The 72,089-nt window shown below is 39.6% G+C and overlaps 1 long non-coding RNA gene across 3 annotated transcripts; it reads left to right on the forward strand.

Annotated features, from left to right (window-relative positions):
- Nucleotides 1-967: 967 nt before the first annotated feature.
- Nucleotides 968-36,501, forward strand: LOC141371049 (uncharacterized). Of its 3 annotated transcripts, none has more exons than XR_012375663.1 (4): nucleotides 974-1,086; nucleotides 12,438-12,665; nucleotides 32,234-32,322; nucleotides 36,317-36,501. It is a non-coding gene; the product is annotated as an uncharacterized lncRNA (long non-coding RNA). The 3 variants fall into 3 exon arrangements; XR_012375662.1 differs by lacking the exon at nucleotides 36,317-36,501 and adding an exon at nucleotides 36,051-36,141; XR_012375664.1 differs by lacking the exons at nucleotides 12,438-12,665; nucleotides 36,317-36,501 and adding an exon at nucleotides 36,051-36,141 and having other exon boundaries at nucleotides 968-1,086.
- Nucleotides 36,502-72,089: the final 35,588 nt, after the last annotated feature.

A 72,089-nucleotide genomic window follows, 5' to 3' on the forward strand; every position in this document is an offset into this window, starting at 1 on the left:
TTAAAATTTATTTTTATTGAGATATAATTGGCATGCAAAATTGTGTAAGTTTAAGATATACAACTTGTTGACTTGATACATTTATATAATACAATATAATTACCACCATAGCTAACACCTCTATCACCTCTATGATTGTCATTTCTTTTTTGAGTAGGAAAACTTAAGGTTTCATCTCAAAGCAACTTTGAAGTTTATAATACAGTATCCTTGTCTATATGCATTAGATCTCCAAGACTCTTAGTTGCAAGTTAGTGCTCTTAAACCACATCTCCCAGTTCCCTCACCAACCTCCCAGCCCCAGGTAACCACCAATTCTCTGTTTTTACAAGTTCATCTTTTTTTAGATTCCATATATTAGTGATAACCATACAGTATTTGTCTTTCATTTACTTTTTTTAAAAGATTTATTTATATATTTGAGCCAGCGAGGAGCATGAGTGCATGGGGGGAGGGGCAGAGGGAGAGGAAGAGAGAATCTCAATCAGACTCCAGGCTGAGAGCAAAGCCCAACAGGGGATTTGATCTCACAACCCTGAGATCATGACCTGAGCCAAAATCAAGAGTTGGACGTTTAACCAACTGAGACACCCAGGTGCCCCTCACATACTTTTTATATCAGAAAAATATGCTACTATCAACTCAGGTTTCAGGGTTTCATTACTTGCAGCCAAGCACATTTTCACATACTGAGCTCTGCTCTAACCCTGAGATCACTCTTCCTGCTTCCTGTGAACCATGATCAATTATGACCCCTGTTGACTCCCCCACATAAAGGGGGATTACGAGTTATGAAAATACTACACCTTACAGACAATGAGGAGGTAAAGATCTTGTCATTTTGTCCCCAGATCTGGCTTCATGAAGAAATTGTGTATGTATAGGAAGCTCAGGTTCTCTTTCTGCAAAACTGAAGGGTGCACCTTGCGTTCACGTTGCCATTATAATTGCCTTTGCTCCTTAATCCCAGATAAAATGTACAATCAAGTAAATTCAAGTTTTTGGAGGACAAAGAAATTGGATGACATTCAGAGACATCTGAGCTTGGAGCTCTCCAGGTCTGCTGCTTGCTGTGCACAATGAGCAGTGAGTACTTCTTTTCTGCTTTCCGTTCATCAGTCTGTGCTATGTTCCTAAACTTGAGGAAGACCAGGGAATCCAACCATCCTCCCCAGTTTCCTGCTGAGGGCTGGGCCTTCACACAAGAAAAAAACTTTTTTTAATTAGAGAAAGAGTGAGAGCCAGAGAGATCACAGAGGGAGAGGGAGAAGTAGACTCACCACTGACCAGGGAGTCCGACGCAGGGCTCAATCCCAGGACCCTGAGATCTTGACGGGAGCCAAAGACAGAGCTTAACTGACTGAGCCACCCAGGTGCCCCGAAACTCTTTTTCAACCCCTGAAATACTTTTAAAAGGACATCTTCTTTCTTAAAAATATAAAATGTGGATTTTGGAACAGTCTTGGGAGTCATTTGGTTCAATCTCTGATATCAAATAAATCAAAATGAAAATCTGACTACCTTTTTAAAAAAATTCCTCAAGGAGACAGATATCACAGTGAATCTCTGACAGAATTTGATCAAGCTTGTGTCAAGTATGTCTTCCTTTGGCTTAATTGAGCCTCCTCTCTTCAATTAAATATGTAAGAATAAAAGAAAGAGAAAAAAACCCAGAATATTACTTATTCTCAAAATAATATTCCATAGATTGTAAATAATTATTAATTTATCTCTCTTTCTTCCTTGTCCAAGATGGAACAAGTCCAAATGAGCACTCAATTAGAATCTTTCCATTTTCATCATTCAGAGTTAGGCTCAGGTAATATCGTGAGTTCAGCGATGTGTAGGCTCACACACCAACTCCATTTCCCTGTCCTCTACTGTTCTGTGGCTCTCACCCTTCCGTCCTCTTGAGCACACACAGACACACTTCTGTGATCCTTGGTATCACCACCCCCCGCCCACGGCTCCTTCTGCATCTGGAGGGACAGGGAATATGCTTCTCTGAGACTCTCAAAATATCCCCCATGGGCCGCCACACACTCCACCTTCAACTAAGTCTGGCTGTTTCCCTTTGATGTTTTTTCCTTTGTTATTCTGCTCACCATTTCCAGAATATCTAGATGATGATGATGATTTTATTTTATTTTTTTTAAGATTTTTTTTTAATTTATTTATTTGAGAGAGAGAGAATGAGAGATAGAGAGCATGAGAGGGAAGAGCGTCAGAGGGAGAAGCAGACTCCCGGCTGAGCAGGGAGCCCGATGTGGGACTCGATCCCGGGACTCCAGGATCATGACCTGAGCCGAAGGCAGTCGCTTGACCAACTGAGCCACCCAGGCACCCTGATGATTATTATTTTAACATAGCAATTCAACCTAGACATGGGCCTGAGCCCTCCAAAACTGTAAGCCTAGTGATTTCCTGCCTTTTCTTGTTTTTATTTTATTGCTCTCCATCCCCTTTTTCTGTGTGAGAGAACACATTTGCTCCTCCATCAGAGGCCACTGGTCCAAGTGGCCCCATCCATCAGGCTCCGTGTAGTCAGGATAGAAGAAAGGGAGTCTAAAAGTAGGGCTTCTTTCAGAATTAAGTGCAGGATGAGCCAGTGTTATCGACAGAAAGTCTCTCCCTCATAATTGGTCTGCAGATATACTCAGAGACTTGGAAGGCCTTAGGCTTTGAAGAGGAGCCATGAGGTAAAGCTCTGCTTGGCCTAGCCATTGCTCTCTGAGTGATGGGTTGACACTACCGTCTTATGTCAGCATTATTGTTTCTGTCATCTCTAGAGACCAAAGCAAGTGCAAAAGCTAAGAAAACCATGAACTCAAAAGCAAATGGATTCACTCTCAAGGTTCTGTAAGTGGATTCTTCCCCAAAATATTGCTAATTTTCCTCTATGTCTCAGAGCACAAGAGGAAGGTTGGCTGCCTATTTGCCCCTGAAGAATATTACCTATTTTCTAATTTTATACATTTCCAAACCTGTCTTTTCCCTAGTTGAAAAAACATTTCATTTCTCTTTGTTTACTCTTCCCCCAAATATAAAACATACACTGCACTGCAGTGAAGACCACTACATAGATCCCTGCTTATTTTTCCTCTGTCTTTTCCCCTTTTCTGGTGCTACTTTATCACAGTATCCATGAGGATTTCCACAATCTTATTAATATTTAACATTTATTGTTAGTCTCTTGAGCCACCACAGAGACATATATTATCTCTTTGCAAGATTTAATGTCACCCTTAGTGATTCATATTCTCAGTGGTGCGCTTTCTACTTAGGAAAAAAAAAAAAAAAACTTCTTCATCTCCAAATTAAAGCATTCTGTGCCCAGCTGAAGTTCCAATGCTTGGGCAGAAGGAGTGGGCAGTAGACAATGAGGTTATTTATATTTTATCCACCAGGGATCAGAAATTTTTCACAGGAACTTTTGGAATTATTCGACTCATGTCCTGTATTTATGTTTCTTTTGAAGTGCCTTAAAATATAGGCTTTAATTAAATTAAAAACTTAGAAAGGCCAGACGTTTAACTTTGCCCTGTCTTATAAGCAAAGTTTCCTCAGCAAGCAAGTATTATAAACTCAATATCATGGAATTGATTTACTTATCAATGGGAACAGATTATTTTTTAATATTTTCACAGGACCTCTCTACATAGCAACTGTTAGTGTGCTAATTAAAATAATTCTTATTTATTCAAAACTACAGTCTGCAGATCTCACTTGGAAATGTTTGGTTGGCTTACTTTGAGAAACAGCAACTCCGAAGACATACCCCTGGTTTATTTTTTAAAAATATTTTCCAGGGCTGATTCCTATATTCCAAATTAGTCATTCACCTAACTAGTGTTTTTGGCTCCAACCCTACAAGAAGAAATACGAATTTGAATTTGCTCTATAGTTTATCCAGTTCAAAGCATCTATGTTTGGATGTCAGACAGACCTCATTCCAATACTGACTTCATCCTTTCCTTATTGTGTGACCTAAAGAACAAACACTGAATCTCTTCAAAAATATTAATTAGCGTAATACAAAAATAACAATTGTATTCATTGAGCTACAACTATGTTTGAGTAACTTTCAGTGGGGCAGTCATTTCTGGTGGATGGGAAAGTTCACCCTGGCCACATCCCTGAGCTCTACACAAAACCACATTATAGCACAGTGTTACAGCAATTTCTCCCTGCCTCGGGGAAACTACATGTAAAGTTTGGTGAATTTAATAAAAGATCAGAGCGTCCCTGGTGGTCCAAGGTAAGTGTTTTGTTCTCTTTATAGGGATGTCATTATTATTGTTTTTCCAGAAGCATCTTATGTGTCTGCAGATGATCTTAAATGGAAAGGATGTTTCATCTCCAAATATTCAGCCTGTGATTCAAAAGTATCTCTATAATGTCTTTCTTTTTATTCACTTAGTATTCGGCTTTGATCTGGTTGAATTGGATATTGCATTTTTGCCTCCTCTTGAACATTTAGGATAAACTGCCCTAATCTCAAGAATTAGTCAGAGAGATCTAGTCTGGAGTTTGAACAATAAGCTAGAAAGCATAAGAGAACAATCTACTTTCCTAGATATTCTCTTTGCTTTAACAACTAATGTTTATTAAGTACTTACTAACATTATCTTTCCCATTGTATGGATTAAGAAAGGGAAGCCCCCAGAGGTTGAATGACTTGTCCACACTCAGATACTTTAATAAGGGACAGAGCCAAGATTCACAGAGGGCACATTGCCTCTTGAGCTTGAGTTTGTAAACTTTGGCCTGTCTTGTCTCCTCTTTTAATCCAAAAAATTCATGTCAACCCCTTTTATTTTATTTTCTCACTTGAGATTCTGTCTCTACTTCTTCAGTGTACTCCATAGGAACAAATTACTATGCTCCTGCCCATCTGTCCCATCTCTCTCCAATAAGCATCTCAGGTAGGTTCAGCTCACTAAATGTTACTCATGAATTCCCTGAGAACTCTACATTCTCCAAACATCTTCATAAAATTATCCCATCAAGGTTCTTTGTTTGTAGGGGGAGTAGTATAAACAGCACATGCTTTTTACTTTTCCAAGTTAATAACCAATTGTCATATAGAAACAGGAGACAGACAAGTAGATTCTCATTGGATTGTTTTTTTTTTATTGTTGGAGTTTTAAGCATGCTCTGTGATTTTGTATACTAATCATTTAGCATATATGTGTTTTACAAATCTTTTCTCCCAGTCTGTGGCTTGTCTTCTGATTTTCTTTTTATTTATTTATTTATTTATTTGACAGAGAGAGAGACAGCGAGAGAGGGAACACAAGCAGGGGGAGTGGGAGAGGGAGAAGCAGCCTCCCTGCGCAGGAAGCCCAACGTGGGGCTCAATCCCAGGACTCTGGGCTCATGACCTGAGCGAAGGCAGACACTTAATGACTGAGCCACCCAGGTGCCCCTTGTCTTCTGATTTTCTTCACGGTGTCTTTTGCAGGGTACAAGTTTCTAATTTTAATTTAAATTTTTCTAATTTCTAATTTTAATGAAGTCCAATTTATCTTTTTTTTTTCTTTCATGAATCATGCTCTTGTTGTATTTAAAATGTCATTGCCAAGCCCAAGGTCATCTTAATTTTCTCCTATGTTATCTTCTAGGAGTTTTATACTTTTGCATTTTACATTTAATCCATTTTGAGTTAATTTTTGTGAAAGATGTAAGGTCTGGATCTAGATTCATTTTTGCAGGTGAATATTCACATGTTTCAGCACCATTTGTTGAAAAGACTATCATTGTTCCATTGTATTCCCTTTGCTCCTTTGTCAAAGATCAGTTGACTATATTTATGTAGTCTATTTCTGGGCTCTCTATTCTATTCCATTGATCTATTTGTCTATTCTTTCTCCAATACCACATTGTCTTGATTACTGTAGCTTTATAGTAAGTCTTATAAGTCAGGTACTGTCAGTTCTCTGACTTTGTTCTTCTCCTTCAATATTGCATTGGCTATTCTGGGTCCTTTGCCTTTCCATATAAACTTCAAAATCAGTTTATCAATATCCACAAAATAACTTGCTATGATTTTGATTGGGATTGCAGTGAATCTATAGATCAAGTTGGGAAGAACTGACATTTTGACAATGTCGAGTCTTCTTGTCCACATACATGGAATATCTCTACCCTTATTCAGATCTCCTTTGATTTCTTTTGATCAGAATTTCACAGTTTCCTTCATATAGATTTTGTACATATTTTATTAGATTTATACCTAAGTATTTCTTTTTGTTTTTGGTACTAATACAAAAGGTAGTGTTTTATTTCAAATTCAAGTTGTTCATTGGCAGCATATAAGAAAACAGTTACTTGTGTACATAGACATAGATTTTAAAGATCATATTTATTACCGAGTGAAGCTGGATTTGAGGATATGAATATAATTCTGGCTCTGCAACACCATGGTTTGTAGACCATCTTGTCTACACAGACACCACCGGAGAGGAATAAGCGTCCAAGAGACTGCCCCAGGGAGATCACTAAAGAGAGGAGCTGAGAATGAGTCCTGTGGACAGGGCCCTTTACAAAGGGAGAGAGAAGCCCAGAGGGACAGACCTAGCCTTATGATACTTCTCAGGGGCAAGAGTGGGTCTGGGACTGAGAGAAGTCAGGGACATATGAGACTGTGGAATAGAAATGCCCTCCAAAATTTCTTATTAGCCTCTTCAGTTTTTTGTTTGTTTTTGTTTTTTTGTTTAGATTTATTTATTTATTTGAGAGAGTGAGAATGAGAGAGAGAGAGAGAGTACGTGAGAGGGGGGAGGGTTAGAGGGAGAAGCAGGCTCCTTGCTGAGCAGGGAGCCCAATGCGGGACTCAATCCCGGGACTCCAGGATCATGACCTGAGCCGAAGGCAGTCGCTTAACCAACTGAGCCACCCAGGCGCCCCTGGCCTCTTCAGTTTAATAATTAAGACAGAAAGCCAAAGCTGAAAGTGGTCTCAAAAAGTAATTTACTGTATATTTTTGTTTGCATGTGTGTATGTGTGTGTGTATTAGTACATCTCTCATATCATGTATATCAAACTTCCATGAAATCAGTCCTATTTAAAATATTGTCTCCTAAGATCTGGGCATCTTATGTATACAGTATCTCACCAGGAATTCTGCTTTTTTCTTTTTTTAAGTAATGTGCCACTTAATAATAAATTCTTTTTTTTAAGATTTTTTACTTATTTATATGACACACAGAGAGAGAGAGAGAGAGTGCACAAGCAGAGGGAGTGAGAGAGGGAGAAACAGGCTCCCCAATGAGCAGGGAGCCTGATGCGGGACTCGATCCCCAGACCCTGGAATCATGACCTGAGCCAAAGACAGATGCTCAACCAACTGAGCCACCAAGGTGCCCCTAATAATAAATTCTTAATTATAAAAGTGGACCAGAAAAAGCACAAATATATAAGCTGTGGGACACGTGGGTGGCTCAGGAGGTTAAGCATCTGTCTTCGGCTCAGGTCATGATCCCAGGGTCTGGGGATCGAGTCCCGCATCAGGCTCCTTGCTCAGCAGGGAGCCTGCTTCTCCCTCTCCCTCTGCTGCTCCCCCTGCTTGTGCTCTTTATCTCTCTCTCTCTCTCTCTCTCTCTCTGTCAAATAAATAAATAAAATCTTTAAAAAAATAGAATATATAAACTGCTATTATGTCACTGCTCAGTGTTCAATATTTTCCTTTATGTAAATATATATACATATACATACATATTTTTAAAAAGGATTGATTGCAACATGTATATGTTTTATAATCTGTTCTTTAACTTCATATATCTTGAAAATTTCTACATCATTAAATAGTCTTCTACAAGATGGATATGTGTATGTACTATAATTTAGTAAGTCAACCCCCTATTGTTAGATTATCGTTTATAGTTTTTCTCTATCTTAAACAATGCTATCATGAACATCTATGTTCATAAATCATTGCACAATTGTCTAATTATTTCCTGAAGCTACAATCCTAAAAATAAGCTTCCTGCATCACTAGGTATGTCCATTTTTTTAGGTTTTTGAAATATTTTGTCAAACTATATTCTCACAAACAACTCTTAATGAATGCATTCTCCTGGTTTTTGAGTTACTCACTGGTACTGGATTTGCCACCTTCGAAAAAAAATTTTTTTACAGCTATTGGGGTTAGGCTTAGATCATGGACACAAGATTTATTGAAATCATTCTGAAAAATAATTAAATTAATGTAAATTCTTAAGTTAGGCAATAGCTGAGATACAGATCTAACCCGGTGAATACTGCGGCACATCCACAGTTCGGCTTTTCTCAAACTTTCTAAACTTCTCAGAGGAACTGAGACTGCTCCTTTGGAGAAAATGCCATATGGAGAGAAACTCCTTAAGCTCTGAAATACCATTTTACCTAGATCCTGATAGACAGCAAAAATCTGTGGTGTGACAAATGGCACCTGACATCCAGGAAGGAACATATCCTGAAAAAAGAAATCCATATCTCTCTTCCATCTCTAATTTCAGGGGACAGGCTCTCATGCAAGATCCATATCTGCCTCTGCCTTCCACAAACACCAAGCCTTAGTTTTCTGGCCCTGTAATCAACTTGGCTGACACACAGCTACAACCCAATCTTAGTTAAACTTTGTTCCCATGAAGAGCCCTGACATACTGCTTGTCTAAAATTGATTTTTAAGAAGAAAAATATAAGTAAGCCATCATTTAAAAAACACATATTTTAAACTGGTTATTAAAAATGGGTTTAAAGAATCCATATTTGTGTGTGTGTGTGTGTGTGTATGCGTGTGTGTTTATACCTATATTTATCGATCAATCAGTAGAATGATATCAATGTGTTTGCGATAGAACAATATCAATGATATCAATGAGATATTTTTGAGAAGAATATTTATAATAGACATTATGTACTTAGGATCTTTTTTATGAGTAATTCAAAGCAGAGTACTGTTAAAAATTAAATATGTATTCATTCCTTTTGTAAACATTATTGTGTTCCTACTATGTGCCAGTTTATATTTGTTCCTAGAAATAGTAAAATAAATAATATTTGGATCCCACAATTAAGAATCTCCTTATATAGGTAAGAAACTGCTCAATGTCATTAGTCATGCTGAGGAACATGACTAATTGGTAGTCAGTGCAGTCAAACCAAAACTACAATGAGGTAGCCCTTTATACTCACTAAGATGACTATAATAAAAAAGATGAACAATTACAAGTGTTGCCAAGGATGTAGAGAAATTCATGTGTCGCTGGTGGGATGGTAAAGTGGTGCAGCTACTTTGGACAACAGGTTGTCAGTTCCTTGAAATGTCAAATGTAGAGTGACCATATGACCCAGCAACTCCACTCCCAGGTGTCTACCCAAGAGAACTGAAAACAGATGGCCCCACAAAATTGGTACTTCATTGTGTATGGCAGCGTTATTCATAATAGCCAAAAAGTGGGAACCACACTGAATTACCATTGACTGATGAATCAATAAACAAAATATGGTATATCCATACAATGGAATATTATTTGGCAATAAAAAGGAATGCCACGCTATAACATGGGTGACTCTTAAAAATTTTAAGTGAAAGAAACCAGGCACAAAATGCCATACATTGTGACTTTATTATATGAAGTATACAAAATAGGCCAATCCACAGAGACAGGAAGTAAATTTGTGGTTGCCAAGAGCTGGGGGGGAGGAGGGAGTGAGAAGTGAGTGATAATGGTATGGGGTTTGTTTTGGGGTGATAAAAATGCCCTGGAATTAGATAGTGGGGATCAATGCATGACCCAGTGAATATCTGAAATACTATTGAATTGTACTCTTTAAAAGAATGAACTTTGTGATACATGAATTATATCTAAATAAAAATGTTATTTAAAAGAAGAAATTCCGGGATAATAGGATTCATTCCACCAGGAAAACGGGGTAAAAGAAGGGTGGGGGCACTAATATCTGCCCTAAATAGTCAAGGATGAGTAGGAGTAAAGTTGACGAAAGGAACAGAAAAGGACAAGTAGATAAAAGGAATGATTCAAGCACCTAATAGATTTTAAATAAATATTTTTGAACGAATTAATGATTTTGGAGAATTACATGACTTGAAAATGTCATAATAGTCCCTTCTCCATGTGCCAAATCATGTGACCAAATGGGGTGAGGAACCACTGTCCTTTGGCAGATTGCACAATGACGAAACTATGACCTTATTAGTTTCCTCTGTTATAAAACACCTATCAATATCACTCTCTCTAGGGGCGCCTGGGTGGCTCAGTCGGTTAGGCGCTTGTCTGCCTTTGGCTCAGGTTATCACTCTCTCTACCTCTCTCACTGGACTGACCTCAGATGAACTCTTAGAAGACACTATTGCTATTCCTCCCATCCTAGACTGTGTCTACAAATACAGACCTAAAGTTTGGTGAAATATTAAGGAAAGGCACATCATCTCACATCATATAAATGAGCAAAATTAAGCTGAATTTTTTTCCTTTTTAACTTTTGGTGGCTCAGTTGGTTAAGCGACTGCCTTCGGCTCAGGTCATGATCCTGGAGTCCCGGGATCGAGTCCCGCATCGGGCTCCCTGCTCAGGAGGGAGTCTGCTTCTCCCTCTGACCCTCCCCCCTTTCATGTGCTCTCTCTCTCCAACTTCATTCTCACTCTCTCAAATAAATAAATAAATAAATAAAAATCTTTAAATAAAAAAAAACGTTTTAACCAATTTCTTCAGAATAGAGAACTGTAGACCCCTGTCTATAAATTCCACACATTTTCTAAATGATAAGCCATGTTTGTGGAACCCACAACTAATCTCGTCTATTCCTAAATTTTAAGAATACTTAGACAAGCTAAGTGTTCAAAATATATTAAAATTAAATTCAAAAACCCACAATTTGGATACCAGTGAAGTTTCAACTATGGAAATTTAAGTTAAACCAGTGAAGGTAGGGGATGGCAATGAAACGGAGCTGGGTGCTACATTATTTAACTTTGGGAAAAACATAATCAACGTGCATATCATCCTATACAATTGATTATTTCTCAGAAGAAGGTTTGAGGATGGAATAATAACAAGAACCAACCGAGCAAAAAACATTTTGCCGGAGAACCTGTCAGTGGTTTGCAAATCTGAAGAGGAGAGAATGGGTGTCTGAGAGGTGGGTCAGAAGGTAATAGGATTTTGCCCTACTATGGAAACGTAAGCCACAGATCGGAAAGCTTTTATGTGATACCGCAGTTTGAGTGACAACTGTCGATAGGAGTTAAACAGTAGTGAGGTCAGTATGGATTTTTTTTTCCCTGGGTCTCCCTGATGCCATTGCCTGTGATGAGGGTTGTCATTTTCAAATCACTTACACACCTTCAGCTATTTCACTGCATCCAAGGTAGCAAAAACACCGGAGTATTAATAATGACTTGTTTTAAAATTTCTTCCTCTCGAGGCAGATGGGGTTGGGAAATGCTCTGAAGGCTTTTTAAAGCTTCATGCTTTAAAAATAGGTTAATAACCTGCAAGCAATTTTTTTTCAAAGATTTGGATAATTCAATCTTATAGTGTATTTTATGTTTCCTTTAATGAACAGAAAATTACTTTTATTTAAAGACTTTCATTTACTCTATTGTACATTTTTCATCTGATGTAGAGAAAAATCAATTATTTTAAGAGTTAAGTTCTTTCTGGCAGTTCATTTAAGTAAATCCTACTAAGTTAAATGACCATCAGTATTTTTCCCTTATTTATCAACTCCAAGAAAAGTGCTATAATGTACAGAAGTGGAATATAATTTGCTGTTGAGGAAATGGCATTGATTTTCCTGTCGGTTAAAGACTGCTGGTTGGAATGCAAGAATAATATGTTAACTTCTACTTGACAAAATTTACTTGATAATAATTATTCTAGAATTGGAAAAGGAGGTGGCTGTTCTCATATCCTATATAACCAGTCCATGCCTGATGTATTAAACGCTCAGGTGGGAATAGAAAAAGGGTGTTAAGTTTGGAATAATTATAACCAAAATAATAGCTTACCTTTTATATGTGCATAATATTTTGAAATATATAAAACGCTTTTACATATATGACATAATTTAATTTAATTATGTAATTATGTAATTTAATTACTAACACATGCATTTTATAGAGTCAGGCAACTAGGTGCCTAAAAGGAAAAACTGCTTGCTTACTGTAAATTAAATTACATAATACATCCTAGGGCTTGTCTGCATTTGATCAAAACACATAATGCACCTATATCTGTTTCATTTCATGAGGTGCTAACATTTGATTAGGTGTCCACAAAACTGTCAAAACATATAAACCAGCAAAATATATAAACTTATATAAACAAAATATGTAAAGAGCCCATCTTTTTATTTGTTGATCTGTCTGTACAGGTGCAGGATAGTGAAGTGAATGATCAGTAACTATTTTGTGTGCTGTTTCTCCCCAGAAACATTAAATAGTGAGGACATGCTTGTTGGAAATTGAGGTGATCCCCGATAGCGTCCCTCATCACCCATGCATTCAAGGCCAGTGGAGAGGTAGACGTGGAGTGAGGCAGAAGCTCTGGAGAATGGGGTTCCGTGGTGCAGTCACAGTGGGCTTCCTGGCAGCCTCACCCAGCCCTTGGAACAGCAAAGGACTGCAGGCCTGCTTCCCAGGGACAGAGCCTCCTGAGGTAAAAACAGTGGCGTGAAGAGCAGAGATGAAAGAAAACGGGTAGTAGAACGAGTTAGGCTATGGAGCTCTTTCTCCTGCCAAACTCACCAATCTGACACCTTGGTGGTGTGAGGGAGGTGGCAGAGAGACACCAGAGGGACTCAAATGGATTTCCTACCATATTAAAGTCCCTCCACTTGGAAACGTGAGGCTTAGGGAAAGGAGGGTACTCCTAACTACTCTCAATAAATAATAGAATATAAATCCACAGCTATATTTCTTTTTTTTCACAGCTATATTTCTTTAACATATAATGTTGCATAATGTGACAGGTCTTTAAAAATAATTTTGTTAGAGTGATTTTGGCGAATATTTGTAAACGATGTGATTAAGCATACCTGTAAAAAAAAAAGAGAGAGAGAGATTCTATTAAGAATGTATCATCTTAAATACCAAAACTGTTTGGGAGAAACACCTTCCTGGTTATTCCCTGCACTGTCAGCTACCTCAAGTAGTTTGAAAATATGTATTCAAATATTCACTGGAGAGCGGAAATTCACAAAACTGCTAAAATGTTTGTAATTTCATTGTAGCAAGATGAATCTCAGCGCCCAGACATTGTGAAGACAGGCAACTTTTTTTTACAATTGAACTTCACCTCGATTTCAAGCTTCCATTCCACTAGGGCATGGAGACCCAGTCTCAGGCAATATGGGAATACTTCAGGAACCTTTTGAAACACCAAGACATCAGAGTGAGGATGAGGGGAGCCTTCTGACTTGATATCATCTACTCAGCTGGCATTCCTCATTCCTGAGGTCTATAGGACTCCCCCCTGCCACCTCCACCCACCATGGTCCACTTCTCTGGTTTTGGTTAAGGCCACCAGTGGACTCCATATTGCTAAAGTCAAAAGATATTTTTCTTTTTCTTTTCTTTTCTTTCTCTCTTTCTTTCTTTCTTCTTCTTCTTTTTTTTTTTCTTCTTCTTCTTCTTCTTCTTTGTCTTCTTCTTCTTCTTCTTTTTCTTTTTTAAGAGAGAGAGTGTGAGCTGGGAGGGAGGGGCAGAGGGAGAGGGCGAGAGAGACTCTGAAGCAGGCTCCGTGCTCAGTATGAGCCCAGTGTGGGACTCGATCTCATATCCCTGAGATCATGACCTGAGCCGAAATCAAGAGTAGGGCACTTAACTGACTGAGCCACCCAGGCATCCTGAGAGATATTTTTCATTCTCATCTTACTAAGACACCCATCAACTTTTGACCTAATTGGCCTTTTCTCCTCAAACCACTTCTTTCCCTAGGCTTCCATATATGATCCTCACCCACTTTTCCTGCGGTCTTTCCTACCAGTTTCTTTTAAGCCTATCTCCTTATTTCTTCTCTCTCTCCATTCTCTCCCTAGATCATAACTTTTATTCCCATTGTTTCATATACAATCTAATTCTAATGACTTAGAATTTGTATCTTTGGGCCAGAGAGAACATCTCAACTTTATACCTGTAGACTCAATGACCAATGTTACATCTCTACTTCATTGTTTTTTTTTTTAAGATTTTATTTATTTATTCGACAGAGAGAGAGGGGGAACACAAGCAGGGGGAGTGGGAGAGGGAGAAGCAGGCTTCCCACTGAGCAGGGAGCCCAACGCGGGGCTTGATCCCAGGACCCCAGGACCATGATCCGAGCCAAAGGCAGAGGCCCAACAACTGAGCCACCCAGGTGCCCTACATCTCTACTTTGATGTCTCAAAGATACTGCTGAGAATAAATGCAAAAGTAAATTCATTGCCTCCACAAAACATACTCCTTTTCTAGTTTTTCCACCTAGCACATAGCATATTCTTGACATCTGTCCATTTCATTCCCTCTTCTATACATCAAGTCCTATGACCTTTCCCCTCCAAATATATCTTAAATCTGTCCACATCTTTCAATCTCCGCTACCATGACCTGAGTCCAGGGCATCATCAATTCCTTCCTGGACCACTGCAGTGGCCTCCTACCTGGTGACCTGCATCCAGTCTTATCTTTTGCCAATTCCTTCTCTACAAAGAAACCAAGATGATCTCTTAAAAATAACTCTAATTACATTACACTCTTCCAAAAACTCTTCAGAAGACTTGTGATTGCCCTTAGAATACTGTCTCTGACATTTAACATAACCTAAAGGACCCGTATGATGTCATCCCTGGCTGCATTTCCTGCCTCATCTTGTGCCACTGATCTCCCACTCATTATGATCCAGACACACTCTCCTGCCAAGCTCCTACATTATCTCAGTGTTGGCAATTTCCTTAGAGTTTTTAGCTTTCCTCTAGTGTAATGGTCTCCGTCATCTTCTTTATTTACTTAAGCAATCCTACCCATTGTTTGCTTTATTTGGGGCAAAAGTCTCCCCAAACTCTCAAACTACACTTCCTGTATGCTGTCACGGTAGTATAAGTACAACATTTATTTAATGCCTCTCTCAGCACTGTGTACCCCATGCCTACCTAGCACGGCGCATGGCAAACAGTAGGTATGCAGTAAATAACTGCTGAACACACAAACATATACAACCTGTATTAGTTTCTTGTGGGTGCCATAATAAATTACAAGGAACTTGGTGGCATACAACAATAGAAATTTATTCACTCACAGTTCTGGAGCCTGAAGTCTGAAATCCAGGTGGCAGCAGGTTCAGTTTCCTAATGACGGCTCTAGGGAAGAGCCCTTCCTTGCTCTCCCACGTTCTGGAGACTCCAGGCATTCCTTGGCTTGGGGCTGCATAATTCCAATCTCTGCCTCTGCCGCCACGTGGCTGTGTTCTTGGGTCTCCTCTCTTTGGAAGGCATCAATTATTGGATGTAAGACCCACATGAAACCACGGATCGTTAATTAACTACATCGAAAAAGACTATTTCCAAATAAGGTCATATTCTGCATTTCCAGGTGGACATGAATTTGAGGGGTCACTGTTCACCCCATGGCACAGCCCATCCCCTCGTACAGCTTGCTTTCCCTTCTCCTTCTTCCCGGCCCCCATCAGCTGGCGTTCATTAGAAAACCTGCTCCATCGTTAACATTTACAGCAGAATCTCTTTCGGCTGCTCAATTAGAGCTTAATGCCTGAAATCAAAATAACACCTTAGGGGGGAAAAGTCCCCTGTGATTATTCCTATTGGTGAAGCAGGGAATATCTTTCGAAAATAGATATACTCTGGAGAAGAAAGACAATTATTTAGCTTTCCAAAAGGCTGAGCATAAAAATGTCACCCAGTACCCTTATTTTGTGTGCCTTGTTTCCAAACAAGAAGTGAACTTAAACATAATGTTGACTTCAATTTATGTGTGAGAATGTGAAAAAGGAAGTGTTTGATTTTTGAAATCCACAGTCATGTAATCAGCTGTGAATAATGAAGGAGGTAAAAACTCTCCCTTGGCCCCAAACAAGCACGAACACAGCTGATGTTTCACTTTGCAGATGTGTCTGGGGGTGAACATTTTATAACGTGGGTCTTCCCATTCATCAAGAAGCCTAACGAGAGGCACTCAGGGTGCCAAATTCATTAAGTAACCCCAACTCTCTGTCCCCAACTTATCACCTGAGAAATATAAGGTAATTATTTTTATGTTTTAGGTTATATTTTTCCACCATTGATGGTCACGTATAATTGTCACAAGAAGCTAGCGCCCAAGGCAAGCAAGTAAATAGTGAAGATCTTCCACGCTTACATTCTGGTGGCAATAATAATGAATACAAATCGTTTTTACGGTGATTTCAGGAAATATTTTTAATATAAAATTAACTGTTTATGCCTTCCAAATGTAAGGGATTTACAAACATTTACTAAGCATGGGCCACACTAGGCACCAGGTGGAGGGTAGGCCGAGGCTAAGAAGGAATGGTTCCTGATACCAAGAAGCCCAAGTTCCATAGGGGAAACGGACTTGTAAGTAAATAATTATGACACAGAAGGACTTGTAAATAGTAGAACTCTGCTCTCGGCTGGGACATCCATCAGACCAAAATCAAACCAAAACAAAACAGTAGCCACAGAAAAGGAATGTGTTGAATCCATTTGCATGCAAACCAGAGAAAGCTTCCCAGAGGAGGTTTCTGAACAGAGTTTAAAGGATGAATGGGAAGGTTTCCAGATAGGCATTCTGGGGAGGGGTGAAGTGAGGGAAGAAGTAAGACTGAGAAAGGAATTCAGTGTGGAAGAGCAGGAGACAGGGGTAACAGGGATTGTCCTGGGATCTGAATTATTTGATACTACTGGGACATAAAGTGAGTTTGGTGACCAGAGGATTCTCTCTAGAGGTAGACAAGGTGAGATATGAAAGTCTTGTACATCGTGCTAAGGACCATGACTTAGACCAGTGAGAATTTATTGAAGATATTTAAGGTGTGTGTTGGGGGGGGTGGAGGGCGGGTAATGGTGGCGGCTGGGGGGAAATATTGTCATATTTAACCCATTAATCTCATTCTTGAAATAACCCTAAAGGAAATAACCCTAAAAGGTAAAAACATCTTTATTCATACTAACAAAATTGTAGTCCAATAACAAAAAGAGAGCTTATAATGTTCTTGCACATCAAATTAAGGCAATATTATGTCCTATTTAAAGCATAATAAAAGGGGTGCCTGGGTGGCTCAGGTGGTTAAGCGTCTGTCTTCGGCTCAGGTCATGATCCCAGGGTCCTGGGATGGAGCCCTGCATCAGGCTCTTGGCTTAGCCAGGAGCCAGCTTCTCCCTCTCCCTCTGCCTTTCACCCTGCTCATGCTCTCTCTCTCTCTCTCTCTTTCTCTGTATCTCTGTGTCTCAAATGAATAAATAAAATCTTAAAAAATAAATAAATAAAATAAATAAATAAATAAAGCATAATAAAAGACTTTGTAGCCACACGGGAAAAATTATATATTCTTAAGCATGCTTTAATATGAATAAAATGGGGTACAATACTCATAAACAGTGAAATTATTCTTATATCCAATTCTTTGATTTTCTATTGAATTTCAGATGAAATTATTCAAATGACAAATATCATAGTGAACATAAAATGTTTAATAAAAATTAAAATAGCTAATGTTTATGTGATGGAACAGAAGGCTAGCTGAAGACAGGCAAAAGCTGATACCCCACAACCCCCCCCACAACCCCCCTCCCCCCCTGGGATATATGTAACATTCCTTAGGCATTTCTGCCTGCCCTAAAGGAAAAACAAATAGTTAATTTACAGAGATTATAATCCTGCAAGACATGAGTCTCCCTCTGTTTACAAAAGTTTTAGCAATTTACAAGAACAAAGCATTTCTATCGGTGGTCTAGCTTCCGGAAGGGAATATAGATACAATTAAATGTCCTCATAACCTGTAGCCCATTGACAGATAGTTGAAGTGGGCAAAGTGTAATGTTCCTCCATTAAGCTCCCAACTATCTTACTGTTAATGCCTAACTAGAAGGAAAAATAACCTTAACTTGACAATGGCCAGGCCTCCAGTATCTTGTGAGTCTTCCTTAAAATACAAAAGTCTTTTTGAAACCTCCCTTTTCCATACCTCCCCCAATTCCCAAGTATATAATCAGCCACACCTCACAAACCCGAGGCAGCTTTTTCTGCCCACGGGTCCTATCCCGGTGCTTTAATTAAACCATCTTTTTGCACCAAAGATGTTTCAAGAATTCTTTCTTGGCCTCCGGCTCCAGACCTCACCCCACCGAACTTCACCTATATTCCAAAGCCCATCCTATGGATGCCATTTGTTAGCAGCATTTTAAAAAACAAAACAAAACAAAAAACAGAAAGAACAAAACATTCACTTTTTCAAAGAAAATTCTCAATTGTAATTACATATCATCCAGTAAAATATATTCAAATATTGTCTCTTGTTGTTAATGCCAATAAATAATCATTGTCCTCTTAGTAACTAACTAAACATACCTGCCTAGAAGAAATAAGTGAGTATAAATCGCAATGTTCAATTCCTCTCATCTGTATACTGCTTTGGAATTTGTCAAGGATGTCAGCGTACATTATTAAAGCATGTTGTAGATGCACAGGTATTGCCACATGAGTGAGTTGCTTTATTAAACAAATTATTTCCCGCTTGAGAAATTAAGAGCATTTGGTTATTCAAGAACAGTATTTAGTTTGGGTTCAAACTTCCAACTCTCCAGCCCTTTTCAGAATGAAATATGCAGTCTCCGAATTCTCTATGCAAAAATAACACACACTTTACCCTCCTGTATGGCCTGAGACAGGCCACGCTAATGCTCAGGCCACCAGGAAGAGTCTCATGCCATGATGCACTTGATTTTTGAATAATAGGTCAAGTATATCAACTACAGTGAGAAGCCTGGTAAAAACCTAGAATTAATTTATTTGTTCTTTCTAAAGGTTTATTTGGCAACCTAGTAATGCCCAGCATTGTGTCTGAAACTGGAAGGAGTCAAAAGAGATGTAAGAAACTTTGTAGATTACCCAAAACTATTGCATGGTCGGCTCACAATGGGTGAATTTCACAGTATGTAAAATTATACCTTAAACAAGCTGTTAGGAAGGAAAGAGGGAGGAAGGAAGGGAAAGGGCAGGGGAAGGGAGGGAGCTGAATCAACTTACCAAATGTTGCAGTGGGGATTCCAAAAGGAAAGGGGCAGCATGGAATGAGTCACTTTCCCCAAATTTTAATCACTCATTGGTAACACCAATGTTTGCCTTATCATGTAACATCTGTACTTACAAGTATTGAATAGTTCTCTATGTTTGGCTATGATTTTTTTAGCTTTATTGCTAATAGTTCCTTTAAAACCAGCTTGTCTTGGGCACCTGGGTGGCTCAGTTGGTTAAGCGACAGCCTTCGGCTCAGGTCATGATCCTGGAGTCCTGGGATCGAGTCCCACATCGGGCTCCCTGCTCAGCGGGGAGTCTGCTTCTCCCTCTGACCCTCTTCCCTCTCGTGCTATCTCTCATTCTCTCTCTCTCAAATAAATAAATAAAATCTTTAAAAAAAATAAAATAAAACCAGCTTGTCTTTTCTTTTTAACCTAAATAAATGCATTTAAATAAGAAAAAGAAAAAGAGGTATAAAAGCCACCCTTGCCCTCTAGGAGCTGACAATGTACTTAGGGGAGAAAATATATATAAATATGCTTCCAGATAAAGCAAATTATATAACAAATAAAATTCGATAAAATTTAGTGTCATAATTAATGAGCAGGAAACAAACACTATAGAAATTGAGAGAGGTGAGATTAACGTATTCTCAACTTATTTTTTTTAAAGATTTTGTCTATTTATTTGACAGAGAGAGACAGCCAGAGAGGGAACACAAGCAGGGGGAGTGGCAGAGGGAGAAGCAGGCTTCCCGTGGAGCAGGGAGCCCGATGCGGGGCTCCGTCCCAGGACCCTGGGATCACGACCTGAGCCGAAGGCAGATGGTTAATGACTGAGCCACCCAGGCGCCCCGTATTCTCTACTTTTGAGGAGAGTAAATCATAGATATTGAGACTTGAGCTGGACATTGCAGACTGGGTACAGTTTGGAAAGGTAGAGGAAAGGAGTTCTATCCAATATGTATCTCTGTGCCCCTACTCTATACTAAATACACTTAGTATTTAGTATTTAGTATTAGTGAATGGACAAATTCAAGGTCACACAATTTAAAAGTGGTTCTTCTTGGGTTCCTGGACCGAATTCCAATGCGGGTTTCCGTCTACCTGACACCAGGCAATTCTCAGACACCAGGAATGTGTTCGAGAATTCAACCCAATTCTGACACTATCTACCTGAGATTGCATCAGATTTCACAGGTTAGAGCTCAGTCCTGCAAGACTGCATCCATCGCCCACTTCAGACACCAGTTGCAAGCCCCAAGCTGTTACCTGTGCTTCCAACCTATGGGCTGCAGATTGCACTTTCCAACAACCTCCTCCTTAGGTTCTTTTAATTTGCCAGAGCAGCTCACAGAACTCAAAAAAATGCTTACTTATGTTTACCAGTTTGTTAAAGGATATGAGGAAATAATAGGACGAGGTAATGGGAAAGGATGTGGAGCTTCCATGCCCTCTCCAGGCATGCCACTCTCCCCAATCTCTACGTGTTCACCAGCCCAGAAGCTCTTTGAATCCAGTCCTCTTGGGATTTTATGGAGACTTCATTACATAGAAAAGATTGACTGTCATTGGCCATTGGTTGATTCAACCTCCAAGCTCTCTCCCCTCTCCAGAGGTGAGTGAGGGGTGGAGAGGTGGGCGTGAGGGACCGAAAATTCCAGTTCTCTAATCACATGGTTGGTCCTCTTGGCAGCCAGCCCCCCACCCTTGGGTGGGGGCCAAAAGTCACCCTCATTAATAAAACATAAGACATCTTTATTATTCTCAACACTTAGGTAGGTCCAAGGGTTTGGGGAGCGGTGAGCCATGAACTATGGAAAAAGACCAAGTATACATGAGAAATAGATTTTGGTCATCTGAATAACCAGAGATATTTCTTATAAATCACAATATCACAATGGTAAAACCAGATTTCAAATTGATGACTGACAACAAAGACAATGTTTCTTTTGGAGGGAAGAACATTTTAGGTGGGAAGACACAATATGAGTTGGGGCATGAAGTCATGTGCGTGGAATGGGAGGATCCAGTCCTCCTGGGAATAAAAGGTTCTTGAGAAAGGAGCTTATCGTCTGTCTCCACAGGATTAAGATCTACTATGATGATGTATCATTCCACAGAAGGAAAAGGGATGTTTACTATTAGGAGAGAAAGGAGACCTGGATCCCAGGGATTTCTACACTCAGCTAACTGGATGATTTAAGACTGTGTGAATCTCTTTAGCAGCACTTTATTCTTTAATACAATTGTACTTTTTTTCCTCTCCTCGATGGCACTCTTCTTCAATATAATGACAAGTCTACTACAATCATTTTATTATTTCATATGCCGACTGTAGCTCAATAGGAAGAAGTAGCTAGGGAAGAGGTTGAAAAATCCCCAAGAGGTTGAAACCAAGAGGTTTCAAGAGCTTGAACACACACACATACACCCACACGCACATGCACACACACACACATGCACACATGCGTGCACACACAGCCATTTGAGGACATGTGAAAAGGACATCTTTTGTTTCTTCGTGGTGAAACCTTGCATAAATCATGGCATGAGCAGATAGAATTCCTTTTTGCTTTAAGAGTCAATAATAACATTGTCAGCCTAATTCTCACTATCCATTCTCAGAGGTAATCTGCAGAAATGGAAATATCTAGGTTTAACTTTTTAGATTTTTTTACAGGACTTTAAAAACTTTTTTTGCATTTAACTTTGAGTTTAAAATGATTTATGATTTATTATTCAATTTAGAAAATATGGAAAGGCATAAAGAAAATGAAAATTATCCCAAATTCTACTACTCACAGACAACCGCTATTAATTTTTGGCTAGTACGTCCATTTATTTAAGACCAGGATTTGGCAAACTACTGCCAATGGTCTGTATTTGTATGATCCTAGACATAAGAATGGTCTTTACATTTTTGAAGGGTTGTTAGTAAACAAATACAAACATGCAACAGAAATCGTATCTGTCATGCAAACCTCAAAATATTTACTATCTGGCCTATGCAGAAAAAGTTTGCCAACCCCTGATTTAAGATGATGCAAATAAAGTTTTTAAAATAAAATTAAGACCATCCTGAAGATCACATTTTAAATGTACTTTTGAAGTCAAGAATAAGAATATATTATAATCATTTTCTCCTGTTTTTCTCAAATACCTTTTTTATTGGCTATCTAGAATTCCTTTGTAAGATTCACTGTGATTTATTTAGCCAGTCTCTTACTATTAAATATTTATTAGGTTATTTCTAATTTTTGCTATTATAACCCTGAGATAAATATCTTTGTATTGAAATAATTTTGGACATCCTTAAATGTTTCCTGAGGAAAAATCCCTGGATATGTAATTGCTGGGTTAGGGGAAATGAAATATTTTTTTAAGGCTTTTCATTCACATTTCAAAATTACATTCTAGAAAGATTACATCAGTTTAAACTCCAGCTGTCTTTGAGAATGCCACTTCTCCATGCCAACTCCATGCCACACAAACTGTGTGTCCTATCTTTAAATTTATAAGGGTCTCTATATACTTGTCATTTTCTTATGGGAAAAATGGTATTTCCTTAATTTCATTGAAACCAGTTTGACATTTTATGTTTATTGACCATTTATATTTCTCCTTTTGTAAATTACTTTCAAAAATCATTTTGAATATTTTTATTGGGGTATTTTCTATTTTCCTCATTACTTTATAAGAATTCTCTTTTCGTATTAATAAAATAAATTTTGTTATATATGTTATAAATGTTTCCCTTCATTTTCATGGATCCTTTAATATGTTTTAAGATTTGGCATAGTGTAATTTATCAGTTTTTTGCCTTATTGTTTCTTCTTTTATTTTTATGTTAGAAATGCCCTCCAAAGCAGATTATTTCATTTTTTATATTTAATTATTCCATCTATTTTTATTTTGCTTTGTATTTTGAGGTAAAGATACTTTTCTCTCTGTCTCTCTCCTTTTTTTGTTCAAGAAATTAATTGTGAGTCAGCGAAAAGAGGAACTATTACCCACAGTTTACATAGGAAGAGATTAGGGCTCAGAGGAGTTAATGGACAAATTCAAGGTCCATTTGAATAATCCAGATATAATCCAGATATTTGAATAATCCAGAATAATCCAGATATTTTCCCCACTGAAATGAAAAACCACCAATATTTGAGAATGTTTCCAGACTTTGTCTTCTGTGTCATTTCTGTTTGTCTTTACACAAGTTGCATCTCTATGTTAATTAGCACTGCAATGCATTTTTTCCTATCTTTAGATTTCTTCCTTCTTATCATTTGAAAATATATTCTTCCAGATGAACTTAAAAATCATTACATAGGTTTCCCTTTCCTCGTAAAATTAATGCAGCACAACTGTTATTTTACAGGAGTCACTCAGAATTCCTCCCCACAAAAATCTTTTTTGTGTATGTCCCTCAAAGTAGTTTTGTACTGTAGATAGGCAAGAAGAAACAATTTTGTACCAGTTGATACATCTTCCCACTCCATGACATATACACCGGTATACCTGCTGGCCACTCCATAACCTTTCTAACGTTAGGGAGGTAGAGTAACTACTGGTATAACTGGGAAGAATAAACTGGGGATACCCAACTTAACTCTGTCCTCCTCCATCTTGGGAGAAAGAGGCTCACGGAAGCAGGCATTCTCCTCAGCTGCAGCAGGACTGGAGGATTTTCTCATCAGGTGAGGCAGGTGGGGAGGGCATGGGGCTGCCATCCCCCAGCCCCCACCCAAGATGGGGCAGGTAAGTCTGCCTGATTCTCTTTGTTTATTAGCAGGTCCATCTGGGTCAAAATACTGCATATGCTATATTGCCCAAGTTATCCTTTGTCATTAATGAAAGTGATATTTTGCTTTTATTTGCTGACTCTTGTCTTTTTCCTCAACTGGCTCAGAATTCACAGGGGCAAGAATATGATTTCTTTTTCATCAGTAGCAGTGTCTTCACCATTCTCTTTCTCTAGTTTTGTTTGTTGTCTTTCTCTTATGACAACAGAAACCAAAAGTCCATTGTAAAATCCTTGAAGAAATGTGCTATATAAGAAATGTGCTATAGTTTTGTAACATCAGCCGAGCTCAATTCCCATAGTTGACACTTTGTGCAGGATAGTAAACACATACTTCTTAATTTAGCTCGTCTTCTATGTATTTCTCCAACATTATCCACATTGTTGCTTTAGTGTGTCATATTTGATGCATCATATGGCTCCAGGACACATTTTAAGTCTGTCTTCCAAATTCACTCTGCAGCAAGAGCCCTTCTTGTTGCATTTCTAGTTCTAGTGATTGCCAGAGAGAATGTTTAGAGAGAGGCTGCATTTATCATTTCTGTTATCATAATTTGAGATAGTTTGCAGAATTTATTTTTCTCTTAAGACAGGGTTTAGAGAAGAGCAGAGCAAAATTTAGATTTTATAGTAATGAATGTAGGAAAAGATCTATACATAATCAGACCGCAAGAACATTTAGTTCACTGCTCAGGATAGTTTGTCCCATTTCATGGCAGCAAAGAACTACTTGGCAATGATAGAAATATTTTTTCTCCTGGCTAAAAATTGTGAATTTTTTCTGAATGCCAGTGTTGATGCTCTTCACATCGTTATTGTGAATCTATTTCCATACCAAAGTTGATATCACCTTCAGCTTTGTTTTGTTCTCTACTGCTTTCCCTGGGTTGCTTGAACACAGTGCAGTGTTTCTGTTGAGTATAGCAAAAAAACTTCCTTTGGTTAGTTATCATAAATGGATTCTAAAGGATGTTTTATACAAGATATTTATTCAACTAGTTGATTTTTAAAAATCAAGATCTGAATAAGATTTCTGTGCAATTGACCCTATGCTGCAGGGTCAAATGACTAAGTAGTCCCCATATTGCCAATGCTAAAACTGACTCACCTTGGCTATGTCTACTCAGTTCAGCAATTCAGTTCAACAAACATTCATTGAGGGCTTCTTCTATGCCCTACACAGTGATGGGCCAGAAACAAATGCCCATTCCCCTTGGTGTCAATCAAGTAAACAGTTACTTTCAAATCAATTTGATTTGTTAGCATCATAAAAATATTTTTATCTGTTTAGGGTTTTTCTTTTCCATGCCACGCAAACTACAGCTACTTGTCACATTCCTTGACTGAAGAATTTCTAAGTATGTACTGGGCAGACAGCAGATGACAAGGAACATCATGGATCAGCCATTTGGAGATTACAAATTTTAGTAAATGACAAAATTTTTAGAAATCCATAATTTTTAAATTCCAAAGAGAAACTAGCATGACTTAGAATATAGATTTCTCTGATTGTGCTTCACTTCCCATTGGGTTTGTATTCTGTGAGGTGCACTGTATGAAAGTCCAGCCAGAAGTGTGTACATACCTTCAGGTCTCAGTTAAAGACCTTGTCTAATGCAACTGGACAATGAACGTAAGGTACCAGGCAGCTGGCAAATTCAAATCCTCCTGCTTTTGGTGACATGTGTGTGCATGCATGCACACGCACACACGTGCACACGCGCGCACACACACACACACTACAGAATAACTATGAAGAAAATAAATTATAATAACGATAAGAAACAAAGAACTATGAATACAAGGAAAAAGAGTCTATCAATATTGCTTTTAAAAAGGCCCTTTATGGGGTGGGTACCTGGGTGGCTCAGTGGGTTAAGTGCCCTACTCTTGATTTCAGCTCAGGTCATGATCTCAGGGGTGTGAGATCGAGCCCCGCCTAGGGTTCCACGCTGGCATGGAGCCTGCTTGAGATTCTATCTCTCCCTCCCACTCCGCTCTGGCTCACTCTAAAAAAAATTTAAAAAATAAATAAAAAGGCCCATTATGACTCTAAATACCACATAAGCTTTCACAAGTGCCTGCGTTCAAACACAGTACAATGATCTGGTAAGGATAAACTATATTATTCTTCATGTAACCAGTACTGTCACTTTTTAACTTTTCTAGAAAAGGGGGAAATAATTTCTCCATTCATTTTTTTCCTCAACACTTACGTGGTACTTACTTTGTGCCAGATTGCATGAAACATGCTGCAAATAGAAAGTAAAATTGGGTTTCTTGCCTCGGGGGCTAACAGTCTGTTTGGAAAGATAGACATCTAAATTCACAAAAAACAGTTTTACATAATTTGTGCCATAAATATGGCTCCTAGTGGCAGTGTAAATTTTTTACATTGTATATTTTGCCTTAAAATCATAAAAAATGATGGTGGTTCCCATAGGTGGGAGGTGGGGGGAGGGTAATAGGTGAAACAGATAGAGGGGGTTAAGAGTACATTTATCGTGATGAGCACTGAGTAAGGTATAGAATTGATGAATCATTATATCATATACCTGAAACTAATATAACACTGTATATTAATCATATTGGAGTGAAAAATAAAAAAAATTTTTTTTTTAAATCACCAAAATGACAAATCAAAAAACCAGGCAGGAGAAAGTAATTGTGGTGAACTTTGTTAATTCTCGTGTATCACAGAATCTTCTGGATGGAAAGACTGTTCCTCTTTAGTTTTGTGTTCCCCGAGGATACTGAAAATGGTTGAAAATTGATAAATACCTTACTTAATGCTCCTATATATGAGATCTTTGGGCTTTCTATTACCACAAATAGCTTACCTTTGCTGAGCAATGATTATCTGAAAGCGTCTTTGTAGGTCTTATCTTATTTAGGCCTCATAGCAACCCTAAAATGTAGAATTTTACACATGAGGTGCCCAAGGCTTGAAGAGGTTGAGCAACTTGTCCAGGATTTCACACCTAGTCAATGGCAAAGTAAGTATTTGAACCAAGGTCAGCCTTAGTCCAAAACCCTGCTCTTAACCTCTAGATTGATGACCTCCTATTTCGTACAGATGTTTGCATCAGCTTTTCTGTGTTCCTGAGGAATGAGTGGAAAAGTCCGAATGAAAGGAAGGAAGTACACAGGTTCTGTGAGTAATTTAGGACATTGGAAGCTATTGAAACTGTAGGGAACTGTAAAAGGAAACCCAAGTCAGGGGCCTCCATGAATGTGCACCTTTGTGGGAACCGATTTGTTGTTCTATTGAAATACACTTTATTCTCCAGCCCAATGAAGCAAAAGTTAGACCAGTGGTTCCTGCTACTCTTTAACAATGTCTTCCCACCCTTGCTTTGAGGAAAGCAGTGAGGGGGAGGCCTTCAAAAACTTGCTGGTTCAGAGTGAGAAATCTGATGGGAAACTTCAGTCCTCTGAAATAGATCGTTTCTTATAATACCCAAGACAGTGTACAGGATGAAAATGAGTCTGGCTGGTGAGCCTATTTATAAAGTGAAGCTTTTGATAAAAATGTATCTTGCAGCACATCTGGTTTGATTTAGCAAAGTCCACAGAAAGAGTGTATTTGCCTTAGAAGACTCATCCTTAGGGGTTTGGGCATACTGAATTATCCATGAATATTATCTAGACATGAATAATACAGTGTTCTTGCCTTTATTAGCTACTAGTCATGAGCATTTATTTTTGATGTGTCATGTTACTTTTCTGATGAGTCATGTTACATTACGTACTCTTTGGCAGGGAAGAGGCATGTCGTTTTGCTGAAATGAGTTACAGCCAGACACGGAAACAATGCATAAAATAAAGTACCTCGTCAGAAAAATCACCTGATCAATAGGCCTAAAATATCAAGGAGCTACAATAGAAAGTACAGAATGCTCACACCATAAGCGAGCAAACAGCCCTCATGCTTTATCCTTTTCACATTGCAGTCTCTTTCAGGAATGGAGAAGAGCACCAAGCTTTCAGTTTCTAATACACTTTTTCAACACATCACTCCACTTTAAAACAAAAAGTCAATTCCCTTTTCCCAAAAGCCAAACAATGTTTTATATTGAAAAGAACCCAGCTTGGACTCAGTTCAAAATCCAGGCAGGCTGTTTACTACTTCTGACTTCAGCCAAGTTAGCTATGTTCTCCCAGCTTCTGTATCCTTATATGTAAAACTTCACAGAGTGACTGTGTGTTTTCATGAAATGGTGTGAAAAGGTGGCACAGGATCTAAACTATGAGTCAAAACTACTAATCATGTATGTCCACAAATGAGCCATTAGATTTGTCTGGAATTTCATTTCTCTATAATATGTGGGAACTGGGAATCATCCCAAAGGTTCCTTGCAGCCCTGACTTGCCTATAATCTTATGATTCAAACTTTCAAGAGAGGTAAAACCAGATCAAGGAAATGTTGGGTCCCTGGTTACTCCATTAAATACCAACATAAGCTGGTTAATATCCAGTTTGTGAAACAAGCCTATTGGATGAAAGATTTCTGTAGTCAGAAGACTTGTCGGTTGGGCAAGCAGGCTGGGCACACAGTAAGGGTATCAATGAGTGGTCAAAGAGAAATTGTTCCATAACTGGTTGTGACTCTTTGTCAGTATGGAGGATGTTATGGGCATGCTGAAAAGGAAGACAAGTGGGGCACCTGGGTGGCTCAGCCGGTCGGGCGTCCTACTCATGATTTTGGCTCAGGTCATGATCTCGTGGATTGAAAGATCGAGCCCCATGTCACGGAGTCGGCTTGGGATTTTCTCCTTCTGCCCCTCCCCCCACTTGCACACACACTCTCTTTCTCTCTAAAATAAATAAATCTTCAAGGAGAAAAAAGGAAGACAAGTTCCTCTATAGACAAACTGAAGTTATCTATAATGACGGCTAACTGATATTTTTCACAAAAACTTGATATAAATGACATGAAGTGCTAAAAATTAAGACTATTATTGATCATAGGGTCTACTCTTTTATCATTATAATCAACAATAATCATAATTATTTGGTAAGCATCAACAGTATTCAATATTGAACATATGTTATGACTGGCATGTTCACCAAAGAGAATTTTTATCCTTTGAGGTCATCCACAGAGACAGTGAACATTGATATCCACTGGATGAGGACTGTCTTTAAGAGGGATCACATTTTCTGAAACGTTAGCTCTATATGGGATTGGGAACCCATGAGGGGAGATGCAGTGACTATCGAAACACTGTGTGGGTGGTAGAACCCTAAAGCTCTGGAGGACCTCCTTCAGCGTCACCACTGGAGATGTGGTGACCTGCTAATGTGTACTTACAGTCTTGGTAATAATGTACTAGCAGCACTCTGGAAGCCTACTTTTATCTGTAAAAATAAGGGATAGTAAGAGTATCAACTTTATAAAATTGCTACGAGGATTAAATAAGATACAGCTTTGCACATAATAAGTACTTAATCAGTGTAAGCTATTATTAGTAGTAATGATAATATACTATGGGAGGAGTACTTGGAAACTTTCTAGAAATCAAAGTTCCCCAATGATCTCATATCTAGGAGTCTAAATAAGATATTTGTAAACCTTCAATGATACTAGGTTTTTTTTCCTCTGATAGATATTAAACTAAGGATACAGAGCAATGATGTTTCTTGAGAAGATTCTTTGTATACTCTGGAATTAAGAATTTTTCTAATGAATTTAAGTTCCTACAATTCTTTTCTGAGAATTCAGATTAGAAAGGGGTGGAGTAAGGGCACATTGTGGTACTCAGAACTGTTGGAGCAATAAATTCCTCAGGATGAAGGGCATGAATTATAATGCAGGAATGAGCAGGCCTGGCTTCTGATTGGACTTCTTAAGTTTAGGACCCAGGGATGCTCTGAACCATACATAACAAAGGAATTACCTAAAGAAGAGGCTACCCTTTGCTTGCTTCTGTGATTCAACCAAGGAAGCAACCCAAGAAAGGAAATGGGATGTCCTTTTGTGTTAAAGCAACATCACTGATCTTGGCAGAAAGCTATGTAATGTAAGCATTTTTTCTCTTACATACACTTTCTGAACCATTAATTTACCACATAGGATTTGCTTCTGAAAATTCCAGTAAAACTAATAACCCATTAGGAAATTTTCAAGCCTCAGAATAAAAAAAGTTGTGTTACATATGTCTTCAGAGTTGAAAAAAAAAAAACCATGTTTATAGGATGTTTGCTTCTTTTTTAATGATTTTTTTTAAACAACCACTTTAAGAATTTCATGTCATTTGGTAATAATAGAGATAAAACTATTATTCACAGTTTGAGCCAGGGATCAATAGCAGAAAAGCATGAATAAAATCTTAGTTGAGTCTACATATATGGTAATGAGTGAAGACATAACTGAATTTGAATCAACTGAAACTGAATTTGAAGATAAGAGAATTTTTTCTTGAAGTGACAATTTTTTTTAAATATAAATTCCCTTAGGTGCTAATTTTACTACTTGTAAAATTCTGTTTTTCTCACTTTTCTTCAGGCTTGAATTAGGCATCTTACAAGAGATTAGTAAGGCACCCACAAACATTTCATTACTTTGTCTTATTTGGTTTTGACTGCTTCAATGCCACCACCTTACTTCTCCCTTTCTGGCTCCTCTGGACATAATAAAGCTTCTCCAGGAGTCACAGAAACAAAGATATTCTCATCACTGCTCTTGAGGAGAGAAGCAAAATTCTCTCCTCTGTGTACTCAGCAGTGTTTCCCCTTCAGGGACCACCCAAACAGTCTCCACCCAGTGTCATGTGGAGAGATACACTTTTTTAATCCTTTAAGTGTCAACAGACAGATGGAGGTATGCTATTAATTTTGTGTTAGGCTGGACATTCTCTTGCATAAAATTCTAAGTCTATCATAAATATTATATCTTTGGGGAGTATAAGTTGGTGTTTACCAGAGGAGTTCCTTCACAGACACGAAGTCACTGGGAATTTTAGGGACAGTTTTTCATTGTTTTGAAATGGTCCAGTGGTTTCCTAGGGAGTCAGATACCCTAGACCAGAGCCAACTGTTTTCCTGATAAGATTCTATAGTAGAAAACCTAATCCTTAAATACCACCTGATGTCTTTTTAATTTCTGGTAGCTCCTAGAGTTCCTTAGCTGACCTACACACAACTTTCCCTTTACCGAATTAATATCATTCATCGCCTCAAACATCAGGCAGAGTCAGCCTTTCACAAGGAGACTGAGTTTTGAACTTCAGAATGAGTTTTTCAGAGCCCATAACAGAGATAATGATCTGAAAACTCAAAGGACATTTGGTTTGTAAGAGTCACGTTTATGAGAAAGACACGTTTTAGGGGAATCTAAAAACATGGTCTGCCTGGGTGTTATTTTAAAATTGAGGCCAAGACTCTTTGGTCTATTAGTTCAATGTTCTTTCTGTGCTCATTGTTGAAGTTCAGTGAATGGGCTGAGGGAAGCTGGTGGAGGGAGGCAGAGGAATAGTCTGTGATTTCCTTTAGCTCAAAGCAGTGGACCGGAATATGGGCGAATATAGGGCTTTAGAAGAAGATGAGACTAAGTAGGGAGGCAGAGGTCAGATGATAAAGTGTCCTTCATGCTGTCCTAAGGAATTCAGATTTGATTCCAAAGGATAATAGGGATCCATTGAAAGATTTAATGCTGAGTAATATAGCAGGTTTTCTTTTAGCAAGATTTCTCTGGCAAGAGTGAGGATATTTTGTTGAGAGGTGGGTGTTGAGTTATGGTGCTGGGAAGTTAGGAGGTCCAATAATCTAGAGAGGCATAAAGAGGACTTATGTTAAGACAATGGAAGCAGGGCGGGGGGAATTTCAAGACAGATTTTTTTGGCATAAAATTTGTGGGACCCCTTGACTGAGGATGTAGGATAAAGAAAGCACAGGAGGTTCACGGACTGACTCCCATGTTTCTATTTCAAATAGAAATTTGTCTATTTGTTGTCACACTGTTGTCTCATTCATGGAACAATGGAACTGAGGGCAGAGAACGATGTTGGCATGGCAGGGTGGGGTTGAAGACGGTATGAATTTGGGACATTTTAAGTTTGAGGAGGTGGAAGGAGCTGAAGATTTCCATTTGAGAATCTAAACTTGGTAGCAGGTAATACCAAACATCCAGGTGGGTTTTTACCTGTATACTCTCTCCCACTCTGATTCAATATCATTTCTATCTCTTTTTCTAGAGAAGACCTTACCATATCGTGTTTTCATCCAGTATAGAAGGTATACATTTGATAAAGTGCTTTGAATTTGCTCGGGACACAGGAATCAGGTAAATATGTCCATTATTTTCCAACACAATTTCATTCTATATCTGTGATTCACTGTAAGCTGTTCTAAGGAGAAAATGGATTTGTGTACTTTCCAAGCATACAAATGACCTTTGTATGCCCAGCCTTCATTCTCTTGATTGAGTTCTTAGGGAAGAGTTTTGAATTTGCTTCAAGATCTAGTTTGACTTACTTTATAGGTGAGGAAACTCAATGCCCCCCGCCCGTTCAAGAAGGGCATCCTCTAGCTAAGACTTCGTATTTTCCTCTTTCTTCACTTACCCTTGGCTTAGCTATTTTTCACCTCCAGTTCTTACTGAATTATACATCTTCTTCATTCTTTTCTTTTCCCTTCCCCTGATACTTCTTTCAAGCTTCCTAGATAACAAGTTCTCACCCAGTGAAAAGTTAGATAATGACAATACATGTCAATAATATTTGGTATCTTTATATTGAAAACCTGTGTTCTCTTAGGGTTATCCTAAGCAAATACCACACCCAATATCCCTTAAAAATTACAAGAGGACCATTCTTAACCTTTTATTTGTTATAGGAATTCTTGCACCTTGAAAGAGCCTGATGAGTGTTTTTATATCTACAACATGGTGTTGAAGTAGTCTGGATGATGTATAGTGGTACTGATATATTTTTTATGCTTCATGTACTAAATTTTTAAAAAGTTACACCTGCAGATTTTTATCTGTGTTCCATCAGCATAAACGCTCTGGGATCAGCACTTTTCAGTTCTCCCATGAAAAGTGATGAGGTCTTGCAAGGGCTGGGGTCATATGATCTGTCTCAGTGCTGTCTTAAATGGTGCCAGAAGCGAGGGCATAAAGTGAGTGCTATTTTGGCCACACTTTATCGAATTCCCTCTCCAGATGCTCTACATATTTCACAGCAGAATTAGCAACAGCAATCATTGTGGAAGATCATAAATGTCCCAGCTCCTCTCTCAATCCCCAAACCAGTTCAGAGTTACTCCTAGCTGAGGATGATGACAAGCGTAATCCATCCACCTGACAGTGCACAAAGGCTATGTGCTTGAGGGTTGTGAGGTACCAAGGGGGATAGGAGGGAGGTTAAGGGGAACATCCTGGGGGGGCAAGAAGTTCGGCTTTGCAGTCTGAGATTTTTCCTTGCTCAACATTCTGTAGGTTTTACAGGGCCTAAGAGGGCAGCCAATAGCCCTCCACCATGCTTCCTACCCTGAGTCCCAAGCTGGACTTGTCATTTTCATTCCAAACTCACATAATCTTCCCGCAGGCTTTTGCATCCGAATTCATTCTAGCAGGTAATTTGCATAGCCAAACATTTCTTGCTAACTCTCTCTGGGGTGAGTTTACCTGGGAATCTCAACGGTGTCATCGGAAATAAAGTGACCAGGATTTTAGTTTTCATTTAAAACGGTGATCTAGCTCAGCAGTTCTGTCAAAGTGATGTTAATGCACAATCATATTCATAAGAGCTCCTGCCTTGTGGGAGGGTATATTTAGAAGTTTTCCTTTCTGTGTAGCTATTTAAGGCGTGTGGATCAGTCTCCTTAGCATGGCATCCCTTCAAATATAGAAGACGACTGTCAGCAAATATGCGGTGAAGTCAAACTGAATCTTCATTTTTACGCGACAAGATGGAAATGAAGTCCACACCTGAAACTCCGGGCTCCGCCATAGTTTTTATTCTGGGTTATCTGTGTGGTCATCATGACCTAGTGAAAACTTTCAGATATATTTCTCAAATATTTATTTTCCTGATCAAGCTCTGTGAAAACATTAAGTGAAGCTACTTCCCATCTCTACATCCATCAATAATTTTTTTTTAAGATTTTATTTATTTATTTGACTGAGAGAGACACAGTGAGAGAGGGAACACAAGCAGGGGGAGTGGGAGAGGGAGAAGCAGGCCCCCCACCGAGCAGGGAGCCCGACGTGGGGCTCGATCCCAGGACCCTGAGATCATGACCCAAGCCGAAAGCAGATGCTTAAACACTGAGCCACCCAGGCGCCCCTCTACATCCATCAATAATTTTATACCTCCAGTACATGGCTTGTCTCTCTAGTGTCTGCCCTCTGGAGAATTAGAATTGCCAGGAGATTCATTTATGGGAATGATGTACGAATTTGGGGACATATATTTTTTTAAATCCTATGTTTCTTTATTTTCATTCCCAGTGTTTTGGTGCTTAGGCTTTGGAATTAGACTATCAATTTAGGCCAAAAAAATGTCAGATTACCTACTTTTTGTAAGTAGCATCCACTAATTTCCCCCAGTTTTCTTGAGTTATTTGATAGTGACCATCAAATCTTGGATTATAACCCTGATGAAAACTGTCACATGAGAAAGCAGTTTTGAGAAGTTTACCCAACAATTTCAGCTCCCTGCATGCTCAATACAGTTGATGAAGCTTTTAAGGTGTGGCTAGAAATGAGCTGATGGGAGAACAACCACATTAGTGGCTTCAAGTTGATTTGAATCACATTGCTTCCCATCTTATTTTGGTTTATTTATTTAAAAGTTCAACCCGCAGGCTTTGTTCAGTTATAGGGGAAACATGTTCTGCCATTCTTAAATCTCTAGAAGAAAAATCATTGATTCTTTGGCCTGGCAGTTATCTTGAGAAACTGCCTTCAAGCAGAAACATATCTGTATCAATCTACATGTTTTTATTTTAATCCTCAAGAAGGAACAATTTCACAGCTGCGCCCAATGCCTATTCCATGGTCCCTTTTCTAGATCCAGAAAGGAATGCCTCCCTTAGTTTAAGGCTTCTGCTCTGCATTCAGTCCCTAAAATGTGTGTGTGTGTGTGTGTGTGCGTGCGCGCGCACACGCGCGCACGCATGCAAGCATGTGTGTGCATGTGTGTGCGGGTACACACACACACCTGCCTTCACCACCCTCTACAGTTGGTACCCATTTCCTGTAGTTTCCTACTTTACAGAAACCTTCGTATTTATCACCGACTTGATGGCAGTGGAAAACACATCCTGGGTTTCTTATCCAACTTTCTCCTTTGGCTGGGGTTGTGAGGATGTTAATGGCAAACGGTGGAGGTGGAGTGAGGCCCCTGTTATCATGCAAGCAATTGCTAACTGTGGACCTCTGACTTTGTAATTTGTTCTTTATGGACTCGCCTGCAGCCAATAAGCAAAATCAATAGTCTTTGCTGAAAAGTAAGCAAGTGCCAGTGTGTTATGTGACAGGTGAAGATACATGTGCTTACCAGGGGTCAGGGGGCCACAGCAAATTTCTCTCTGACTTCTTTTCAAAAAGCTCAATCCCATTTAGGGAGCATTCGTCACTGGAAAACGTTGCAGCTGGGAATAAGAAAGCCTGCCGCTCTTCTTTTCTCATTTAACGATGTTTGTTTTCAACAGCCTGTTCAATAATGTCACTGAGAAGAAATTATGTGAGAAGAATAAAGTGCTTAGAGTCTATTTATTTATTCATTCATTCATTTCTGTAGAATAACACTAGCTGTTGCTTTCTCATGTATATTAATACAGCAGCGGTTGTCCAAACATTTGTTTGCTCTATTCCTTTCCAAGAAATAGGTAAGTCTCTTTCTATTGCCATGGAATTGATTACCTGTAGTTTAAGTCAGAAGGAAGGTTATATGAGCTTGATGGGAGACATACATATCTCTAAACCAACATTATGGTAGGGTGTAAATCTACTCAATAATTTGGCTCCTGATAAGATGCCAAGAACCTTTTCTGTTTTCTCCTCAGAACCATCAGCCATCAGGCAATTTTGGAGAAGGATATAAAATAAAAGACTAATGAGCACAAGTGGATTCAAAAGAACTAAAATAAAATGGGCTTTTAATCTTTGATATTTTATCATGGCATTTCTCCGTTTGGCTTCTCGTACTCCCATTTGTTTGACGTACCAGCTCAGAAAACAAGAGTTTCGCTCACAAGCAGGATTTCTTAACCTGGTATTAAACTGAAACAAGTAAATAAACAGGGAATCTTCTTTTCCTTTTCCTATTCAGAGCATTTTGCAAAATGTGCAGACTGTGAACCTACAAATCTAGCAGTAACCAGGAGGGGAGGTCAAAGGAAGAGAGAACTCGAACAACAGCCCCAGGGCAGCCCACTGGCGGGGTCTGAGAACACGGTTTCCTGGGGCCTGCAACCTGCTCCTTTGCCTTGGAAATTCTTCTAAAGGAAAAATTAAATTTAAGACATGTTTATGTAGACTCCAGCTTTAGTGGTTTCTGTGGTTCACAGTAGTAAATCTGATTGTGTTTTTCTTTGACAATCCATCAGTCCATATTTTGGCAGTCTGTCATGCTGAGGGCAAACATATATGCTTTAAGAATCAAGATAACACAGCCACTGTGGAAAACAGCATGGAGATTCCTCAAAAAAATAAAAATAGAATCACCATATGATCCAATAATTCCACTCCTCGGTATTTACCCGAAGAGTATGAAAATACTAATTCAGAAAGATATGGGCACCCCTAAGTTGATTGCAGCATTATTTATAACAGCCAAATTATGGAAGCAACCCAAGTTTCCATCTATAGATGGATGGTTAAAGAAGATGTAACACACACACACACACACACACACACACACACACACACACGCCATGGAATCTTAGCCATAAAAAGAATGAAATCTTGCCATTTGCAACAGCATGGATGTATCTAGAGGGTATAATGCTAAGTGAAATAAATCTGTCAGAGAGAGACATACATCATATGATTTCACTAATAATATGTGGGATTTAAGAAATAAAGCAAAGGAAGAGACAAAAAAAAGAGACAAGCAAAAAACAGACTCTTAAATATAGAGAACAAACTGCTGGTTACTAGAGGGGAGGAAGGTGGGGGGGATGGGTGAAACAGGTGAAGGAGATTAAGAATATATTTATGGGGGCACCCGGGTGGCTCAGTCGGTTAGGCATCTGACTCTTGATTTCGGCCCTTGTCATGATCTCAGGGTTCAGGGTTGTGAGATCGAGCCCCGCCTCAGGCCCCAAGGTGGGCAGAGCAGCTTGCTTAAGATTCTCTCTCTCCTTCTCTCTGCCCTCCCCCACCTCTTAAAAAAAAAAAGAGTACACTTACAATGAGCCCTGAGCAATATATAGAATTGTTGAATCACTAAGTTGTACACCAGAAACTAATAAAACAGTGTATGTTAATTATACTGGAATTATATTTTTTTAATTTTTAAAAAAGAATCAATATAAAAACTAATATGATAACCAGCAAGAGCTGTTTTAATGGTGCCATGAGTTGCTTTGAAATCCTCTGAGGAATCAAAACTCTATGGCCTCAGAAGTGATACTCAGTAAGATTCAGGGTATCCCATTACATGAACTTACTGCAATGAAAATTCCTACCTGCCAAAAGGATATATAAAACCCAGTTAATATCCTGCTTTTCTCATGTTATATTTTAACATCACACAGAATTCCAGTGTGCAAATTAACTTGAACAGAGTTGATTGAGCCTCATAAAATTTCTCCCTAAATGTAGTGTAAATTCCCGGAGAGCAGAGACTGCGTCTTATACTCCTTTGTATCTCCTTAAATTTCAGCTACCAATTCAGGCTTCTATGAGCAAAAGCTGAATCTGGGGGCACCTGGGTGGCCAAGTCAGTTAACTGTCCAACTCCTGATTTTGGCTCAGGTCATGATCTCAGGGTTGTGAGATCAAGCCCTGTGTTAGGCTCCATGCTGGGCATGGATCCTGCTCAGGATTCTCTCTCTCTCCCTCTCCCCCCTGCCCCTTCCCTCTTCCCTCCTTCTCTAAAAAAAATTTGAATCTGGAATTGAGACTGACATACATACACAAATTTATCTGTTGTGTCTACAAGTACATATGTATATGAATACATAAAGTTATGTTAGATAAGTTGTTTTTGAATTAGCTAAAGGTATTTACATAAGCTTCATTTTCACTAGCACATTATCACATTTATTTTGTTTTATACTATGATAATAAGAAATGGTATAGAAGTCTTTCCTCTAAGGGAATTCAATACCCATGCCAACAAGTTTTCCCACGGCACTGCCATTAAGTTATTATGAAGGGATGAATATTCTTCTTACCTAGGGATACATAAACTGCCAGAGAGAATGTAAAATTACATGGTGCCGATGTGGTGTCCACATGTGGACACTGAGCACCGTAAATGTGGCAAATCAAAATTGATACATGATTCAAGTGTAAAATGCACACCCAAGTTTGAAGATACTATGAAAAACGTGAAATATCGCATTCATTATTATTGTATCGACTAAATGTTGAAATGACAATATTTTGCATATGTTGAATTAAATAAAATATGTTATTGAAATCAATTTCACCTGTTTCCTTTAATTTCTTTAAATAGGGCTGCTAGAAAATTTAAAGTCTCACTTATGGCTCACATTATATTTCTATTGGGCAGAGCTGATAAAGGATCAGTTATCCAACCTAACGTGGGTTGTCAGAACCACATGATTAGATCCACTTAACCATTTATATCAATATCACTTCCTGTTTATATAGGCTATAATTATAAGACTGTCACATCTTTATACATTTTTATGCAAAAAAAGACATCTAAATGAACAACAACATATGGTTAGCTATTTTATTTTCATTATGCTTGTAACAAAATAAATTTCTAAATCAAACGAAAAGCTTTGATTTGGTGTTCTGAGTTTGGAAAAAAAATAGAGTCACACTAGCAATCTGCAACCTTATTTATTGATAGATAGGAATCATCTGCAAGTTTTTCTCAGATTAATAGTATGCACTTAGCTGTTTGCCATCCTCCTCTGGCCTCCGTGTTTTTCCTTCCTGATTAACCCCAACGTCACTGTTTCCTCAAGTTCACTCCAAATGCTCTAAGATGGTGTGTTCACATTTGTACATGGTCACAGATCAAAAGTTGGGATGCAGCTTACAATCAGTGACATCATGAGTAGTATGGTGCAGTTTAATTGATTGTTTCTTCTTTCTTGGAGATAGGCAAAAGAATGCTCCCACCATAATTGATGGTATTTTTAGATTTGATGAAACGTGGTGACTCACGTAGAGAAACTTTATAAAATACAGCTTTCAGAGTCCTGCCCCAAACACACTGAGCCATCATGTTTGGGTGGTGCAGCTTCGTGATCTGCTCTTGTTGAACACTCTCTCGGTGACTCTGATAGAGTCCTCAGACCAGCATTTCAAGGAACCACTAATCTCAAGTCCTATTTATCTCCCAACTAATGATGTCAATTCAGTTCATACATAAAACAACCAGTGAACCGAGAACAATTTTTACTTAGTACCAACAGCTGCTGGGCTCTGAGCATCAGCTCATAAGAAATGGGTAAGACCATCCTTTTTTTCGAGGAATTGATAACTTGCCTTTCACAGTGCTTCGAGATATTTTACATTCCAGCATTTTCCAGAAGCTCAAATATTGTATCTCAGACAATCAGAAGGGAAGCAGTGTTCAGGGAGGACATGGCTACTACCTTTGTGAAGTGACAGGGCTGTCTGTGGCCTCTCTGGAGGGCCAGGTGCCTTGTGGCAAGAAGTGGAAACTGCAGGGCCAGGCTGATGGCAGTGATGTAATTTGAAAGCTAGATCTCAAGCTACACGGGAGGTAATGAGTTGCCACTTTTGGCTTAATTAAGACTTTAATGGTTATAAGGATCAAAGTCTCTCCTTAATTCCATACCAACTGAGGATAGCAATTTCAGTCACTTTTATAATGTTGACCCGAATGTAAAAACAAACAAACAAACAAACAAAAAGACAGGTTGTGAAGGAGGCTGACAGTACTAAGGCTTCTGTTCTATCCAGGTCACTCTGAGCCCTGGGCCAGGAGAACATTACTCTCCCACAGCTTCTGTTACATCCTAACTCAAACCCAGCGGCTTGCCGTAAACCCACCATGAGGCCCTTGAGGGGACGTTGAGAGGAAGATGAGCATTCACATTCACAGAAATGGAGCTGGTATTTGAAGCACTCTGGGAAAGCAAGCAGCTATCCTAGATAATCTACTGAGAGAACTAAGGAGCCCCTTACGTGCATCCACTCAAGAGTGATCGGAAGGAACTTTGCCTCCTACCCCGGAGAAGTGTTCTCTCTGTTCTGTCGCAGAGGGTGGAAATTTTTCACTGGAGATTCCTTTGGGTTAAGCTATTTTCTCCTCCAGTCTGCAAATTCACTTAGTACATATGCCATATCAAACTATCATTAATCATCCATAGCTTGAAAGTTGAATACCTAGTAATTCATTCAACCATTATTTATTGAGCCACAGGTCAGTCACACCCTGTGCTGGGCACTGGGCAGATAACGTGAAGCAAAGGAAGATACAGCTCCTAATTTCATGGAGTTTACGGTCTCATAGTAGAAATGGATATTAACAGAAAAAAATTGCAACAATAAATGTGTGCACATAAACTCAGGTAAATAAAAGAATGTCAGTTTATGCACTAGTCACTAATAACAAAAAGATTTTAAACTAGGAGGTCAAGGAAGGAAAGCTTCTTTGAGGAAGTGACCCTCGAATGACGTCTGAAATAGAAATATGGACGGATAGGAATTGATGAGGTAAAGAAGGAAGGCAGTGTTTGACCCGAACTAGAGTAGATTTCAGCTGTCTTAAAGACCGCTTTTTTTGATAGCATTTCTTTTATATATATATATATATATATTTTATTTATTTATTTGACAGAGAGAGAGAGAGAGAGAGAGAGAGCATAAGTAGGCAGAGCGGCAGGCAGAGGGAGAAGCAGAATCCCCACTGAGCAGGGAGCCCCATGCAAGGCCCGATCCCAGGACTCTGGGATCATGACCTGAGCCGAAGGCAGACACTTAACCAACTGAGCCACCCAGACACTTCTTATTGGCAAATCAAGGAGGATGGTACATCTGCTGGAACATAAAAATATCTTTGATAGGTTATTTCTAGTGTGTTTGTGAAATGAAACTTCATACATTTATAAAACTTAATAATTTAATGGTAGGTGGTAAATAGAATTTATTTAAGGGGGTAGAGAATAGATCATTCTTAGACCATTGAAATCTGCAGGTAATAAGTATATTTATTTTAGAAAACATTTTACTTTCTTCTCTGAGCCAGAATTTTCTGGAATGCATGTAAATAACGTGTGTGTGTGTGTGTGTGTGTGTCCTACTTCTAGTACAGATGCTGCTAAAATAAGAAATGACTGGCCATCAGGAGGGAAACCCAGAAAGGAAAGGAGGCAGGAGTTGAGATAATGTGTTCTCCATGGTGGTAGGAGAAAAAGTCAAGGTTGAGGAGAGAAGGGAAAATATGAGATTCTATTCACTAATGGTTGGACACTGTGAGAGTTTCCAAGTGGTGGAAACTGAGACCATCAAGTCCCTGATGCTGCTATACAACTTCTGAATAGGGCAGCACAAAAAGACTTGTTTTTTTCCTCAATAAGTTGAACTGACCTAAATTATGTATGGCAAGTATATTTCATTTTATAAGACAAGTCCTAGGGATCCAAAACACATGCTTAACAGTTGAGTTTAGGATACAGAAACCACTGTATCTGGGCTTAGCAAGAAAGAGCGTCCTAACTGGTGAGCAAAGCCTATCACAGACTAGGGAATAGTGCTGTGATTGTTTGTGTTTCATGGGTTTGCTAGACCTGCTCTAAAATATCCCTGCTCACATTCCCCTTTTGGCCACCTAGAGCTATGGCAGGAGACGAGGAAAAGGAAACCATTTTTTATCTCTTTAGAAATTATTATAGAAGCAACATTAGTGTATCAGTATTTTTCCCCCTTTAATGATTTTAGAGAAGAAATAAAATCAGCCCACAGCAAAGGCAATTTTCTTAACATAAAGTTGGAAGTTTCAAAGAAATTTGCATTTCCAGTGCTGGGAAATGTCAGGTCTTTTTTGGACTCAAATCCCTGTATGTCATGCCAGGGCAAGAAGGGTAATGTTTATAACATCTGAATCTCTGAACCAGTGAATAAAAGATATCAGTGTTACTTAGCTGAGACATGAATAAATATTCATAACAATGGCACATGCATAGCTAATTGAATGACTTTTGTTAATATTAAACTAGATATTCATGGACATGTGCCTTTTTTTATAATGAAAATACTGCCTTGGGCTAGTTTTGTTTTTCTTGTCGAGAACAATTTATGTGCTTTCACTGAAATGAATATAAACTCCTATTCTCATGACAAAAGAATTCACCATTAATTTGAGGAAAGAATTTCTTTATTCCCTTCGTGGTATACTTTATTGAAAAAGCAAGCCCTAAACTGATCTTGAGACTTTGGTTCATGCATTATGTTTAATTTCAACAACACATTCAATGTCTATAAATAGAGATTTTTTAGGATTATTAGGACCAGATGTATTGTTATCAGGTCCATAAGAGATTTTCTTTCAATTAATTTAAAAAGTAATAAAAACAAAGCAAAGCAAAATAAAATTCCGACTTGGCTGTTCGTGTGAGCCGGGACCTACTATTTTCCTCCCTTCCTCAGTCTTTTGTTTCCTCATCCTTTTTCTTTTTTGTTTGTTAGCTTTTTCTTTTTTGTTTGTTAGCTTTTATTCTCTCTTCTCAACAGCACCCTGAGATCCTTGTGGAAAGGGAGCTCTCCTTCATAGTGACCAGGCCTAGTCCACCCTCACCCTCTCCCTAGCCCTGGCACCACGGAGGGGGCTGGCCGTGACCTAAGTCTGACCAGTTAGATAGTTTACCTGAGATCTTTGAAGGTGAAACAAGGTAGACGAGGCCAACACGAGCTCCTAGAGGTCTTCCATTGAGCAGTAGTGGTGGCAAGGGTCCTGACCAGCCTGCTCCTGCTAATGAGAGGATCACTCAGTTTCATGCTTTCTAGACCTCTCGGCTTCCCTGGTTTATGCTCATTGACCAGCCTTTTTTTTTTCCACCTCCAGCCAACTTAATGAGTTCTCCAGTATCTTCCAACAAGCCCACTTTGTTGTAAGGCAGCCAATCTAAGAGTCCAAGAAACCCTGATACACGCTCATTTAGTTCCCATTCCGCTCTCTATTAAGTGATGGCATTCATGGCTCAGCCACTGAGGTTATACTTGTTAAACTTGTTAGTTTGCCAATACATTGATTCATCCCCTAACATTTGCCTGACATGACCTGACAAAAAATCTCTGTGACCTAATACTCGGCACACAGGGGTATATAAAATACACAGTGTGACCCAAGGGTTTCTCCAATTAACAATCACTCTGTATTGATGATAACAGAATTGAGCTTGAAGCTGTTGAAGCAACTAGACTTATCATGTCAGAGCCTCAATGTCACTCATTTGTTATTTTCAGGGCCTAGACAACTGACAATATAGAAAGACCTGAAAATATACAAAGGGATTGGTTTCTGTATGACCTACTACTTGGGGCTTGCCCATAGGACTTATTCTAGGGCAGTAATCTCCAAAATTGGCTGGTAAGAAAATTACCTAGGATCTCCTCTACAATCTCCAATTAGACATCATGACCCAATGTTTTGAGCCACTAGGTCTGGGATGGAATCATTATTAGCCAAGGTGTAAAATCTAAAGAGAGGGGGGCTATAGTAGAGGGCCCAAAATGAGATGATTTCAGTAGTTCAGAGGAGAAATTTTGAAGTTTCCAATTTAAGAAAATAATAATAGGAAATGAATAGGAAGGAATAGATCTGAAATACATGTAGGAGGTAAAATAAGCCAGCCGTACTTATGATTAATTTAATGGGGTCGAAATAAATATGGTCAAGCATGAACTCTAGGTTATTAGTTTATGTAACTGGGTGGATAGTGTCTCATTATTAAGACAGAAATAATGGGGGAAAAGCAAATTTAGAAAAAGGTATATTTGCACTTAATGAAGTAAAAGTCTTTGTGTGATGTCCCGCACAGTCTGAAGCTCAGGTTACAGATAATGTCTAGACATACAAATGTGAGCACTAATTGCAGTCAGGTGGTGGTTCTAATCACAGGAAGAATAAGACCATTCAAGGGAGGTTTGGAAAAGGAAGTGTTGAGTCTGGATTAACCTTTCCGGGACACGAACATTTAGGGAACATCAGAAGAGGAAAGCCAGGATGAGGTCTGAGGTGAAATGTCCAGAAGAAGAAGTAGAAGAAGGGGCAAGTACAGACAAAGGTGAGAATACTATAAAAGAGGAAGAAGTCACCAGGGTCACTACAATGAAGGTCCATCAACATTAAGGCCAAAAAATGCCGGTTGAGTTTGTGGAAGCACTCAATATATTTTTGACCAATATTGTCGGGTGAAATTTTGAGAATAAATTTTAGGTAGAAGTGGGATGAAAAATCAATGAGAAGGAGACAACACATGGAAACAGTTTTTTTGAAGAATCATCAGGTATTCAGTTCAGATCTTTCATTCCATGTATAGGCTTCTCTTTGGTTCATGTAACGGCAAGCACTTACATTCAGGGTAAGTAATTCAGTCAGATACTGCCCTACAAGGTCCAACTCTGTGGCAGAGATATTTAGCTGTTCAAAAATTCGTGCTCCCCCTTTCGTGGTGTAGGCTTATTTCTGATTGACAGCTGTGGGGCTACAGACATTTCTAGAGGCCTTTGTATTTAGGCGTGGCCATAAGACTAGATCTCGCCTATGTAATAAGAGGGGAACTGATATTTGTCCCTGCCTGTCTGAGGTTTTTAAGAGGCAAGATTCTCTCCACTCTTTCTTTCCTTCTCTGTCAGGTAAATGTGGAGGATTCCAAGGCCCAAGGTCACTGCTGAGCACAAGATGAAAAGAGTCCATGCATCTAGATCTCTCAAGGGGAAAGCCACCAGCCAGTCAGGAACAACTGCATTGGGATGTTATGTTATGTTACTGAAATTTGGGTATTTGTTTTCAGATCTTTAATACAAGCCATATCTCAGCATGATATGGACCAAACTTGTAGATAATTGACTTGACCTTTTTTTAATGTTTTACATATATGGATGCATTGGCATAATAGAAATATTATACGTTATAACATTCATTTGATGCAAATCTGTGACATCGTGGTCTGTCTTCAAATTCATTGTTTATAAACTTTACTAATTTAAAGTTTTAGTGTTGCTGTTCAAAGGTAACAAGTAGTGTTAAGCACTAAATTAACTAATCAATTAATTCAATTCAGAAAACAAATTAAGATTGAAATAAAATGCTACTCCTTCCACTAGATGATTAAACCTTAATGATCCTGCAGTTATTATTTTCCTTGTGGGTTACATTAAGATATCTTCAAGCCATTATTCCTCCTCAGGTAATTGTTTGGATAGTATGTCTATGTACTAAAAGAATAGGAATAAATTTGTGATGTTCCTTTTCCTTAAATGCCATATGAAAAAGTAATGCAGGTTTTTGCTTTGGAGCCAGGATGGCCACATATGGCTCTGTCCTTCATAAAGGTATGTGGCTGAGGGGCAAGTGTGGCTAAAATTCTCTTCTGCTCCACTTACAGATCATGGGCCCATGCAAAGGCTGTGCCCATGCAGAAGAAGGTGGCATCTTTTTCTAATTTGCACAAAAGCAACATGTAGGCTAGCACAGACCCTTGAGAGGGACGCTCTCCTCCCCCTTACTCTTGGAGCTCATTTCATAAACATACACAGAAAGCTACATTTTTATTTTTAATGGTGTCATAGATTTGGTTAATGGACATACTGGCTTACTTTCAAATATTTGCTCTTACAGGCAGTACTGCATTGAATATCCTCGTATATATGTGTGAGGATTGCTTTAGGATAAATTTGTCCAACTGGGATTGCTGTATCATTGAACAAATATATTTGTAATTTCAATAGGTACTATTAAGTTACAACTCCATAAATAATTTACAGTCACGCCAGCCACGTATAGGAGTGACTGTTTGCTCTCATCTCCAACAACCAATGTGTTATTTGACTTTCGATTTCTAATAATTTGATAGGTGAACAGCCCTCTCTAGAGTTACTTTATTTTGGAGTGTTCTTATTGTGAGGGTAGGGTCTTTTCATGTGATCAAAAACCAATTTATGTCCTTTCCAGTAAACATTTGTAAATTTTTTAATTTTTCTTTTTAAAGATGCATTTATTTATTTTAGAGAGAGACAGAGACAGGGAGAGAGCCCACGAGCCAGGGGAGGGGCAGCGAGAGAAAGAGAATCCTCCAGAAGAATCCCTGCTGAGAGTGGAGCCCAAAGCAGAGCTCGATTCTAGGACGCTGAGATCATGACCTCAGCTGAAATCAAGAGTCAGTCGCTTAACTGACTGAGCCACCCAGGTGTCCCTAAATTTCATTTTCAATGTTTTTTTTGTCAATGTGTTTTAAGTGTGTGTTTATATGTCATATGGTTGGATTTTACATTTTGTACAATGTGAGAGCCTTTATCTTTTAATAGGAAAGCATATACCATTTATCTTTATTGATACGAAATATACTTTTCAGTTTTATGTTACCTTTCTATTATTCTTATTTTTATGTCTTTTCCAATCTTCCATTGTATTTCTGTTTTCTTTGCTCTTTTTAAATACATTTCCCCCTGCATGTCTGAATTCTATTTTTAATCTTCTAGGGGTATTATTCACAGCTAAAATGTATAGAATACAATAAATCCTATATATTTAGGCAGTATTTACTGTCTCCTTACCTCAAGCGATGGCAAAATTTGGATATTTATATTTCTTCCTCCCTTTCTTGTGCTGCCTTCCCCACTCTTTGACTAGCCTTCCTTGGAAGCATTTATTGAAATTGTTTGCATATGAACCCTCATCTCAGGGACTGCTTCTGCAGAATTCCCCTAAGACTGTTGGTACCAGCAGTGGTCTCAGGCAGCAGACTCTGGGGACCAGGTTCTGGAATTAGCTATTCAATGGCCACTTGAAAACAAAGGCACTCTTATTGGTGCTAAGTGGAGTAATATCTTCTTGGCATTAGCATGCAGTTACCAAGCTTTTCACCTGTGTTAGGTTGGGCTGGCATAGAGATGGGAAGGATGCTCTGACTCGTACGACATCACTTGCATTTAAAAGATATGAGAAAAATTGTGATTACAAGAACTGTGAAATTGGTTGATGGTTTGCTGAATGCTATTAATGCACCAAGGAGAGACAAATACAGGGTGAGGGCAGTCAATTACCAACTTAAGACGCAGTAGGAAAGCCAGCAGGACTTTATTTTTTATTTTATTTTTTACTTATTTTTTTTAAAGGATTTTATTGATAGAGAGAGAGAGAGAACACATGAACCAGCGGAGGGGCAGAGAAGCAGACTCCCACCTGAGTAGGGAGCCCAATGTGGGACTCGATCCCAGGACCTTGGGATTATGACCTGAGCCAAAGGCAGACACTTAACCGACTGAGCCACCCAGGAACCATTTAAGAGTGTTTAAAGTATGCTGAATACCAGGCACTGGGCTCTATTGTAGGAGTAACAAAACTTCAGAAAAGACTGAACTTAAGGACCCTAGCAAATACCCTACACCAAAATCAGAGCCCTAATAAGGAAGGAGGGGAACAATGAAATGCAAGATAGGTATGTCTGAGTGGATATGCTCTAGAGTCTACTGGATCCCCTGGGCCTGCAAAATTGCCAGCTTTTGTTGTCTAAAGGATAAACTTCCCCTTCATGCTTGGAGATGATTCAGAAGGCTCGACTAAGGCAGATGCATTGAAAAGCAATACCTGCTACCCGTGTGATCTCCCCCTATGTTTCTTCCTGGCCAGTAGATAAATAACTAGGGTCCAGCCGCAACATGACCTAACTGGGGAAATTTGGGTCTTATTAAAGGAAGAAGAAATTATTTGCTAAATGCTTTGTAGGGCATGGGTCATATGTATTCTCAGGTTTCTAGGAGGAGGATGTCTAGAAGTAGATATTGAAGAGGTCAGACCAAGATGGTGGATAAGGAAGAGGGCATCATAGCAGTCAATATTTATTGAATACTCACAAATAAAAATATTCCATGACTCAGTATTTAACACTCTGGCAAGGACACCTGGAGCTGGTCCTAATATGCCATCAGAATAGCTCCTGGAAGCTTGGAACAAATAATGACCTGGCAGAGTATTGAGAAAAGGATCAAAAGATTTAGCGGTATAAGCATGACTGTTCCACGTAAGGCCCAGAGGGGAGTTCCTTCACTAGGCAAAGAAGAATGTGCTAGGCAGTGGTGCGTCACAACACGGTTATTTTCAGTAGTGGTTGAGAAAAATCTAGAACAGGTGGTAGAAGAGGGAGATGATAAAATGTCATCACTTTGGGACCAACTGCAGCCATAGAGACGGTAGCTTGTTCAACTAACTCTCAAACTTACAATCTCTCCTCAGAAATTTTGAGTCCCTCTCACCTTCAAGAATGTTTACTAGAATGGAGTGAACAGGAAATGTGAGAGGGTTGAGCAGGGCAAGGGGTGGACTGTAGCAGAAAATATTAATACTTTGCCAATATCCTTTCGGGTTTCTTTTTTCTTTTAAAGATTATATTTATTTATTTGACAGAGAGAGACACAGCGAGAGAGGGAACACAAGCAGGGGGAGTGGGAGAGGGAGATGCATGTTTCCTGCTGAGCAGAGAGCCCAATGCGGGGCTCGATCCCAGGACCCCGGGGATCATGACCTGAGCCGAAGGCAGACGCTTAACGACTGAGCCACCCAGGTGCCCCATCCTTTTGGGCTTCTTATGATATTTTCTGTATACAACCTACAGTGCCTCCAGCACTGACTTCTGTGTACTTGATTTTTTTAATGATTTTATTTATTGATTTGAGAGAGAGAGAGAAAGAAAGAGCATGAGCAGGGGGCATTGCAGAGGGAGAGGGAGAAGCAGACCCCCACTGAGCAGGAGCCCGATGCAGGGCTCCATCCCAGGACCCTGGGATCATGACCTGAGCCGAAGGCAGATGCTTAACTGATGAGCCACCCAGGCACCCAGACTGCTGTGTGCTTTTAATGTCTGAGACTTGAAGCTCTTGTTTGGAAGACTGCCCGCAGGCTACCGGAACTGTTTTACTGCAAAACATACATGCTTGGGACTTAGCTGTCCCCTAAGATGGCCTTTACAAATGACTATCAGGCATTAGAATGTGAAAGTCCAGCTTCCTTGCTTCTGTTTGGGACAATTCTGAGGTTTACTTTATTCTTGAGAGTTCTCCCAAGGAATCAGGCTGAAGCTTAAACTCTATAGCACTTTGCCTGACAGCACACCTCTGCCTGGCTTCCTTTCTTTCCCGGTCCTGTTGATCACTTCCTGACTGGCCTCCCCTGGAAGCACTTCTTGAATAAATCACTTGCATAAAGATCTTCATATCGCATTTGTTTCCGGAGAACCCAGTCTAAGACCTCAATCCTTATGACCATATATTGTTGATGGAAGTAAATATTAGTAAGTCTTTTTGGATGGCAGCTTGATGGTATTGCCAAAAACAATCAACAGGCTTTAAAAATGTGTATAACTTTTGAACTATCCCCCCTATATAAATATTTATACACAGTTAGGTTTAATGCAATGTGGTTTATAATAGCAGTGAAAAAGAATAAAAACAATCTAAATAGACAGTAACAGGAGATTTAGCAAGACATGATACATTCACATCATGGAATATTAGTGATTGAAAGTCAAATTATTTAAGAAAAAAGAAGAAATAGATGAACCACAAAAGTTTCTTCCCGTTTGTTAAGATTGATCTTCCCCATCCAACTTATCTACCTGATATCTTCTATTATGTAGAAACTAGTTTGTTTGTATATCTTAGAGTGTTTTAGGAGGCACTTCTAAATCATCTGGTAGTTAAGTGGGAACAAAGCTGCACTTGGAATGCCAAAATCTTGATTCATACCCCAGTTATTCTATGTACTGCCTATGTGAAGCCTTAAGCAAATCACTTTGCTTTTATGGCTATGAGAAAAATTTGTGTTTCTTCCATTATAAGGGCAATAAACAACTGGGGTTAATCAACAAAAGGATGTGCTAGCTTCTTTGCAGTAGGAGTCAGTTAACTAAGATGTATAGAAAATATTAGCCCCAACTAAGTGGTAACATTATCGAATGGTTTAATCAGAGGATCTAGGGTGAAGCATAACAGCAGGGTTATAAACATTAAATATTTTACTCAGGAATGTCTAAGTCCATGTGAGGGTGTGGGTATAGGAAAGATTGATTGGTGTCACTCAATATGCATTCTTTCCTTCTTCCATAGTAATAGAACTTCTGATTTGGAAAAAAAATAAAGACTACATTTCTCAACTTCCCCTGTAGTTGAGGTTAGCTATGTGATTATGTTCTCCTAATAGGATGCAAGTAAACATAATGTGCAATTTCTGGGTGGAGACTTTAAGAGAAGGGCTGTTTCCTTTTCTTTTCTCATCTTGTAGTTGTGATGTGGACACGGTGGCAGGCCATCCTGAACTATGCAAAAGAAAGTAATGCCCTGAGAATATTTTTATCCGTAAGTATTCAATAAATGTTGACTGTTATGATGCACAGATTCTGGTATATAACAGGTACTCAATAAATATTAGTTTATTTTTCTGTGAGTCTGCATGGACTATATCACAGAATATAACAGGCTTGGTGGCTTAAACATCAGCAATGTATTTTCTCACAGTTCTGGGGACAAAAATCTGAGATCAAGGTGCCAGCCAATACCCCAGTTCCTGGTGAGGGCTTTCTTCCTGGCTTGCAGATGGCCACTGTGTCTTCACATGGCCCTTGCTCAATGCACACACACCGAGCACTGGCATCTTTTCCTTTTTCGCCCCCAGTCCTATTGGATTAGGGCCCCTCCCTTATAGCCCTGTTTAACCTGAATTCCCTCCATAAAGGTCATGTCTCCAAATACAGTCACATTGAGTGTAAGGACTTCAACATATGAATTTTGGAAGGACACAGTTCAGTCTTTAATAATTTGTCTCATTCATCAGTCAGTGTCTTTATACGTAATTATTGTAAGGAAGAGACATATTAGTTGATGGGGGAGATTCCTGGTAATAGAGTACACAAATTTTCTAAACGTTGATATATGCTTGTTGAGTTATTTGTGTTGATGTTCTGTCAATCATAATCTATTTCTACCTCTATCTATAAATGTTTGACTTCAGTAGTACATTGTGAGGAATTTGATTTTAAATAAATTAAGTCTGTATAATAAGTTTGACAAAGTCATCATACTACTCTTTTTTGTCCCTGTGTTAACAGAAAAAGTTGAAGTTGGCTAGGAGTCATGTTTGGAAGCTTTTGTCTTTCTCTTTTTCTGAGTATGTTGCTTTGGCCAAACTCTAATCTCGGCAAATGCAGGGAGGATTTATTCCTAGTTGGTCACTGACACTTAGTAGGTGCTCAAGAGTATTCATGAATAAATGAGTCTTGATTTTTCTTCTCTACCTAGACTACATGCCCTCAGGTTCTGTCTTATGCTTCTTTTGATCTTCTCTATGTCACTCAGTGTCTGGCATGCTGGTGGCCACTCAGAAAACCCTTCATAAGGTTGAGTATATATGACAAACTACCTAATGGAATTTTTTTAGAAGTCCAATTGGTAAGACTCCTTGTCTTCAATTTTAGAAGCCTTTCTTTTCTTTTCTTTTTTTTTTTTTTTACGTATGCACGTTTCACAGAACTCATTGCTTATTTTGGCCACAGGAATATTGAACTATGACCCTTTCTGAGCTGTTCTCAAAAAGTAAAATACAAAAAATAGCCAACATGTTCATGTTATTTACAAAGAATTTCTTTTCCAAGGAGGTAATTTGTCTCCTAATGGAACATTTGTTCAACTTATAATAATATTTCTGTGATTATCAGCTCATTTTAATAGAAAAGCCCTAAAATATCTACAATTCAGATAATAAGGACCGAGAAGTGGGACACACTCCCAGACTCCACCACAGAATGGGAATTCAGTTTTTAGGGATCTATGCACCGAGCACTATAGAAAGGAAGTGGGAGAAGTGCTTGGGAAAGGGCACAAGGTAGGGAGGGGTGGAGGTGGACATTACATGAAGACAGAGACAAGACCAGCCTCAATAAAATAGAGAAAGAATATTTTTATAACTTCCCCAACACTGAGGAAGACTCTTTTCAACTTAAATGTGAAGAATTAGAAAGCCCGTGGGAGTTATGCTCATCATGTGGCTGTATGAAGCCCAGCTCCATCCTTCTGTTCATTCAAGTCTCTTCCTTAAAATAACACACACACACACACTTCCAGGACCCCACAGGTCCCTCCGGATACTAGCTCTCTGCTTGGCAGCTACTTGTATTCTATGTCTTATACCACAAGTTAGCACCTCCTTGTCCTTCAACTTCAGCTCTGTTGTCGCCTTCTGACAGGAGTATCTTTGGCCTCACATGAGGCAAATCCCCCCATTATGTGCCCTCATAGCCTCATGCCCCTGTTCTTTTTTAAAACTTAGCACAACTGTAATTTCACATATTTGTGTATGACAATTTGATCAACATCTATAACTCCTCCAGTGTGTCAGCTTCATTAAGGCAGGAATAGTGTCTGTTTATTATTATTGTTAATTATTATTATTGACTGAATGTTTGTATCCCCCCAATTTTGTGTATCAAAGCCCTACTCCCCAGTGTAATAGTATTTGGAAATGGTGCCTTTGGGAGGTGATTAGATTTAGACGAGGTCTTGAGGAGGAAGCCTCCATGACGGGATTAGTGCCCTGATAGGGAGAGGAAGAGACCTGAGATCCCCCGACCCGCCGCCACGTGAAGATGCAAGAAAGCGACGAACTGCAAGTGGGGAAAAGAGCCCTCGTCAAGTACTGCATCTACCCGTACCTTAATCTTGGACTTCTTAGCCTCCAGAACTGTAAGAAATAAATGTTGTTTAAGCCACTCAGTCCGTGGTCTTTTGTTATAGCAGCCTGAGTTGACTAAAACTAATATTACTACTACTCTTATTATTTCTACTTCCCAGTCACTAACACTTAATTGGAGAAAAAAAATGTCATTAGGGGCAGGGCACTATGAATTTTGAGCTAGGCCCAGACCCTAAACATCTCCTGTGTGTCACATGAAAGCTATTCCAGTTATTTAGGCTTTGCAGTGCGTTGACATTCTGTGGCATTTTTTGAGGCTGGCAACCAGCACGACTATAGATTTGTTTTATTATCCACCTGTGGCTCTTCGATTTGCCATGTGCCTGGGCTGCTGTGAGCACTTCTCTCCATGCTGAGCTTTGCCTTACACAGCCTGTTTCTCATGATGACCAGGTAAGTTTTGGACGTTGCAAATGCCTTACTGGCTTTCCTCCGCATGAGCTGCTTTGGGTGTTCCTTCCATTTCCAGAAGGGAAGTTGTTGTCAGTCTCCTTAAGGCTGAACCTGAGCAGCCTTGTGTCTATTGTGAATCTCTTTTCTAAGTCTTGCTCAGCTCAACCGATTATGTGTTTCTGGGTCTCTTACGAGCCAGCCGCCACCCAGGCCCCACAGACTACTGAGGAATTGGAGAGAATTGTTAACTGGGAATGGATAGGAGTTTGCCAAGTTCACAGCTCACCCTGACGTTTAGTGGAGACATTAGGCACACTTTGCTCAGTATCCCAGTCCATGCTATTGTTGTTAGGATGATGACTAATTCCTTCCTGGCAGGGGAGAGTTCACTGAACCAAAACGCATGTTCACTGAACCTCCATCTGGCCAGGGGATGGATTTCTCCTGGACACATTTCTAGAACCCACTGGTGGGTCTCATGGAACCTGAGGCCTTCTTGGAGTTTAGATGTCTCATCTGACTATTTGCCACAACTTCTTTGGATGTTATCAATCCTTCTCAGAAAAAAGCAGGGGCATTTTGAAGTTTGCCATTAGGGGCCATGCAGCTCTGACCTCCACTCTGTGCCTCAGTGCATATATAACCTCTGGAGAGAACAATTTAAATGCACCATTAATCCCCTGATGGTCACGAGTCGTTGTATCCTCTGGGGTTTCAGTGGCAGTGAGATTGGCATTCACGTTCTCATGATTTAGCAATGAAGCCAACAAGCTTTTGCTCTGTCTCTTGCTCCTTCTCCCCAGTCTTACCCCTGATTCAATTTATTATTTCTTTTTTCCTGAAAACTTTCTTCAGCTTCACATACTTGAGTACCAATGCTTGGACACAAGTATTATGTTTTTGCCTCCTTTAGAAGATGAGCGTGCAAGAGGAAGGACAGGGTCTTATATCCATCTATAGTCTTCTAGTACAATGCCTGAAAGATTGTGGGTGATTGGTACCTAGTAAACTGAACAAAATTATTTTGAGTCTTCTCAGATCAAGGCTCTGTATAGCCTTACTGTATTATTTCAATTCCTTTAACAGGACGTTAGACACCAATTATTATGATGATGATATCATTTTCTCAGATGTTGTGTTGGTCATTATAGAAAGTTTTGTAGGTGTAGTTTTGCTGCTATAGAAATACAATATAGAATAAAATATGGAAATACAATTCAAGATGGGTAGTGTTGCTCTGGGTCTACGTTGCCAGAAACATAAGAGAATAAAAGCATTAAATCAAAGTGAATGGTCAGGTCATATTCAGGTCGCGTGGGGGATGTTTGAAGTGAGGTCAGGTCACATTTAGGTGGTGGGGGAGTTGTTTGAAGTCTTATGTATACACATGGGACTTGGGGAGAAATGTGGCTAGGAGAGTTTCTTGCTAACACCAACCATTGAGATGGGAAGCTCATTACACATCTCCAGGAGGCACCTTTCACACTGTGGACTATTGAATAAAGCCTCCCCTGGTGTCCCCTTCTAGAAGGGGTCTACCCTCTCTCTCTGGAATCATTAAAGTAAAGCCTGGAAGAAACAACAGAAAGTATCTAATCGACGTTCTTCATTTTACAAATGAGGAAGTTACCACCCAGACAGGTGAATGACTTGTCCACAGTAACACAGCCAGCTCCTGGCAGAGTTCTCATAGGGTTTGAATTCTGAAATTCAAAGATAATATACATCAAGTACTCAGAAGAGAACCTGACACATGGGATTCATAGTGATCTTAATGGGTGACGCAAAAGATAGGTCCACGTCCACACCCTCAAAACTTGGAAATGTTACCATTTGGACAAAGGGTCTTTGCAGGTGTAATTAAGTTCAGGGTCTTGAGATGAGATCACCCTGGACGACTTGAGTGGGCCCTAAACCCAATGACAAGTATTCTTACAAGAGACAGAAGCAGAGAAGACAGGGGTAGCAGAGGAGGAGACAGGTGACCACAGAGGCAGAGACTGGAGTGGTGCCTCCACACACAATGTCAACAAGCATCAGAAGCTGGAAGAAATTCTTTCCTAGATCCCCCAGAGGGAAGCTGGCCCTCCTGACACCTTGATTTCAGACTTCTGGCCTCCAGATTCATGAGAGAATAAATTCCTGTTGCTTTCCTCCACCAAGTTTATGGTAATTTGTTACAGCAGCCAGAGAAGTGTAACATAGTAGGTATTAAGAAAGTAAATTCTACTCCTTACTTCTGTTGTCCCCTTCTTCCCTCTGCATCGGGATGTTCACAGATCACTTGTCATTTTAAGCAAATGGCAGGTAGAGCTACGGGGACCCCCACTCAGCACCATAGCCTCCCTGGGATCCAGGGTAATGTAGTGAAGACAGAGACCAGTTTGGCTCATTGAATCTTAGGGAATTTTATTGATCTCATGATGCTTACTGGCATCTTGGGAGCAGGCAATAAAATATCACAAGTCCAGTTTCCAGGAAGAAATTTTCATAACAATTTATATGGTTTCTGCCCCTGTTCTTGTTATATGAGCAATTCACCCCACCCGCCAATTACTGTAACAATCCACATCCCATGCTATGCTACAGATGATTTCTCAGGAGACTTGGAAGAAATAAACATGCAATTGTGATCTTAGCTTCCAATTCAGAGACGGTTATGAATTGAGATCTCATTGTTAGCTGTTGCTCAGGAACTGTTGGCATCATGTGAAAAATGTACCAGCTCCTAAACACTGGAAAATTTCTCAGGTAGATCTGGGCACTCTCAACATCCTGGCACGCAGGTACATATGTGTCCTCCCCAGTGCCCAGCCTCATCAACAGATAACACAAATATTCAAACACAGAAATCATATATGCCACAGAAGGGGAAAAGAGAGGGCACTACTTCTACTGCAAAATTCCAAGGCAAAAGGGAATTCCAGCCACCACCAGAGAGTCCTGTAGAAAAGGAGATACCAAATCTTAGAGAACAATAAAAGTTTTATCCAGGGAGCAGAGAGTGCAGAGTAGTTCAGAGCTGTCTGACTGCAAAACGCGTCTCCTTAGACTGGGCAGGTACCGCTTGTTAAACCTTGTTTAACTCCCTTGTTAAAACCAACAGTCACTGCTAGAGAACGGGCTTCAGAAGAAGGAGAGGGATGCTGGTGTCTGAGAGGTGGTGAGGACTCTTTGAATAATTACCTACACTTTGACATAACTCCTGACTAAAGCCTGCTCAGTGAGCCCCCCAGCTACCACTACCACAAAAATCAAGAAAATACCAGTTGTTTTAAATTTTCTTGGTCCTGCCTTATGGCATGCAATTCTCTATAAAAGGGCCCTTTGAAAAGACTATCTTTCAAGCATTTCGAACGCCTCACGTATGAATGAATGAATGAACAAATGGATCTAATATTGTTCCTTTTTTGATTGTGCACAGGAGTCTTGTTTCTTGTAGCTAGTATATCTTGCGGTGATCTTAAGATACAAAGAAACAAGCAACTTGTCTGGAAGCAGGATAAGCATCTAATATACAGATGACTGTTTCCCCTTCCCTCAGCAGTGAAGGGATAATCTTGGATAATAGACTCCATTTTGAGAGAACTCTCAAATCTTTCAGTCAAGTATTCCAGGCACTTAAACTTCCCCCTAAATAAAAAGCAGCCTAATCAATTGGCGCAGTTCATTTTCAGGCTTCCCAAAAGACTCTTTCATTCCCCGATGGGCTCAACAAACTGGGGATGTTCATTAAATTAGGATTACTATTTGGCTCTGGCAGACAAATGTGTTTCCTGGAGCAATGTTGCTTGTACATTTAGAGCGTTATATTGCTTTGTCTTAAAAGACATTGAACTGTTTCTTGGTGTATTACCAAGAGAGCAACATTAATCCTTATGGCCTCAAGTAGGAATACTTTTTCAGTAAGTATAGCAGTGGGATTACATCATTCAGGGATATAGATTTACACACCTTGCTGCTGTAAATCTAGGTTTTCACCAATTTTTATACTTTAAGCAATGAGTAAAAGTTTTTCTAAGGTTTACTGATCCTTTCTTTCCTTCCTTCTTCCCTTCCTTCCTTCCTTCCGTCTGTCCTTCCTTCCTATATTCTTTTAAATCAACACTCAGCACCTATCTATTCTTCTGAGTATTTTTCTTCCTTTAGTTCTAACTTCAAGTTTCTTGAAATATTTAATAGTAATGTCCTGATTGGCTTCTCTTTCATGAGTAACTTAAGTTTACCATAATTTGCCTTCCTAGTCTTACTTGGCTCTTTATTACTCTTGGAATGACTCTTCACATTATCAAATGTCTGGAAAATGCTTATTGAATACCTTCATGACATTTTCTAACCCAAAAAGAGAAAACAGCATTTTCCTCTCAGAATATCGCACCTCTGAATAATTTCCACAGTGGCCTTGGTAAATATTAGTAGGAGCTGAACTCCCCTTCCTTTTCTATGGGAGAAGAAAACACAGACCCCTTAATGTCCAAGTTGATGTTACCCTACTGTCCTGTGCAGAGTTACTAATATATCAGATGTTTATGGAAGGAAGGACGGATGTTTATGGGATAAGAAAAAATAGTTTTAGAAATAAAGGACCTTTCTAGTTTCCATTCTATTGTCACTAAGGACATCAATGTTCCTTTAGTTGCTTCTGATGAGGACTGATTCTGCAAGGAGGAGAACGCTCCTGCTCTTAACACATCAGTGAATCAGCTCAAGGGGAGAAAAGGATTGTGTGCAGGATGCCATCTATGAACTGCCATCTATAACTGCTTAAACCCTCAGGAGCCAACGTTTTGGAGTAGGAGGGTTAGATTTACTTTTTGAATTATTAGTTTTCTAAACCAGGATGAATAAATAATCTTTGAGTGCATGAAATTTTTTGGATTCAAAAATTTAAAGTTAAAGCAAGGAAAATTTATACCAGGGTTGAGAAGATAAGACAGCACAAATAAGAGCTGAAACCAGGATAAAAGAGTACAATTGATGAGGGCAATTTAAATGGGTTTTTGTCAAATGGTCACAGTGAAAAAATACTCAAATAAATCAACTGGCTTCATTTTTATCAGAGGCTGACACCAGCTGAGGACATTGGACTGGACATCAGTCAGTCCTTGACAAATGGAATCCATCTTGTTTTTTCCTTCCTCAAGTGGTATACAGATACAGCTCAGCACTTGAATCGGGTGTTTCTTATTTCACTTAAACCAATCAATACTTATTCATCTCAATGCAATGGAGTTAAAAATTTAACAGAGAGCTGTTTGAGTATTTAACTTAAATGTATATCTTTTTTCTTAGATGACTTTTTTGTATGTGCATGTGTCATGTAGGCAAAGTAATTGGACAGATGGTTATTTGGGGTTTTTTAATGGGTTGCTTGCTTGGATACCAGTACATTTAGCACTGGTAAGGTCATGAGAGGGAAACATTTACCCCCCAATATCAAACCAATGCTCATGGTCTCAATTAAACCCTACCTCTTCCAAAACTCTCTAGCTGCTCCGTGTACTGTGTTCTCTCTCCTCTGAACTCTTGTAACACTTGTCAGATATAAAACTGTTTGATGTGTATGACATACTAAACCACAGTGTGTTTAGGTGTCTTGTGTGCCCATGCCTTCTCACCTCAAAGAAACTGCAAGCTGCTCAAAAGTTGGAATTAAGTCTTAAACACCATAGTCTCCCTACCTAGCAGAGAACTAGGGACACACAGGGTCTTTGATAAATTAATCACTTTAATTTTTAAAATTTGATTATTTTGGGGCACCTGGCTGGCTCAGCTGGTTAAGCCTCCGAATTTTGATCTTAGCTCAGGTCTTGATCTCAGGGTTATGAGTTCAAGCCCCACATTGGGCTCCATGCTGGGCATGGAGCCTACTTAAAAAGTGATTATTTAATTATACATAATTTAATTAACAGTTAATAATACTCAATTCATTTACTCTACAAATATTCACACAGGATCTACCATGTACTTGGCACTATTAAAAGTCTGGAGATTAAAAGCTAATACCATTTCTGCCTTCATAGGGTGCATATTCTAGTCAGGAAGACAGGCAATAAACAAACAGCGAAACAAGTAAATAAAATAATTCAAACTGTGATAAGGGGCATAAAGAGGAATAAAGCTGGGTAAGTGAATGGAGAGAATTGGAATATTCTAGATAGGGCAATTTCAGATAATCTTTCTGGGGAGTTGATATTTGAGCTGCAACCCGATATAACTGAGATAAAAAGCCATATGAATGTCTGGGCATAGAATCTACCAGGCACTTGAGGCAGAATGAGAATGGCTTATCTAAGAAACAGCAAGAAGACCCAGTGGCTAGAGCAGAATAAGTATAAAAGAAAATCGTAGGCTAATATAAATGGACTTACCTATACATATGTTTTGATATGTTTTGGAGAAATACTCAGTAAACTTTATTTTCCAAGAAGTTTCTGATTCCTTCACTGTTTATTAAATAAGCTTTTTGCTCTCCTCAATACCTCTGGTGAGTTTTGGTTCTGACCCCCCAGTCTTTTTCCTTCTCCCATATTTCACCCTGTATGCATGCTGAAAAATCCAGACCGTCCACCTCAACTAGAGAAACACAGCAGCCCAGAATCTCTTTCATTCTAGACCATCTCTCAGTTATCCAAACCTGAGTCAGTCCTGCCAACTGTCTTCACTCTTGCTCCCAGGTTGGCATGTAGCTGCTAGAGAAAGTTTCCACAGTGTGAACACGGGTTCCACAACCACCTGTGTTAACAAAGATCTGCAATCCTTTCACTCAACTCCATCTAATTCCTGTCTCAGTGTTTCCCAGTAAACAGAACCTGAAACAGATTAAATGCCAATGATTTATTTGGGAAGTGATACACAATGGCACTGAGAGGAAAGCTGGGGGAAAAGCAGCAAAAGGTGGGTGGCAATGCGAGGTGACACCTTACAGTTGTGCTCTTGGCTTCATGATAAGCCATGAAGAGACCCTCCAAGTCATTCAGCAGGTATGTCCATTAGGCTCAGGGGTGGGTGGAGTAAATATTTAACAACCAGCTCTCCATGGAGGAAAAGCCCTGGTTTCTAGCGTTCTCTACTTTCCATGGCATAAAAACTCCTCTTTTAACCAATTTTACACTACCAGTATGACTTCACTGAATGTACAGTTGGGAGGAGATGCATACAAATTGCTCTCGCAAAATGGTAGGAGCCAGCTCCATTGTATCACTGACTAAGCAGAATAGGATATACTCCCACAGGCTAACGAACGAGAAACCATGCTCACGATAAATTCCTTTGAGAGAAAAGGAATTGATCTGGTTGGTTCCTTCTCATCTCCTGGTATTGGTTAAATTTCACCTCATAGGGAGATTAAATACCTTCCCCTTCTAGGCATTGAATTGGGCCCCTTCGGCAACTACTTGGGAATCCAGATTCCTCACTCTGTGATGTGGTATTTCATCCAATTTGGAAGTCAAAGAAGTCAGAAACTCTGGGTGTGTGGTTGGTAGGGCTCAGGTGGCTGAACCACAGATTTAGGCCAAAGTGATGGCTCAGGCAGAACAGGAAGCTGAAATTCTGAGAGAATCTGAGGAGGCAGATAAGAGATGCTTAATACAGTTAAGTTTTGTGCACTCAGACACACTTGGACCCTCCCAGTTCATATCCAGTTCCCATACCACAATGTGGAGACTCCAGAGTGTGTGTGTGTGTGTGTGTGTGAATAAGATGCCCTTATTTCTTTCTGAGAGGAGAATCACAAGCTCAGTTTCTTAGTCCCCATCAAGACGATAACCCACTCAAACTCCCGAAAGACCCGAGGCCTGATATAGTGACCTAGACCTTTACCCCCTAGGAGTCTGAGACATTACTTGCCCTTTGTTATTGGGTTGCAATTGCTGTAATTGTCCATTAACAGTATTCCTGGGTCTGGAAATTTTTAAAAATGACTCCCTGGGATCCAGACATACCAATCCTCCCTTTCTAATTATGTTGTGTGGTAGCAAGCTAAACTTCTCATGGTAATCAGGGTCAATTGCTCTTCATGATAATCAGCTACAATTATTCTAGCAACTCCTGCTGTCGGCATGCTGGCATGAGAAGTCCAAGTGGCCAAATGCTAGTCAAAGCTTCCAGTACAAGGGAATCCTTCCTGTTTCCTCTGCAGGAAATGTCCCACCTATGACAACCAGGTATCTACTCCAGTAGAGCCCGAGGCTGCAGGCCTGTGAAACATATATACCACAAGTGAGTCACTGAGTGTGACAGTTGGGAGGGTCCATTCCAACCTTCATTGTTTGGTTCCCAAATTTCCATATTTGAATTATTAGAGACACGATCCATATACAACCCTTTGGTTCAGTGAATACACTTCATGCTAGAACATGGCACTCCACACCCATAACATATTCCCCAGATGCACCTTAGCTAAGCTTTCAACAGCTGACTGCTTTTGGATTATGGGGTACATGGTAAAACCAGTGAATTCCATGATTGTGAGTCCATTATCACATCTTTGTAACAAAAGGGGTCCTTTAGTCTGAGGCTTAGTGTACAGGCTATCATACTGATGGCTAAGGCATTCTGGAAGCCCTCAGATTCTCTGTGTGTTTGAATGGCAGAGGCACTGAGGGCAGGAAAGGAAAACCCAGATTCTGATTATATATCAATTTGAGGAACGATAAATGTCTGCTTTTTCAAGGCAGAAGGGCAGAGCTACCTTTGACCTACTCCCAAGTGACTAGTTTGTCATTGGGGCAATATCAGGGGCCTCAGCATTGTTGTCTGCTGCCAGGGCGCTCAGCAGTGTCAGCAGTGAGAGCAATCTTAGTGAAAGGGAACCTGTGCTGAGCCCAGAATAATCTGCCTCCTTGCCACCATGGCCACTCTGTTCATGGGCCCATTGCAGTGAAGTGATCATTAAGAAAGCCTAGCTGACATCCCTAGGAAAGATTATTCTGTCCCCCTGGCAGGATGATGAGAATCTCTGCTGCAGGAGAGATGTTTTTTGGTGGACATCAAACTAAGACACAAAGATCTTCACAAAGATGCTTGCTGCCCGCCCTCCCTCCCCCCCGTATGTCCAATCACATAGCGTTTCCCTAGACCTCTTTGTCACTGGTCTTCTGGTGTTACTCTTTTTGGGCCCCTGACCAGTGACCCCTAAACCATTTATTCCTGTCTAGGAATCAATACATATCCGTATTTTGGACTTCAGACCACCTCCCTTCATACAAGATGTACAACTAAATGTACACCTCAAAGCTCCACCTACTGAATTTCCCTTCACTGTGGTCCTCCAGGGCTCCCTCAGGTGGGGCTGTAACGCAGCAGTGGTCCATCTCCAATTAAAGCCAACACTGCACCAGTCCCTCTAAAAAACTAGACCTATGTCCTTTTCTCTTCTGCTGGTTGGTCATGGAAAGACCACCCTCTACCCCCCAACACACACGTACTCACCTCCAATGCGGCCATGGTATGGATTGAAAGAAGCAATGTGTAGAACAGCACAGGTGGGTGATAAGGGCATCTGGGCTATTTCCCCAGGTAATTTATTTGTGTTTTATACACCTGTTTGAGCTTGCTCCTGCATGCATCTCTGCCATCTTCTAATGAATAGTTGTCGTGTCCATTCAACTGTATAAGTGAGTCCAGTAATACGGAGTTCGTGATGGGTAGCTCAGGTGGATCAGTCATTTAGGCCTGTGGTCACATGCTCAGTGTCTGCTATGGCCAAGCAGTAAATCAGGAGCTGTTTTATAAACATAGACTAGAACTCTGTCCCATACAGCATCATCTTATCCTGGCATCCTAAGGTTCTGAACTCTGGCTCTCCTGTAGGACCTTGCCCGGGATGCGACACAAGCAATCCTATCCATCACAGAAAGTTGTAGCACCACAGGATTTGCTGCTACAGCCAAAGCATCAGACAAGCTTTTACCACGGCCTGGACTATGCAGGACTCCCTCTTGCTCTGAGCTTCATTCAAGACCAGGAAACCTCACAAATGTTTCATAGTATTCCCAAATGCAGCACAACATTGTTTCCAGAATTCAAAGGGATCCAACAGATACTGAGCTTCTTTCCTAATGGTAGAAAGGACAAGGTACAGCAATTTGCTCTTTATCTCAGATGGGATATCCTAGGAAGCACAAGGCCACTAAGCTCCTAAAATATTCAGCAGTATGGTAGGTCCATGGATCTTTATGGTTTTCTCTCTGTGGTGTTCAGATGTCTTACCAAGACTATAGCCTACCTGACTTCTCTTGTTCTTCAAGGCCAGGTAACATGATATCATCAATAGAGTGGACTGGTGTGACATTTTATGCAATATAAGGATGATAAAGGCCCTGTGGATTACATTATGTCAAGAGGCAGGAGAGTTAACCTAGTTCACAAACAAGATAATGAAGGTACAGTCTTGTCCCTGCCATGTAAAGGAAAAATGATCCTCCCCATTACACAGTTTTGAGAAGAATTTGTCAAATCAATGCCTGCATACCAAGTACTAGAGGCTGTGTATCCAGACAATACTTGCAACTGAGTCTAACAACTGGCAAAGTTTGCGGAAGTTCACTACCATCTGCTAAAGTCTATTAGGTTTTGCTGAGACCAAACAGGTGAGTTCAATGGATAGATGAGAGACCACCATGCCTGTATCCTTCTGGTTTTTAATGATATTACTGAACTCTGCCATTGCTCTGGGAATATGATATGCTGCTGATTTACCATCTTGACTTGAGTGGAGGGTAAAGAGGGATAATTTTAGGGACCGGGTCATTTTCCTCTCATAATGACCCTATTCATATATGTCAAATGTGGCATGAAGGAACAAATATTATGACCCATATTACTTTGCTAAGGCCACCATCACAAAATACCATGGGCTGAGTGGCTTACACAACAGATATTGATTTTCCCATGTTTCTGGAGGCTAGAAGTCTAAGACCAAGATGTCAGCAGGTTTGCTTTCTTGTGAGGCCTCTCTCCTTGGCTTGTAGATGGCTGCCTTCTCACTGTATCCTCAAGTGGTTTTTCCCATGTATGCACATGTCTGTGTCCAGATCTCCTCTTTTTATAAGGACATGAGTCATATTGAATTAGGGCCCACGCTAATGACCTTATTTAACTTAATTACCTCTTTAAAGACCTGATCTCCAAACATGATTGCATTCTGAAGTTCGGGGGCTAGAGCTTCCACATATGAATTTGGCAGGGGGTGGGTAGAAACAATTCAGCCAAAATAATTCCTTACACTATATTCTAAAATCTCCTTATTACGAAATAATGTAAGTAAACTCAATTTAAGAGAAAATTTTGAGCTAGTTCATTTATTTGGGAGTTAGGATTCTCCTGTTCCATTCAAAATAAGCCCATTCATAAATAGCCTAAAAGTAAATTCTTCACTGGGCTTGTGGTATATATTTTTTAAAATGCCAGATGGTGTATACTGCCTGGTTCTCGCTCATGCTCCCTGGCATTCTCTGGGTATGGATTTGTTAAAATGCAGAAAGTCTGGGTCAGTGTGTTAAAATGGTTTTTCTGGCATCTGGATGTTAGAAAATCACTACTGAGGGATCTCACAAATGATGGTCTCCAGGTGTTCCTATAGAATTGATTCTCCGAGCCGTTCCCAGGAGAGCTAAGTGCTGCTGTTGGTGTTCACACATGGAAAACAAAGAGAAGAATTGAGTCAATTATCTGAATAATTATAGCTTGAATGAATCCTTCTTTTCCTTATCTACCTATTTCAGGAAAATTTGAGGGCAGGGACTTAATATGAGATGATTGAAAAACTATCCCTATTCTCCACTTTGCTTGGGGCTCTTGATGTCAACACTTTTCAACCAGGTGCAATTTTGCCCCCCCCCCACTCCAGGGGACATTTGGCAATGTCTGGAGACACTTTTGATTCTCATAACTTGAGAGTGCTTTTGGAATCTAACAGATAGAAGAAATGAATGCTAATCGCCAGCCTACAACATGCACAGGACAGCCCCCCCCGTGACGAACGTGTTCCAACACGTCAGTAGCGTCAAGGTTGAACCAAACCCTGCTCTCCACAACTTTATAGTATGTTGTATCTGAATGTTTATGTGAAAAATTGGGGGCAATTAATAGGGTTAGTTTTTCTCTTTGATCATATTTTTTGAAATTATAGCATAAAATTCTCATTCAGAAAGGAATGGAAAGACAACTTTAGGATACTATGTAACTCAATATGGACTAAGACTGGGACCCAGTATGTATGTCAGAAACCCATGCCAAAACTGCATTAAATTTTTATTTTTAACAGATAAGTCACACATCCGAAATGTCAGCACAGCACTGCAGATATGAGCCACCTCGTTGGTTGAACTTAGGTCAGATTTAATTGTTTCTGTACTACACCTAATTTCATGTTAGGTCTCTGGATTCTGTATCTTCAAAATCTTAATCTGGTAAAGCAACTATCTTTTTAAGAAAATCCCACACTGTACGGAAGAGTAGTTAGGGGGACTGCATCCTTTAAACCAAGTGAAAAATCCAGAGGTTTCCCTTAATGAAATAGGGAAATGATGGTTTTACCCTTTGTTTGTCTCTACTACCATAAAGCATTTAGCTGTGTCATTATGGACACATAATAGTCTGTAGATGAGGCATGTGGCCTTGCAAAATCATAGGAATCCTAGTCATCAAGAAATGCGATTTTTTAATTTCTGTCTCACTTCTCTCTCACACATCTCACAGGGAAAAGTATCCCCTGGTAGGAAGGAATCAGTAAGTTTGATTCTTTTCTTCAGGTTTTCCAAATTTGTCAGATTATATGGAGCACCAGAGGAGCTTCTTCAAAACACATTTGCAGGTACATGTGTTTATTCTAAAACAGGCTTTCCAGATGATTCTTATGATGCTGTGGTACTGTTGGGAAATACCCTAGGGCTTGGGTCCTATATTCGATCTACAGCCCATAGGCCCAAATTCTTGTCACCTGTCTTTGTAAATAAAGTTTTATTGGAATGCAGTCACATTCATTCATTTACTTGTCTATCACTGTTTTCACCATATAACAGCAAAGTTGAGTAGTTGCCTCTGACCTGCAAAGCCAAAAATATTTATTTTTTGGCCCTTGATAGAAACAGTTTTCTGACCCCTGCTCTAAACAAGAATAAGGTGGGATGTGGTGGATACGGGCAGAACAGACCGTTCTCTACTTAAAACACCACTTGCTCCAAAACAGAGCCATTTCTTTAATTTTCCTGGGAGTCAAGCAATTTGAAGGAACCAATTTGTTACTTCAATTAATTAAGATTTATTGAGTCCAGAAATGCATTCAGAAATATTTTAAAATATGAAGACCTCTGCCTTTTGGGAAGTTGGCCAAATATAACATATATAAGTCAATTAAAGCTACATTATGTGCTCAACTGCATGCCATTGACTAAAAAATCACCAGACATGTAAAGAAGGCAAGATGAGATAAGGAAGGTACTGAGGTTAAATATGAGATTATGCTGGGCAGGGAAGGAGTGAGTAGTGAATATATACTCAATTGGTTGCTTTACTGGCTAATTTATTGGCTGACACGTCAGGAGAGTTTGCATCTTGATGAGCAATGGGCAATAAGATTGGGTACTGAATTACGTATCTACTGCTGCATAACCAATTACCCCCAAATTTAAAGGCTTATATAGCAAATGCTTATTATATCACACATTTTCTGTATGACCCTGGGAAGAGTTTAGCCAAGTGGTTCTGGTTCAGGACTCTCATGGGGCTGAGGTCAAGGTATAGGCTGAAGTTACAGTCAAAAGAAAGCTTGGGGGGGTCTGGGTGGCACAGTCAGTTAAGCATCAGACTTGGTTTCAGGTCAGGTCGTGATCTCAGGGTCGTGAGATCGAGCTCTGGGTCGGACTCTGCGCTGAGTGCAGAGTCTGCTTAAGATTCTCTCTCCCTCTGCCCCTTCCATTTGTGCTCTCTCTTTCTCTAAGATAAATAAATAAATTGTAAAAGATTTTATTTATTTATTTGATAGAGAGAACACACAAGTAGGCAGAATGGCAGGCAGAGGGAGAGGGAGAAGCAGGCTCCCCGCTGAGCAGGGAGCTGGATGTGGGGCTCCATCCCAGGGTCCCGGGACCATGACTTGAGCAGAAGGCAGATGCTTAACCGACTGAGCCACCCAGGCACCCCAAGATAAATAAATAAATTTAAAAAAAAAGAAAGCTTCACTGAGGCTAGAATGCCCACTTCCAATATGGCTCACTCACAGCACTGTGGGCTAGAAGCCTCAGTTTCCTTTTTTAAAAAAAGATTTATTCATTTATTTTAGAGAGGGAGAGAGGAGAGAGAGAGCATGGGGGGAGGGGCAGAGGCAAAGAAAGAGAGACAGAAAAAATCTCCAGCAGACTCCCCACTGAGCACCGAGTGGGTCTCAGGGCTCAATCTCGTGACCCTGAGATCATGACCTGAGGCAAAATCAAGAGTTGGATGCTTTACCAACTGAGGAACCCAGGTGCCCCTGGAAGCCTTGGTTTCCTGCTAACGTTAAGCAGGGGGCCTTATTCCTTTACACAAGGATTCTTACAGGGCTGTTGATGTATCCTCACCATAGGGCCACTGGCTTCCCGCCCCGCAAGTGGTCCAAAGGAGAAAGTGAGATGAAGGAAAAAGCTATAATTCCTTTAATGACCTAAGACAGAGATGCCATCACTTTTGTCACATGCTATCCATTCGAAGCGAGTCAATAAGGCCAACCCATCTGCAAGAGGATGGCGATTAAGCTCCAACATTTAGAGGGAGGAGCAGTGAAGAATTTGTGAGCGTATTGTAAAACCACTGCAGACACTAACAGTAGATGTGAGTCAAAGTGAGAATATGGCATTAGAATACAAAACTTCATGTTCTCACCAGGCTCAGGAAGACATGTGGTTTGTTTCTACCCATAAACCCAAAAAATGATCAGCCATCTTTAAACAACTGAATTCTCTCACTTGTGGATTTTTCAACGGGCTGTATCATAAACCAGCAGAAGGATTGTTTTCTTGATTTACACAAGATAAAGAGAGGTCAGTCCTACAGGTTCCCCTCTCTACCTGCCCTTTCTCTTTTATCAGAGAAAATTACAGGGGGTAGAAAATATACAATGTAACTTTTTTTCCCTTTCAAGGCTCCACTGTGTATATTGCTAAACCACATGGAAAAATCAGAAGCTTAATGACAACAAACTATCAAGAGAAAAGAGACTAAGTCTTTGGAGTCACTTCAATAAGAAGTACATGATCTTATTTTTCACCAGTATTTAATAATAGACTTTATTGGTAAAGCAGTTAGTTCCATTTATGATATTGGCTAGGTGTTTATACAGATATACCTTTGTTCTTACATATTTTAAAAATGTCATCATCCATTAACACATGTGTTTAATATTACAAGCTCCTGGTAACAAATTATGGGTGCAGCTCAACTTACTACCACTTTTTTTTTTTTAACGATTTTATTTATTTATTTGAGAGAGAGAGAGAGAATGAGAGAGAAAGCACATGAGATGGGGGGAGGGTCAGAGGGAGAAGCAGACTCCCTGCCGAGCAGGGAGCCCGATGCGGGACTCAATCCAGGGACTCCAGGATCATGACCTGAGCCGAAGGCAGTCGCTTAACCAACTGGGCCACCCAGGCGCCCAAGGATGGGTTCTAATAGTACCATTAACTAAGTAAGTTGTTCAACCATTCCTCCAATCTGTTTTACTTGTCACTCTCCATGGTTTTGGTCATATAGGAGTCTCTGACCACACTTTTGGCAAAATATTAACTCAAACTTCTTCTGAGAAATCACCTCTAACAAACGCTTCAAGACTTGCCTACGGTTGATACTATTCCCAATGTCAAAAGATGAACTCTGATGGCTATATTCCACCAGGACATCCCATCCCTCTGGATGCAGAGATAGGAATGGACGTAGGACCCTTGTCAAGCCAGCCAGAGACAGGACCTGGGCTCCTTTTCAACTCTTGTGTGAAAAAAGCTTTCCTTGGAAGCCATTTTGCTGTCATGTGGGAGTGCCTTGCTTCCAAGTAGGGAATAAGGATGAGGTGAACTCCACAGGAGGGAGAATGCTGGGAAGCAAAGGAGTGAGTCTTAGTAACACTACATGGCCCCTGGATCAAGACTCAATCAAAACCAGAGTTGAGTTTTCTGTCACTTGAAATATAAAACAGTCCTAACTGATAAAATATGCACTCGTTTGATTTAATTGGGCTCTTTTTTATTTGTATATGTGTTTGTTTTCAAAACTCTTTGTGTATAGACAGCACAAATTTTATCACTGGTCACTCACTGGGCCATTTCTCAAGACTGGTTCAAGTAAATATTATAACCGTTGAGTTGTCTCATTTTTATGTGGGCTTAGAATGGGAGAGTATGATGATTTTTTTTTAACATTAAGTCTCCCTGTGGGGCATGTCGTTTGCAGCCTGTGTTTGTCATGCTTATGGTGCATTCAAAAACACTCACTAAATTCAATCTTTGAATTAAGCTGTAACCAAGCTTGTTTATTCATTAGAGAAGAAAAATTCTCCTCGAAGAAGTTCAAATTGTTTATTGATTTTCATTTCTGTGTTCAAAGGAAGCCTGGGTAGGTCTGTCTCAGCACAGTCCCCATGGGACTAAACAGCCAACAAGTACATCACATTGAAACCCAACGGGGCAGCCACCAACCAAAATGGGAGGATTCTTCTAAAACTATATTAATAAATAGTAAGAGGATGAGATTTCCAGTTCAATAAAGCTGATTCTTAACAAGAAATAGCAAATTTGCCACAGCTAGCAATAAATGACAATTTAGAGGCAAGCCTGGAAAAAAAAATAAAATAAAGGAAGTAGAAAGTACATTTGGATAGCCTCCTTTTTGCCTATGGCTAGGGTTAGAGAGAGAGAGATTAAAAAAAAAAATCACTTCTTTAACTTTGATAACTTCACTCTCTATGTGGTAACTCTGTTGCTTAATCCATTGGGAGAGAGTCTGAAGTGGTTGGTTCATGAAGACAAGAGTGTGGTCGTTCAATTTGTTCCGGTCACATGTTTCTCCCTGAATACCCCTCAGGCATCTCTAAGAGACAGAGATGCCAGTTTAAAAAAAAAAAAAGAGTATAAATATGAATATTTTATGTATCTTGAAGCAGAATCTAAAAATTAGCTTTTAAAAATGAGCATGAGGGTCGCTGAATTGTCATGGCCCTTTGATAAGTGTGGACTGTCCAAAAAAAGTCGCCACACCCTGATCCACAGAGCCTCTAAAATTTTCTTTTATTGCATCCATTCCCTTTTAGAAATAAAATGAAACATGCTTCATTTTACAAAGTATAAAGACAAGCTTGGAAAGATATCACTTTCTCTACCAGATTCAAAATCAGACAGAAAGAGTTTTGGACAAACACCTACATTTTAGTTTTTTATCGGTCCTCAAAGACTCAACAAGATAATGGACCAAAATCTGTTTTAAAATCAACCAAATGTGGGGGCGCCTGGGTAGCTCAGTCGTTAAGCGTCTGCCTTCGGCTCCGGCCATGATCCCACGGTCATGGGATCGAGCCCCGCATCGGGCTCCCTGCTTGGCGGGAAGCCTGCCTCTCCCTTTCCCACTACTTGTGTTCCCTCTCTCGCTGTCTCTCTCTCCCTGTCAAATAAATAAAATCTTGAAGAAAAAAAAACCTTATAAAATCAACCAAATATGTATTAGATGATTATGTGAACTGAATTTTTACCTTCTTTGTATCAAATAGGAGAGGAAGTACGTTGCCCATTCAATTCCTCCAAGACTGGTTAAGCCTCAGCTCTGCCCAAGTGGTCCGGAGGCCCGAGAAAATTATTTCCTCTCTGTGCATAACCGTCTCCGCATCGATAAACCAGGAAGAGCGTCGGTTCTGCCCCAGACGGATGCTTTGAGGATGAAATATGATAATGTTGGCCATCATATTTTGCAAAAATACAAGCACGTAGAACTGTAAAGTTTCCCAGCAGGAGTGACGTCAGCGTCATACGGAAATCACGGAAGGTGCTGCCGAACTGTTAGAACAGTCTCTACGAGCTGATAGAGGCATGATCTAAAAACACTGTCAGACGGCTGTGAAAACCACTCAGTACCTTCCAGAAAGACAACAGCGGACCGGGGAAAGCCCATCAGGAAGTAACTGAGTCCCTTTCATCCGCAAGTGCAAGCAGGAGTTCTGGGAAGGGTACCCGGCCGACCCAAGTCAAGAGGGTTTCCAGAAACTTCCTGTACTGTGGGAATCCGCTCCATTTGGGAAGACTGAGAAAAGAAAATAGGGAATTTCAGGATATCAAAGTATTCAAATTTAAATGAAAATCAATCATTACCCATACAAAGATAAGCCCTTGAGATTTAGAAACTTGCAGGTGATTGAATGTTGTTGGCTGCTTTTGAGCCAGATGTTTGGCACTGAAGCATTTGTTCCAGATGTGGAGGTCAGTTCTACATTGAGCAAAAGTTCCAGCTGATAAAGGCATTAAAATAAGCTTTATCATAAATAAATAAATAAATAAATAAATAAATAAACAAACAAATAAATAAAATAACCTTTATCAAATTTAAGGGGAGAAAA

Source organism: Callorhinus ursinus, unplaced genomic scaffold (assembly GCF_003265705.2).
Source record: "Callorhinus ursinus isolate GAN/ISIS: 27379988/994484 unplaced genomic scaffold, GSC_fseal_2.0 scaffold54, whole genome shotgun sequence".
Classification (NCBI taxonomy): Eukaryota; Metazoa; Chordata; class Mammalia; order Carnivora; family Otariidae; genus Callorhinus; species Callorhinus ursinus.